At 38.8% G+C, this 72,089-nt stretch overlaps 3 protein-coding genes and 1 pseudogene across 4 annotated transcripts in view; 2 read left to right on the top strand and 2 right to left on the bottom strand.

The window, feature by feature from the left end:
* LOC122027794 (protein SOB FIVE-LIKE 5-like) overlaps positions 1–1,613 on the bottom strand; it is a 1,699-nt gene extending 86 nt beyond the window's left edge. The window contains exons 1-4 of the mRNA XM_042586802.1: positions 733–1,613; positions 556–651; positions 391–465; positions 1–274 (exon numbers count right to left, since the gene is read on the bottom strand). The exon at positions 1–274 is cut by the window's left edge and continues 86 nt beyond it. Coding sequence (XP_042442736.1) covers positions 242–274; positions 391–465; positions 556–651; positions 733–1,107 — 579 coding nt within the window. The 5' untranslated portion in view covers positions 1,108–1,613 and the 3' untranslated portion in view covers positions 1–241. The remainder of the gene's footprint in view (positions 275–390; positions 466–555; positions 652–732) is intronic.
* Positions 1,614–26,638: 25,025 nt separating this feature from the next.
* On the bottom strand, positions 26,639–28,312 carry LOC122027966 (probable glycosyltransferase 7). Its single transcript, XM_042586979.1, has 2 exons — positions 27,198–28,312; positions 26,639–27,109 (listed from the first exon to the last, which is right to left on the bottom strand). The coding sequence occupies exons 1-2, from the start codon at positions 28,008–28,010 to the stop codon at positions 26,639–26,641; spliced, it is 1,284 nt and encodes a 427-aa protein (XP_042442913.1). The 5' UTR covers positions 28,011–28,312.
* A 6,070-nt stretch (positions 28,313–34,382) lies between these two features.
* Positions 34,383–34,525, top strand: LOC122028361 (annotated as a pseudogene).
* A 3,120-nt stretch (positions 34,526–37,645) lies between these two features.
* On the top strand, positions 37,646–38,759 carry LOC122027725. Of its 2 annotated transcripts, none has more exons than XM_042586732.1 (3): positions 37,646–38,078; positions 38,151–38,296; positions 38,411–38,759. In XM_042586732.1, the coding sequence occupies exons 1-3, from the start codon at positions 37,805–37,807 to the stop codon at positions 38,585–38,587; spliced, it is 597 nt and encodes a 198-aa protein (XP_042442666.1). In that variant the 5' UTR covers positions 37,646–37,804; the 3' UTR covers positions 38,588–38,759. The 2 variants fall into 2 exon arrangements, with proteins under 2 accessions (XP_042442666.1, XP_042442665.1); XM_042586731.1 differs by having other exon boundaries at positions 37,651–38,078; positions 38,151–38,311.
* The last annotated feature ends 33,330 nt before the right edge of the window (positions 38,760–72,089 follow it).

The raw sequence follows: 72,089 nt of genomic DNA, 5'->3' as shown, positions 1-72,089 counted from the left end.
AATAAAGAAAACAGAAGACTGTTTATTTCTGTTTTTCCTCCTCTGTTGCTTAGGGTGCTTGCTTCCAACTACGTTGGCATGCCACTGTTTGCTTCCAACAACATTGACATGCCACAAGAAAAATAACAGAGAGGAGACGGAGAGTGAGACGACAAAAAAAAATTAAGCAAGATCTCTTTGAGATCTCTTAGATTCATCCTTCTGATTCTTCTACTGAGCAGGGGATATAGGATCAATCTCTTCAAATCTTCTTTCCACTTTCTTTCCTTGACATCTATAGAAGTCGAACAAACCAAAGCAAACGAGAATGAGTCAGAGAACACACCACACGCGTAACCTGATTTATTTATTATTAACACGAGACAATGCTGATCATGGAAATCTCTTAACTGGTCTTGCAGGTATTGGCTTCACTAGAGAAGTGGATTGAAGGAAGCCCATTTGCTTTTCTGTCGTATTGTTTCTCTGCTCAATATTTGACTACCAATTAAGACACAAAAAGCAACACCGGCAGATGTTGTGAAGTGAGCGCTTATGGGAGAAAGAAATATGTACCTTGAAATGGGTAGCTGAGAAGCCACCAGAGAACTCCAAATCCCCTTCCATGGGAGTCTTCATGCAGCTGCTGCTGTCCTCGCCAGCTAAGATGGCCTGCAATACGAGTGAACCCTCAGAGGTTAGTGACAAACGAGAGCAAGCGAAGTGGAACATAACCCAGATTCACATACATACCTTGGGTTGGCCGAGGAGAGGTGAACTGGCAGTGTCATCCAACAGAGAAGAGTAATGCTCCTGGCATTGCTGTTCTGGCTCAACTCGCCTCTTCTTGGCACTACCACACTTGGCCAAGCCATTTCCTTCCAAGCAAGTGCGGGAGTTGATACAGCGGAGGGAGAGCTCATCCTGTTCAAGAAAGTGAGGAGGCCCAGAGGATGCATCGGAGACCATGGACAAGTCTTCTTCCTCCACCTCCTCCAAGGAGTCATCACCTTTCTTGTACTCTAGAGACAGAGAGGAGCCACAGGAGGAGTGGTCTAAGTAAGCTGTCCAACCCGATTGGCATCCACTGCTGCACTCTGAGCTGACATCTAACTCCTCCCCCAGCATGATCGGTATTTGATCTCTACCCAGCAGTATTTGCAGTTTCTATATTATGTGTCCCTCAGTGTACGTAGGTGTGGCGGTGGGAAGCAGTGGGAAGGAGAGGGGGGAGAAGAGAAGCGGAGAGAGATGAAATGAAGAGCATGAGAACCAAACCGGAGACTAGCTTTGTCCTTATGCCCATGCCATTCTTTCTTCCCAGCACCCTGCTTTCCTCGGTGCACATGAAAAATTAAGACTGCCAGTTGGGCAACGGAGGCTTTGTTGGTGAACTTGGACTCGAAGGACAGTGAGTGAGACTACAACACTATACCACATAGATTTAGGAACAGAGAGAGAAGGGGGGGTGTCTCACTCATGAATACACTCACTCTGATCTCATCTCATGCTCTGCTTCTATCGAAATCTTTGCTTCTCTCTCATCCCGTAGAAGGAATGGAGCCAAAACGGCCTCACATGCAATACAGCGAGGCAAAATGTACCTCTCCAGCCCGGCTTAAGTTTCATTATAATTCGCCTTTAAAATCCCGTGAACGGAGGAAATATTGGCGTTGAAGAGGTGAGACGCATCCTATTACTATCTGTACGGACGTAACCCTCCATCTCACTGTTGCCCCCATTTAAATGATTCTCACTCGTTTAAATAAATATTCTTCATAAAACAAATCATTGAAGGCCCAATTAAGACCTGTGAAACTCTCTTCCATCCTAATTCCTTTTTATCACTTCCCTCGTGTGTAACCTGACACTTTTTAAGTCCGGTCAGGGTTATGGAGTAATGAAAGAGCATGTGTCATGCTGGAAGTCAATTCTCCTGTCCGAACCAGTTATTTCACTCCAAATCTAATCTCATATGAAGAGTTTTTTAAAAAAAATTATTTACAATCCAGTTAGTATAGTCTTTATTTAATATTTGTTTTAGTCGCACACACTGTTAAAACAAAATATAGAGCTCCAAAAAAACATGCATACTCGGTGCCCTGCAATCAACATTGTCAATAATGCTCCAGGCTGACATCGAACTACCAAGTGTGAGTTATTACGGAGCTTTAATTTGCACTGCAATGGATACAGCGGAGATATATTTCTTCTGCAAACTTTGATCTACACCGGCAAAACGATCAGTCACCTAAATGCTCAATCTTGACTGTCAAAATCCACTAATCAATCAAAGAAATAGACTCCTTTCCTCTGGCGTAGTAGATTTAATTTGTGAGTCATCGGACAAAGTGGGGAACATGGAATTGAAGCTGTTATAAGCTAGTTATTTTGTAGGTTGCATGACTTGCTAAGAGAAGACGGAGGACTTTTTTCCCCTTTGTTTGGGTGATTTATTCCCTCCGGGAAACAAGGAAAGCCGTCCCATCATTGAGATGACAGGAGGGAGAGCGAGTGAATTGGATCGAGACACAGCTGGTTACCAGGGATGAAATTGCATTCCAAGCAAATTTATGGTTCAGTTGCTAGCTAGCTGCAAGGTACGTCCTACATTGAATTTAGTACAATTTCTTCCGAACATAGATGTCATAATAAACATTTCAATTAGTTGTCATCATTATTTTCACGGAATCGGGGGGTGAATTAATTAGAACCACCTAATCTCTCTGGAGTCTGGATCCTTTTCAGTCTAAACATGCATGAACATGCACGGTTGGCCATGGCCCATGGCGAGCGCGCGTGCCCACCTCTTTGCTCTCGCGCGTAACGGAGCTCGGGACCATGATTCTTTACCTTGTCACATGCCCGCATGCTTGCTGTGTGTTGAGATTGGCCAGCCAGTTTTGGATCGTCAAATTTAATGCCCCATCCATTTGGAGGCCGAGGTAGCTGATGATTGATTTGATCTTCTCCTCTGCTATGCTACTTTTATCCTTCGAGCTAACAGCGAAAGGAGTTGATCCTGCATGTCTACTGTATCATATTAACCAATTCCAATAATTGACTTGTATAGTAATATATACTTATATTGATTTGAATGAAGAGATGCTTTATGTGCTTTAGAGAGTGAGCAGTTGCCCGTCTTTTAGCAAATTATGTGCCATAGCCCAAGCCATGTGCAGCAATCAGCATAGAGAATGCGTCCTTTGCTTGCATGGGTTCTATCATCGGACCAATTTGAGGACGAAGGATGATTGTGTCTCTTTCTATATATTCTTGCATGCCTATGTGAATATGTACGTATATTGATGCACCACCAATACAGTTTGGGTTGGATTTTAACGTGGTTCATATGTGATTTAAGAGTTACAGTATCAAAATTTATGATCTAACTTAAGGTTATTATTAGACTATTGGATGTGAACCTCTTATATATAGAATTTATTACCTATATTCATTATCATCTATATACTAATAATAGACGTATACTATATAATAGATTAGTCCCCATAAAATTAAGACAATTTTGATAGACTCCTTATTCCCTATTGACAAAAGAGTTTTCGATGCCCTTAACCTTAAGTCTTCTGGAAGACTAACCTTCTTATCATTCTTCTTTCGCAGGGATTCCATATTCGAAGACGACGCTTGAGACAACGGCTCTATAAATTCAATTCTTATTATTTTGATCTATGTCGTATTTAATTGATGAAACTAGATCTTTTTATTTTTTATTTCCTATATTTTCTGATTTTTTATTTTCTATATTTCCTATATGTGAGTTCTTATATTTTAGAATTTATATAGCTTAGGTTTTTCAAGAACTAACATATGGTATTAGAGTCCAGCATTATTTCATCGTTTTTATAGTAATAAAGTTGGAATTTTTTCTTCCATTTGTTGTGTTGATGCTAGATTAGGATTTTGTAGTATATATCATGTTTGATCATTGAAAACTCTTGATATCAAAATCTAGAAAAGACTTGCTTTTCTATGTTTTTAGTTCTTGAAGAACACAAAGAACAGTGTAAGAACTGTTATATTTAACCTAATTTTTTTGTCAAATCCTAATGACTCAATCGATTGGCCGACCATCGATTGGCCTGCTCAGTCAATCGATTACTAAGTCTAAAATTATAAACAAAATCGAGCTGAATCGATTACCCAATATTCAATTGATATCAATCGATTGATAAATTTTGCCAATCAATTAACAAGACTGAATGAAATATGAGATCGATTTTAATCAATCAGATCAATCAATTTAATACTACTAATCGATTGACAATTATTGTCAATTGATCAACAGTTTGAAATCATGATTGTAATGATCGATCAATTAATTAAAATAATCTTAATTGATTGAGAATTTTTTTTCTAATTAATTAACCGTCTTAAATTCACGACAGAATGATTCCATCGATTAAAAGCTTTATCAATTGATTTCATTAGTTTCTAATACATTAAAATGTTTTATTAGTCGATTGGATTTGTTCCAATCAATTAATACCTTTTCCTTGCGTGAAATAGTGCAATATATGCATGTGAATTGATTATTGTATTGCATGACTCGATTGACACATGCAAACTCAACTCTCACCCGAGTCCCAACGTCAGTAAAAATTTATTCTCACCCCTTACGTAAATTTTTCTTTACTTCAATCCCTAGTATACATCAATTTATTTAATTGCTCTCACATTTTGTTTTAGCAAAAAAATCCAAATTAAAATATAATTTTTATAGGATCAATGCGCATTAGAGGGGAGATGAATAGCGCTTGTGACTATTTCATCTTTTTTTTCAGAAAGCATAGAATGAAACGCAGCGGAAAATAAAAACACAATCACAAACATAAGTAGAATTTACTTAGTTTGGAACCTATGATGACTCATACTTCAAGACTCGCGATCGTTGATCGCTTTCGTTGGATAATCACTATAAGTTCGAGAAATCTTATAGAGATAGCAATTACAAGTATTGAAATTAACAACAAAGTTTACTGACAACAAACGATTAGCAGTTGTTCGTCAATTGTTGGAGCAGTGTTTAGACATCGTCGAATCGTCTCGAAGTAGCGCACAAGAGAGTAGAAGTTGTTCAGTTTCGGTGTCACGAAGTGCTAGGTCGAGGCCTCCTTTTATAGTCGAGTTGGACCTGATCTAGATCCACTGATCTCGGGATCATGTTTGACTCGACGTTGATCGGTCGACCGAACCTGCTCAACTCGCCTGACTTTCCGTCCAGATGTTGCCGCTTCGGATAGAATCTTCGTCCGGTCGACCAATCCCGTCGGTTGGTCGACTAGTCCCGCTTTCCTCGCTAGCTTACCTACTCCGATCAACCCCGTCTGATTGAGTCAGCGTCTATCCACCATTCGGTCGACTGAATCCGAGGTTCAGTCGACCGATCCCTTGGTTGAAACTTAGCTGGAAGCTAATATGATCTCCGGGGTTCGGTTGACCGATCTAAAAGTTCGGTCGATCGATCAAGGTTGTAAACTTCAACCTGCAAAATATTAGTTTCCTGCAAAACAAAGTTACAGAAATAGGCAAATGGTATAAAATGTAACTTTGACGGTCTTCAGACTCTCCGATTCTAACTTTTGGATTTCCCAGAAAGCCTAGGTCGAAGTGGCGTCTACTGTTCCCTCTTCGGGAAACGCGCCCTCACCTACTCCTTTTACAAGAAATTACCTTTTGCCAGATTGGTCCTCCAGACCATTTGGACTTAATTAGCATCCGAGACTTTAGGACTTTCTGCTAAACGCTCGTTTCATGACCCGTCCAGACTTCGACCTGGTGTCTGAGACCCCCAGGATTTTCACCTAGAGTCTCGACTCTAGGATTTCGCCCAAAAGCTCTCGACCTGCCAAGACTTCGCCCAGTCCCCCGAACTAGGACTTCGTTGCCTCACCGCAGTTAGAACTTTCCACAACCTAGGATTACATCCCTCCCCCTAGGATTTTCCACTTGCATATAGTCCACTAGAACTTTTGCCTAAAACACTTAGGACTTTTCTGCAAACTTAGTTTAATTTGTTAGATCACAAGACATCTTAACTTTTGATCTCTTTGCCATAATCAAACCTCAAGTTTGATCGTCTGGTGTTCCTTGCATCAACAATCTCCCCCTTTTTATTATGGAAACTGTTGGTTCAGCGGGGCCGACAAAAGGGGGGTGAATTGCCTGTAAGAAGAAAATAAAACTCCTTCCCATTCTTTTGATTTGTATTAGTAGCACAATTCTAATTAAACAACGGCAATAGAAGAAATAACAACTTAAAAGGAAAATAATGAAGAGATCGACTATGATTTTTACTTGATTACAACCTAGGTGGTTGTTAATTCAAGGCGGTTACAAAGCTCTACTAAAAATATCTCCTTTGATGAAGTCGGAGAAGCCTCTTACACTCTTTGAAAAGCTCAGAAAGTTGCTAGAAAGTTAATACAGAAGTTGTTATCTAATTCCTAGCTCCAGGGGTCTTTTTATAGCGTGGAAGGCGCCTTGGAAGACGCCTTCAATAGGGTGGAAGGCGCCTTCAGCATGGCAAATCCTATCCGTGTGAAGATAAAGTTTATCTTCGCAATGGTCATTGTTTGAAGGCGCCTTTAAGGAGTTGAAGGCACCTTCCTCCCGAAAGGCGTGAGGGTGCCTTCAATACCATTGAAGGGGGGTCTTCAGCAGCTGCTACCGAGCTCCAAACTTCTCATTTGGCTTTTCCACTGCTCTATTTGCTTAGGTGATTTTGATCATCCTGAATAGGGCTCACCCGAACCTATTTTTCAGCCTTCTCCTCGAGCAAGCTTCCTCCCAGGCTTCTCTTCCCTCGAACGTTGCACACGTCCTTCTCGTCCACTGGTGTACTTTTCCATAGCACATCGTCCCTCGAACGCACTAAGCCCGTCGATTCTCTCCCATGCCGTCCTTCTTGCTAATTGCGTCTTCCGCTTGACTTCTTGTGTTCTTAAGCTCCTACATACTTAGACACAAGGATTAAACATAACAGGACATAACCAAACTTAGTTAACCACATCAAAACTATCCCGGGGTTCTAACAACAACTTGATTCAAAAGTTAAGTAAAACATATAGCAACATATAGCAAAAATGCAACATATAGCAAAAGTTATGGGATTCATTCATAAAGAAAAGAATTAACTTGTTGGATCCCCCTTAATCCCTTAACTCTCTCCTCCTTAACTTTTGAATATTTTCTCCCCCTTTGACATATATCAAAAACAATTTAAGAAGGAACAACTCTTAATTTCAAAATCTAATATTTTAACTTTTCAAGTACTTTGAAAAATACTTTGTCTTTGTAAAATACTTTAGAACACAACTCTTCTTTTTAAGTACTTTAAATATATAGTTTTGAAACTTAGTTTTTTAAAAATTTACAGCTTTTAATTTACCAAAAAACTTAGCTTTTTTGTAAAGCCTCAAAAGAAAATTTTTAAAGGATACTTAAGAGTTTTGAGAAAAGAACTTATCTTTTTCCTTAATAAAAAACTTAGCTAAGTTCTTATATTTAAAAAATTTTGTTAAATACTTAGCCTTTTGAAAAAATTATAAAGATTTAGTTAAAAATACTTTTTCAAAAATTTATTTGTTCATATATTAAAAGTATTTAAACTTGCTTTTTAAAAATATATAAGGTTATTTTTTAAAAATCGTTAAACTTTCAAAAATAATTAAACTACAAAAAAACTTAACTTCCTTTTGAAAAATACTTTGACATTTGAAACTAACTTAACTCTCTTTTTCTTCCCATTGATTAATGTCTTAAAAAATTAGATAACTTATTTAAGTTTGGGAATCCTAGAGTCCAAACATAAAATTAAGAACATATTTAAAATAATCATTTATTTTTCTTATTTTCTATCTCACCCTTTATAAGTTGTCAAATATGTTAAGCTTATGAGTTTGTGTGAGATGGAGTTAGGTTAATTTTGAAGTTGATTTTGAATTTTAAAAATTATTTAGTCTGAATTTGAAAATTTTAAAATATTTAAGTTTGTATTTATAAATAGTTAAGATTAAACTTAAATTTTAGTCTTAAAAATAAAATTTGAAAGATATTTAAGTTTGAGTTTATTAAAATGTGAAGATTTGAACATTAATTGATATTTAAAAATAATTAAGATTTTAAATTTTAAAACTTAATTATAATTAATTAACATATAAAAAAATAATTAAGATTTTAAAAATATTTAAATTTGAAAATTAATTAATATCTGAAAGTCAATATAATTTTGAAATTAATTATTATTTCAAAGTTAATAAGATTTTGAAATTAGTTTCTGATTTGAAAATTAATTAACATCTAAAAATAATTAAGTTTGAATAATTAAATTAGAAGAATAATTAAGTTTGAAGAGTAATTAAATTTTAAAAATAATTAAAATTAATTAAAATTTTAAAATTAATTAAAGTTTTAAAATTAATTAAAATTTTAAAATTGATTAAAATTTTGAGCATAGTTTTGAATTTGATTGGTTTGAATTAAGTTAGACTAATTCTCAAATTAAACCTAAATCCATTTCACTCTTTCTAGATTTTCAATCAGGAAATCTTATTGGTTTTATGAGATGGTTATTTTAATCTTCAATCTAGATTAAATTATAAGGATTGATTTACATTTGATTTAAACTAATGTTTAATAGTTAGTTAATTAAATATTCATTTCAATAATTGACTTCCAGACTTTAACAAGACATTAGACTTTCATAGATATTAGAACAACAACTACTTCTGGACAAAATTTTTTAAAGAAATTAAATATTTAATTTTATTTTTAAAAATCCTTAGTCTAACTAAACAAATGTCAATCAAACTTAAGTCCCTTATCTATCCTAATCTAAGCATGTATAGGGAAAGCAGTAAATTAAACATCAAACAAATATACTTAATGACAAAAATAGTCTTTTTATTGGCTCCCCCTAGATCATAGTCTCGATAAGGTCTATCAAGGTTATGGATTTGATCCTTAGGGATCCAATATTGATTAAGTTCAACTTGATTACTCAGGTTAGACTTGGAGACCCATACTTGGACTAAGTTTCTATTTAATCAATTTACTAAAGATAGATATGATCTGAATCTTTGTTTGGCCTTATATTCGAGTCCGGATCGATTGTATACAACTCTTTGTTTTCCAAGAATCATATCAAGGTTCTTAGAACCCAAAGTGAACATTTCTAATGAGTCCTTGAGTTTTTTTACTTGAATTTTTAAGTTAAAATTCTCTTCCTCAAGTTGTTGGACTTAAGTTGAGATTTTATCTTGAACTTGTTCAGTCAAAGAGCTTGGGTTAGTTTCCTCCTTAAGGGATTCAATCCTTTTGGAGTGACTTGATCCGGATATTAGACCTAGTTAATTTTCATAATAAGTATTCAATTAAGTTTTGTAATTCATCTACTTGAGTACCAGCGACCAAAGAACTTACAATGTTGTTTGGCCCTTTGGAAATGGATACGAATCTGTGGCTTCTTTCATACTCAATTGTTGATTCAGCTCCAGTTTCGGACTCATACTTGATTTCAACAACGTACGCTTGTACTGGTAGAGCAACGAAGCTTGCTTGCTTGTGTTCTTTGTCAGATTCTTCCAAGGATTGGGACCATGTTGCTTTCAAAGCATTCCTTCTTCTTTGCTTTTGGTTTGGAAATTCAAGCTTGATATGTCCCTTCTCGTTGCAGCCGTAGCATATGACTTTGGACTTCGTGTTCAATTGAGTTACCTTCTTCATTTTGTACATTTTTGTACCAATTTCACGAGTTTGGCGGTAATTTCGTCGTAGTCTTCTGAGTCTGATTCGTCTTTGTTGGACCCCGTGGTGTTTTGATGTGATCAACCAAGTTGGTTAGGTCCTGCTTTGTGTTTGATCCCCGTGTCTGAGTGTGCAGGAGCTTAGGAGCACAGGAAGTCGAGCGGAAGACGCAGCTAACGAGAAGGACGGCATGGGAAGGGAGCCGACGGGCTCGGTGCATCTGAAGGACGAGAGAGCTGCGGAAGAGTACTCCGGTGGGCGTGAAGAGCGTGTGCGGCGTTCGAGGGACGTTAAGCTGGGACGGAAGGCTGCTCGAGGAGAAGGTCGGGAATTAGGTTCGGGTGAGCCCTATTCCGGTTGGCCGGAATCACCCAAAAGAACGGAGCATCAGAAGCCCACGCAAAGGAGCTGGAAAAAGGAGTTGTGCTGGAAAATCCAGCTCAAGGCGCCGTCAACAGTGAAGGCGCCTTCAAGGCTTGTTCAAGGCGCCTTCAACAGTCAAAGTTGACCGTTTGCGCAGCGGATAAAGTTTTATCCGCTGACCGAGCTGGAGGCGCCTTAAACCTAGTTGGAGGCGCCTTGGACTCTCGGGATAAGATTCCCAGGACCTATATAAAGGCCCCTGGAGCTAGGAAAGAAACAACAACTCAAGCAATCATTGTGTAGCCATTCCTAGCAATAGTTCTAAGCTTCCAAAGTGTAAAAGGCTTCTCCGCCTTCAGCAAAGGAGATTTTTCTACTGAGCTTTTTCTACTGCCCTGGATTAACAACCTCCTTGGTTGTAACCAGGTTAAATCCTGTCTACTACTTAATTTCTATTTCCTTGCTTGTTTTTAATTTATTACTATTGCTTTTCTGAGTTGAAATCTGAGGAGGGTATAGTTAATTTTTGTTTGCAGCAATTCGCCCCCCCCTCCTTCTTGCCGGCCTCCGCTGCACCAACAATTGGTATCAGAGCAAGATCGCCTCAGAAGGACTAACCGCCAACTGAAGCACTACAATCAAGACGATGGCCGGAGCGAACATTCATCCCTCGAAGTTCGACGGAGACTTCGCCACATGGAAGCGCAAAATGGAGGTATTTTTTAAAACGGATTTCGATATTCTTATTACAATGAAATATGGTTTTGCAGCGCCAAAAGATAAAGAAGAAAACACATGGAGCAAGAAGGAGCAAGCCGATTTCGTTGCCAACGGAAAGGCTGAGTTTCATCTACTCAGTGTACTGCCACCACAGGAGGTAAGTCAGATCGGAAGCTACGACTCAGCGAAAGATCTCTGGGAGAAATTCCTGGAGCTTCACGAAGGTACCTCTGAAGCGAAGCTGGCGCGACGCGACATCCTCTGGACACAACTAACAAACCTCCGGATGAACAACGGCGAGAAGGTAGCGGAACTCCAATCGAGAATCAAGGAGCTGATAACGCAACTAACAAACCTTGGAGAAGAAGTAACCAACCGGGATTCCATCCGATACGCGCTCAATGCCTTCCCGAGGACTTCAGAATGGGCGTCCTTAGTAGATGCTTACTACATTTCTAAGGACTTTGAGGTAAGTAGTTTAGAACAATTTTTTTCGACTTTTGAACTTCATGAATCTCGAGTTGCAGAGCCCACTGGAGTAGAAAAAGTCAGTCATAACATTGCCCTAAAGGCAAAAGTAAACGGTTCTGACTCTGAAGCCTCAGTTGACTAATTTGAAGCGACACTACTTGTAAGACGCTTCAATAAGTTTTCAGTACTAATAAATTTAAATCGCAGAGGCATCATCGAAAAAAGAGGACGGTTCGTTGCTACAACTGCAACGAAGAGGGGCACATCAAAGATGACTGCCCAAAGCTAAAGAGAAAGGAGAAAGAAAGGGAAAAGTCAAAATACAAGAAACTAGAACTCTCCAAGCACAAGAACCTGAAGGCTACTTGGTCAGATTCGACATCCTCTGAGTCAGACATCGAAGAATTCTTGGGGCTAGCACTAATGGTGAACCATCAGCCGGAAGAAGACTCAAGCTCAGACATGAGCATAAATGAAGTGGGAGGTTCATCAGAAGAAGAGAGCAGCGGTGAAGGGGGAGCGTCACCAGATCAGGTAAGTAAGGTACACAATCTAACCCCGACTCAATCTTTTAAATTTATTAAAGTTCTTTCTAAATAATTAGATAAATTAGAAAAATAAAATGATAATTTAAAATCAGAAAATGAAAATTTAAAATTGGAAATCGAAAAATTGAAATCTGATGCATGCTTAAAGATAAATGTTTTTCTAAAATCAAAACTTAAAATTTATGGAAAATTAAACTGGTATATAAGGAAGCATCAAGGTCAACTTAGGAAAATTCCTAAGAATTATATACCCCTTAAGTTTTTGACTAATTCTGTAGGAAGGAACCTTTATTGGGTTCCAAAATCTTTGCTAGTTTAGATTTCTCTTTTAGTTAAAAGCTTACAGTGAGAAAATTAAACATTGAAATTCTTTATTGAAGCTTTGTCTAAGGAAGTGGTTGTTGCTCCAATAACCAAGAAGGCCTAGTGCCTCGCCACGACCTGGAAGCTAAAATATTGAAAGAAAATATTTAATTAACTTTCTGAAAAAATATTAAAAACAAGAATTAAATAACGTTTTGAAAGTTTATCAAACATTTTTTTAAAAGAATCAAAAATTTCTTATACTTAGAATTTTTTTAAAAAACTCTAACTTAAAATTTTTGTTGTTAGAATTTATTTTTTTTGGAGAAATTCTAGAAACTTCATTTGACTTAGAATTCTTTTGGAACATTCAAAAATTAAGATTAACTTAGATATTTTTTTTAATTCTAAAAATTCATTTTTTCTTAGAATTTTTTTTTTATGCTTAGTATTCTCTTATTGGTACCCCATTTTTGCTGTGATCAAAGGGGGAGAGAGAGGTACAAGTTTAGGGGAGTTAAGTTTAGGGGGAGTTAGGAAAATTATAATTTTACCTATTTTTTTTTAAAAAAATGTGTTGCAATTTTATTTATTGCAAAAGTTATGCTTAACTGTTTAGTTTAGTAATTTTTCTTTAAAATTATTTTTTATGTCTATTTTTTCCCTAACTTGAACATGTGTTGATGCACATCAAAAAGGGAAAATTGTTGGACCCCGTGGTGTTTTGATGTGATCAACCAAGTTGGTTAGGTCCTGCTTTGTGTTTGATCCCTATGTCTGAGTGTGCAGAAGATTAGGAGCACAGGAAGTCGAACGAAAGACGCAGCTAGCGAGAAGGACGGCACGGAAGGGAGCCGACGGGCTCGGTGCGTCCGAAGGACGAGAGAGCTGCGGAAGAGTACTCCGGTGGCCGTGAAGAGCGTGCGCGGCGTTCGAGGGACGTTAAGCCGGGACGGAAGGCTGCTCGAGGAGAAGGTCGGGAATTGGGTTCGGGTGAGCCTTATTCCGGTCGGCCGGAATCACCCAAAAGAACGGAGCATCGGAAGCCCACGTAAAGGAGCTGGAAAAAGGAGTTGTGCTGGAAAATCCAGCTCAAGGCGTCTTCAACAGTCTTGAAGGCGCCTACAACTTGAAGGCGCCTTCAAGGCTTGTTCAAGGCGCCTTCAATAGTCAAAGTTGACGGTTTGCGCAGCGGATAAAGTTTTATCCGCTGACCGAGCTAGAGGCGCCTTGAACCCAGTTGGAGGTGCCTTGGACTCTTGGGATAAGATTTCCAGGACCTATATAAAGGCCCCTGGAGCTAGGAAAGAAACAACAACTCAAGCAATCATTGTGTAGCCATTCCTAGCAATAGTTCTAAGCTTCCAAAGTGTAAAAGGCTTCTCCGCCTTCAGCAAAGGAGATTTTTCTACTGAGCTTTTTCTACTGCCCTGGATTAACAACCTACTTGGTTGTAACCAGGTTAAATCCTGTCTACTACTTAATTTCTATTTCCTTGCTTATTTTAATTTATTACTATTGCTTTTCTGAGTTGAAATCCGAGGAGGGTATAGTTAATTTTTGTTTGCAGCAATTCACCCCCCCCCCCTCTTGCCAGCCTCCGTTGCACCAACAGTCTTTAGGCTCGGGTTCGGTTCGGCGCTTGATTTGTGGTTTCCGTGTTCTGTTTGTTCCTACAATCAAAGCAATACCTTTCTCGGCCGAGGATGTATTAGTCTATTCATGTAACTCAAAATCAGAAAATAATTCATATAATCTAATAATTGATAGATCCTTGGATACTTTTACAAGCATCTACCATTGATGCCCACAAGGTATTCCTTGAAAAAGCATTCAGTGCGTACTTGATGAAGTCGTGATTCCCCATTTTTTGTCTGATTGTGTGAAGGTCGTTCAGAAGATCTTGGATGCGAGCATATAACATGCTCCCGGACTCACATTCCTGTATTTTAATATTATATAATTTATTTAATAACAAATCTTTCTTATATACCATAGCGTCGGAGGTTCCTTCGTGAAGTTTGATCAACTTTTACCAGAGATCCTTTACGCTGCTGAAAGGTCCAACTCGATTCAGCTCGTCTTTGGTTAGTCCGCATTATAGGGCTCGAGTCGTCTTGGCATCAGTCTCGATCTTTTTCATCAAGTGTGTGGCCTAGTTTTCGCATGACACAAGTGCTCCAGTGGCGTTGACTGGTAGGGAGAGGCTCGTTTGGATGATGTCCACATTTCTACCTCGGTCTTCAGATAGTACTTCATTCGGCCCTTCCAGTAGCTGAAATCTTCTCCGGAGAATAGTGGTGGGCGAGCAGTGTTGTAGCCTTCTTGGTGGGCTGTTTAGAAAAAGACTCTTGGAAAGACAAAAACGGTGAAACTTGTTTCAAGACTTAGTCTTGGATTAGTAGTGTGGTAGGAAAATAAGGCAATAAATTGACTCAAATGGTGTTGCACCAATTTTGAGAGAAAAAAATTTGACAAATCAATAAATTTATTAGGAAAGGATATTAGACTAATCCTGATTTATAGCAAAAATTTGAAAATAGGAAAAAGACGTAAGAATTTATTTTTAAAAATGAACAAAAAAGCGATGAAAAATACTTGAATGGTAGTTGTACCGATTCAGAGCGACGCCACTCTAATACCAATTGTAGGATCAATACGCGCTAGAGGGGGGTGAATAGTATCCATGGCTATTTCGCCTTTCTTTTTGGAAAGCAGGGAATGAAACACAGCAGAAGATAAAAACACAATCGTAAACACATGTAGGATTTACTTGGTTCGGAGCCTGTGACGACTTTTACTCCAAGGCCCGCGATCATTGATCGCTTTCGTTGGGCAATCACTATAAGCTCGAGAAATCTTTATAAAGATAGCAATTACAAGTATTGAAATTAACAACAAAGTTTACCGACAATAAAGGATTAGCAGTTGTTCTTCGATTATCAGAGCAGCATTTGGGCGGCGTCGATTCATCTCGGAGCAGCGCACAAGAGAATAGAAGTTGTTCAGTTTTAGTGTTACGAAGTGTTGGGTCGAGGCCTCCTTTTATAGCCAAGCTTGACCTGATCTAGATTCATTGATCTTAGGATTAGGCTTGACTCGATGTTGATCGGTCGATTGATCCCCTTGATCAGTTGACTGAACCTGTTGAACCCGCCCGACTATCCATCCAGATGCTTCCGCTTTGGATAAAATCTTCATTCGGTCGACCGATCTCGTTGTTCGATCGACCGATCCCGCTTTCCTCGCTGGCTTATCTGGTCCGATCAACCCTGTCTGATTGAGTCAACGCCTATCCACCGTTCGGTCGACTGAACCCGAGGTTCGATCAACCGATGCCTTGGTCAAAACTTAGCCGAAAGTTGATATGATCTCTGGGGTTCGGTCGATCGATCAAGGCTAGAAACTTCAACCTGTAAAATATTAGTTTCCTACAAAATAGAGTTAGAGAAATAGGCAAATAGTATAAAATGTAACTTTGATAATCTTCAGACTGTTTGTTTCTAACTTTCAGATTTTTTTAAAACTCTAGGTCGAATCTGTTAGGATCCTTCGTACGGCTAGAGAGGGGGGGTGTGAATAGCCGACCCCAATTCGTTCGATTCTTTCTACAATGTCGAGTTAGCGCAGCGGAAATAAAACAATAGAAGCGACAAGGAAAGAAATCAAACCTCAAACTCGATGGATGTAACGAGGTTCGGAGATTAGGGCTCCTACTCCTCGGCGTGTCCGTAAGGTGGACGAGTCCGGTCAATCCGTCGGTGGATGAGTCCCCGGAGAACCGGCTAATATAAACTCCTTATGGGTGGAGAAACCTCACCACAATCTTTTGCAACAGCAAACAAAGGAGTACAACAATGGAGAAAACAAACAAGAACAATAGAAATTGTAATACACTTGCTTGCCTCTTGTTGTCGACTGGAACCTTGATGAAGCAGCAGCTTCTCGGATCCAGCAGCTAGAACACCAGCAGGAAACTCACGCAGAGCTTCGACGAGTTCAACAGAACTCAGCACAATGAGAGCTCAACCAAAGCTCAGCAGGAAGCAGAAAAGATTCAGCAGAAGAAGAGAAGAAGACTTTGGCTCGCAGCCGTAGCCCTCCTTTTATAACCTGCGAAGAAAGCGAAGAAAACACAGAAGAAATCTAGCCGTTGCGACGCAACGGCTAGTGCCTGGATCGGTCAGGAGACCGATCAGGACCTATTCTGATCGGTCCCCAGACCGATCAGCTTTCTTCACAGAAAGCTGCCCACCTTCTGTGCGGGTTCTGATCGGTCTGTGGACCGATCAGGCCATAGCTGGATCGGTCTACAGACCGATCCCAACCTCAGCGACATCGTCTCTGATCGGTCCCCAGACCGATCAGGACATGGCCTGATCGGTCTGTGGACCGATCAGCCTGCCTCTCTTTCGCCTCTGTTCGCTTGCTGATCGGTCACCAGACCGATCAGTAACCGAACAGAGAGCTTCTGTTCGGTATCTGATCGGTCACCAGACCGATCAGAGCAAACAAGTATCACTGGATCGGTCTGGTGACCGATCCAGAGCTTGGGTTTGGCCCAAACCAAGTCCCAAGACTTCCAAACCAATATCCGGTCAACCTTGACCTATTGGTACTTCATCCCTAACATCTGGTCACTCCCTTGACCTGCTAGAACTCCCTGCCAAGTGTCCGGTCAATCCCTTTGACCTACTTGGACTTTCCAACACCAGAAGTCCGATCATCCCTGATCCATCTGGATTTTCCCTTGCCTGGCTTCACTCACCAGGACTTTCACCGTCCTCACCAGGATTTCCACCGCCTAACATCCTAGTTAGGACTTTCTCACCGCCTGGCTTCACTCACCGGACTTTCCCACCGCTTCACTCACCAGGACTTTCCACACCGCCTAACATCCGTTAGGACTTTCTCATTCACCTAGCTTCACTCACTAGGATTTTCACCGCTTCACTCACGGGATTTCCAATCTGCCTGGCTTCACGGGACTTTTTCCGCCTGGCTTCACTCACGGGACTTTCCTTGCGGCTTCACTCACGGGACTTCCCAACCGCCTAACATCCCGTTAGGACTTTCCTTTGCGGCTTCACTCACGGGACTTTCCAACCGCCTAACATCCAGTTAGGACTTTCCACACTGCCCTCACCAGGACTTCTCCGTGCCAAGTCTCCATACTTGGACTTTTCCTGCCAAGTCTCCATACTTGGACTTTTCGCGAAGCTCCCTGCTTGGATTTTCCAATGCCAAGTCTCCATACTTGGACTTTTCCGAATCAAGCTTGGACTTTTCCGTGCCAAGTCTCCATACTTGGACTTTTTCCCGAATCAGGTCAACCAGGTCAACCTAGACCTACGGTTACACCAATAATCTCCCAAACATCTATTCTTGTCCCATATCAAGAATAGAACTCCCTCACGAGTGTCAAACATCAACATGCAACTCAACTAGGTCAACCTTGACCTAAAGTTGCATCAACAATCTTCCCAAGTCAAACATCAAAATACAACTCGAGTCAAGTCAACTCGAGTCGGGTCAACCAGGTCAACCTTGACCTAAGGTTGCACCAACAATCTCCCCCTTTTTGATGTTTGACAAAACCATAATCAAGTTAGGTTAATCCGATAACCTAACTTAGGTTTTCCAACCATCTTCTAATGTCCAATGTTCTTTCCTTGAACATTCTCTGGACATTCTCCCCTTAGGTTAACCCGATAACCTAACTTGGGTTCTCCAATAATTCTCCCCCTTTTTGACACACATCAAAAAGTATTCCAATGTTCTTCCTCGAACATTCCTTGACATTCTTCCCTTAGCTTAGGTTAACCCGATAACCTAACTTGGGTTTTCCAATAATTCTCCAATGAACGCTCTCCCCTTTTTGACACACATCAAAAAGAAAAAAGAGAGTATCAAGGTCAAGAGTTTCTTCCTAATGAAAGTCCCATACCTTTCATTGAAACTCTTAATTTCCCCCTTGGTACTAAACTCAACAATCAACTTAGCGATAATCCCATATCACTAATCCTCAAAAATCTTAAGGAGTAAAAACTCCCCCTAAAAGTCAACTCCCCCTTGACTAATAGGTAAAACTCCCCCTAATGATCAACTCCCCCTTGACCATTGCACCAACAATGTCTTGGAGAGTTTCAAACCTTCAGAAATTCGAAACTCAACTTCAAAAACTGAAATTTCAGACACCTGCTGAAAATCAGAACCTGGCACGCACTGATCGGTCCCCAGACCGATCAGAAACCACCTGGATCGGTCCCCAGACCGATCAGTCCTTCCCTGGATCGGTCCGGTGACCGATCCACATTCTGAAATCAGAATTTCTGATTTCTCCTTCCGGAAATTCAGAAACTCCTAATAAATTCAAGAAAATTCCAAAAATTACGAAACTTTGAGGATACATTCCTCATATCATACACTATCATGGAAAAATAGTTTTCTATGAAAGTAGTTTCCATTTTTCAATCTTGATACAAAGTTCAAAAACTTTGAAAAAGTTCAAGTTTAACTCAACTTTGTATCACAATGTTCAATGATGAATGCTATCACTAGGAAAGCTTCATCAAGGTTTTTCAAATCAATTTTAAAATGCTTTTAAAACCATTTGAATTTAGGACCATAATCTTAGGGCTAGATGTACATGACTTGTACACAAGCTTTCCCTATGATCCTCCATTTCTTGAATTAGGCTCATCTAGGTACAAGAACTATGCACCTTGATCCTAACTCATGATCCTAATATCTCACACACATCTAAAGTGTATCAAACACATCCATGTCAATTTTGATGTGAGATGTGGGTTTAGGTATCTTAGACTAAGGTCTCATGCATTCTCTAAACACCAATTTGATCTCAATATCAAATTATATGTTTGTCCTTAAGTCAATTTCATTGATTATTAATGCAAGAGATGATGACATGGCATATGGCAAACAATCATGGTAAGTTAACACAAATAAAATACCTAGATTACCTATCTAAGTATCCTTAATTACTTAGCTAACTTAAATTCTAATCCTAGATTGCCCAAAGTGCTCCAAGAAAATGTCAAAACCCAAATTGGCATTTCTTGATCTCTTGTTTGATTTATACCATTTAAGACTCTACAAGAGTAGCACTTCTAAATTAAGGCCCGGATTGCCTTGATTACCTAAGAGAGTATCAAAATCCCAATTTGATATTTCTCTAGGTTTTTCCAAATTGTGCCAATTGAGATTAAAAATGAGATTTCCAATCTTTAGGCACATTTAACTCTTCAAAGGAGTAAATGATAATTCATTTCATTTTCAAAGGTTCACACAAACCTTGAAAATGCTCCTTGAGTGTCAATTTCCTCAAAGTTGGGTTAACTACCCTTCTTATTGGAGTTGACACTCTCTAACCCATCTATGGGGTAGAGAAGATGCTCCTAGGAACCCAATACCTATTAGAGCTCATTGGGTTCACTAAATATTCACTAGGGATAACTTCCCTAGCAACCCTCCTAATGACCCTCTTAGGCTTTAAAGCCTTGGTCATTTGGGACTCATCAAGATCAACTCTAGGGGTGACTCCCCTTGTGACCTTGGTGATGGTCTTCCTAGCCCTAGGTTTTGTTCCATAATCGAATGGAACATTGTGGTAAGTGGGCTTGACCATTTGGGACTTAGATTTGTGACCCAAACCTTTCTTGTCCTTGGGCTTTGAAATTTGACCCTTAAACCCTAGAGATGACTTCTCCAAGTTCTTAAGAGCCTTTTCCAAAGTATCAAGTCTTGACCTCAAGACTTGATTCTCCTTCTCTAATACCTCAAGTGTTGATTTATCATTCTTTCTTGAGGTGTTCCTAGGCATATGTCTAGTTGTCTTGGGGTTTCTACCTAGGTTCTCCTTAGCCTTAGATGAGTTAATCCTAGAGTTGGCCTTCCTAGTATTATCCTTATCTAAGTTAACATGCTTAGCATCTAAACACATGTATTGATTCCTAAGGTTAACATGCTTATCATTATTGACTAATGCAATAAAATTACTAGCATGTATCCTACTAGAATTGCACGAATGAGCCTTAAAAGATACCTTAGGGTTTGCCTTAGCTCCCCCTATCGATGTGCTCGATCTCTTGTCCTTGCGAGGTTTCCTCCCCTTCGGACATTGGCTCCTATAGTGTCCCCGTTGCTTGCATTGAAAGCACACCACGTGCTTCTTGCCTTTGCGTGTTGGGACTCCGGCTTCCTTGACCTTTGGTGCCGGTGGAGTCTTCCTAACTCTCTTTGGACATTTGCTCTTGTAATGTCCACACTCCCTACACTCAAAGCATATTATATGTAACTTATTTGAAATTGAAATGCTTGAGTTACCTAGGTTTGGGCATGGGTGTGAGCTCTCTTCCTCATCCCTTCCGGAGGTAGATGCCTCTTCTTCTTGCTCCGAACTTGAACAAGAGGAACTCTCCTCCTCTTCTTCCTTGGATGTTGAGTAGCCCTCAACTCCCAATTCGCTCCCTCCATGATGTGAGCTACTTGGCTCACTAGGCTCCTCTTCATGACTTGAAGTGGAACTCTCCTCATGGTACTTGGCCAAGTTATCCCACAACTCCTTGGCATTGTTGTATTCACCTATCTTACGCAAAATATTAGTAGGTAATGAAAATTCAATTGTTTTAGTTACCTCATTGTTGATCGTTGATTGATGGACTTGTTCCTTTGTCCACTTGTTCTTCTCTAGAGGCTCTCCTTCTTTATCCATTGGAGGAGTAAACCCTTCTTGTACACAAAACCAATTCCACATATTAGTCCTAAGAAAATACATCATCCTTACCTTCCAATATGCGAAGTTGTCGTTGTAGAAGGGTGGAATGGTGATGTCTTCTCCGAATTGATCCATCTCTAGCGCTTGTGCTCCCACGGGTGTGAATCCGATGAAGAGCGGCCTTGCTCTGATACCACTTGTTAGGATCCTTCGTACGGCTAGAGAGGGGGGGTGTGAATAGCCGACCCCAATTCGTTCGATTCTTTCTACAATGTCGAGTTAGCGCAGCGGAAATAAAACAATAGAAGCGACAAGGAAAGAAATCAAACCTCAAACTCGATGGATGTAACGAGGTTCGGAGATTAGGGCTCCTACTCCTCGGCGTGTCCGTAAGGTGGACGAGTCCGGTCAATCCGTCGGTGGATGAGTCCCCGGAGAACCGGCTAATATAAACTCCTTATGGGTGGAGAAACCTCACCACAATCTTTTGCAACAGCAAACAAAGGAGTACAACAATGGAGAAAACAAACAAGAACAATAGAAATTGTAATACACTTGCTTGCCTCTTGTTGTCGACTGGAACCTTGATGAAGCAGCAGCTTCTCGGATCCAGCAGCTAGAACACCAGCAGGAAACTCACGCAGAGCTTCGACGAGTTCAACAGAACTCAGCACAATGAGAGCTCAACCAAAGCTCAGCAGGAAGCAGAAAAGATTCAGCAGAAGAAGAGAAGAAGACTTTGGCTCGCAGCCGTAGCCCTCCTTTTATAACCTGCGAAGAAAGCGAAGAAAACACAGAAGAAATCTAGCCGTTGCGACGCAACGGCTAGTGCCTGAATCGGTCGGAGACCGATCGGACTATTCGATCGGTCCCCGCATCGATCGCTTTCACGTAAAGCTGCCCACCTTCGCGGGTTCGATCGGCCCGGGACCGATCAAAGAGTGGATCGGTCTGCATCGATCCCAACCTCAGCGACATCGTCTCGATCGGTCCCCGCACCGATCAGATATGGCCTGATCGGCCTCAGGACCGATCACCGCCTCTTTCGCCTCTGTTGCGATCGGTCACCGTATCGATCAAGAATCGAACAGAGCTTCGAGATCCGATCGGTCACCGCACCGATCGAGCAAACAGATCATCGGATCGGTCGGTGACCGATCCGAGCTTGGGTTTGGCCCAAACCAAGTCCCAAGACTTCCAAACAATATCCGGTCAACCTTGACCTATTGGTACTTCATCCCTAACATCTGGTCACTCCCTTGACCTGCTAGAACTCCCCGCCAAGTGTCCGGTCAATCCTTTGATCTACTTGGACTTTCCAACACCGAAGTCCGATCATCGATCCATCCGGATTTTCCCTTGCGCTTCACTCACGACTTTCACCACTCACCAGGATTTCACTTCGCCTAACATCCTAGTTAGGACTTTCTCACTGCCTGGCTTCACTCACGAGGACTTTCCCGCTGGCTTCACTCACCAGACTTTCCACACCGCCTAACATCCAGTTAGGACTTTCTCATTCACCTAGCTTCACTCACTAGGATTTTCACCGCTTCACTCACCAGATTTCCAATCTGCCCGGCTTCACTCACGGGACTTTTTCTCCGCCTCGGCTTCACTCACGGGACTTTCCCTTGCCTCTTCACTCACGGGACTTCCCAACCGCCTAACATCCCGATTAGGACTTTCCACCGCTCGGCTTCACTCACGGGACTTTCCAACCGCCTAACATCCCAGTTAGGACTTTCCCACCGCCTGGCTTCACTCACCAGGACTTCTCCGTGCCAAGTCTCCATACTTGGACTTTTCCCGTGCCAAGTCTCCATACTTGGACTTTTCGCGTGCCAAGCTCCCTGCTTGGATTTTTCCAATGCCAAGTCTCCATACTTGGACTTTTCCAGTGCCAAGCTCCCTGCTTGGACTTTTCCGGTGCCAAGTCTCCATACTTGGACTTTTTCCCGAATCAGGTCAACCAGGTCAACCTAGACCTACGGTTACACCAATAATCTCCCAAACATCTATTCTTGTCCCATATCAAGAATAGAACTCCCTCACGAGTGTCAAACATCAACATGCAACTCAACTAGGTCAACCTTGACCTAAAGTTGCATCAACAATCTTCCCAAGTCAAACATCAAAATACAACTCGAGTCAAGTCAACTCGAGTCGGGTCAACCAGGTCAACCTTGACCTAAGGTTGCACCAACAGAATCGACATATATTGTTCCCTCTTCACGGAACGTGTCTTTACCTACAACTCTCAAGAGAAATTGCCTTTTGCTAGACCAGTCCTCCAGACCGTCTGGACTTTTGCTTAGCGTCCGAGATTCCAAGACTTTCTGCTGAACGTCTGCTTCATAACCTGTCCAGACTTCCACCTGGTGTTCGCGACCCCCAGGATTTTCACCTAGAGTCCTCGACTCTAGGATTTTCCTCAAAAGTCCTCAACCCGCCAATATTTTGCCCAGTCCCCTAGACCAAGAATTCTTTGCCTCACTACAACTAGAACTTTTCACAACCTAGGATTACCTCCCTTTAGGATTTTCCACCTGCCTAGACTCCACTAGGAATTTTGCCTAAGAATACTTAGGACTTTCTTGCAAACTCAGTTCAATTTGTTACATTACAAGACATCTTAACTTTTGATCCCTTTTCCATAATCAAAACTCAGGTTCGATCGTCTGGTGCTCCCTGCACCAATAATTTCTTATAATATTCAAGGCATCCAGGTCATACAACGTGTCTTCAAGCTCCAAGACATTCAAGTCATATCTCTCCAAGGCATCCGAATCAAACATCATGCCTCCAAGCTCCAAGGCATTCAGGTCATACATTGTGTCTTCACTCTCCAAGGCATTCGGGTTATACACCATGCCTCCAGACTTTCATGTCGACCGATCGAGTTATAAGCAAGACTGCTCTTGCACTTGTCCCAGACTCTGGCCTCGACCGACGGAGTTATAAACGAGCACGCCCTCGCGTTCATTCCAGACTCTCGTGTCATCTGACCAAGTTATAAGCTAATTTGCCCTTGTGCCCATCCCAGACTTTCATGCCGCTCGACCGAGTTATAAGCGAGCCTTCCCTTGCGCCCATCCCAGACTCTTGTGCACTCAATCGAGTTATAAGCAAGCATACTCTCATCCCTGTCCCAGACTCTCATGCCACTTGGTTGAGTTGTAAGCAAGTCTACCCTCTCACCCTTCCCAGATTCTCGTGTCATCCGGCCGAGATATAAGCGAGTCTGCTCTTCACTTAAGTTCTAAACTCTCGCATCATTCAGCTGAGTTATAAGCAAGTTTGCCCATGCACCTATGCCCCACACTCTTGTGTCGCTCAAACAAGTTTTAAGTGAGTCTACTCCTATGCTCGTCCCAGACTCTCCTACCATTCGGTTGAGTTATAAGCGAGTCTACTTTCACACCCAAGTCCCAAACTCTCGCACCGTTCGGCCGAGTTATAAGTGAGTCTACTCTCGCACCTATGTCTTAGACTCTCGTGTTGCTCAGCCGAGTTATAAGCGAGCCTTCTCTCGTATCCATCCCAGATTCTCGTATCACTCGACCGAGTTATAACCGAGCCTGCCCTTGCGCCTATACCCCATATTCTCATGTCATTCACCTGAGTCATAAGCGAATATGCTCTCGTGTTATGTCCCAGACTCTCACCTCATTCGACCGAATTATAACCGAGTCTACCCTCACGCCTATGTTCCAAACTCTCGCGTCGTCCGGCTAAGTTATAAGCGAGCATGCCCTTATGCCTATGTTTTAAACTCTCGTGTCGTTCGATCGAGTTATAAGAGAGCATGCCCTCGCTCCTATGTTCCAGACTCTTGTGTCACTTGGCCGAGTTATAAGAAAGTTTGCTCTCGTGTTAATCCTAGACTCTTGTGTCGTCCGACTGAGTTATAAGCAAGTCTGGTCTCGCACCCATCCCAAATTCTCATGCCGCTTGGTTGAGATATAAGCGAGTCTACCCTTGCACCTATATTCCAAACTCTCGTGTTGCTCGACCGAGTTATAAGAGGGTTTTCTCTCACGCCTGTTCTTAACTCTTACCACAATTGTGAACTATTCGAATAGGCAATGCTCCTAGAATAAAACTCAAACGGCAGAACTAGGACCGAGCGTCCAAACCAATGACACTAAAGAACACAAGTGTCTAGTCAGTCGAGCTTGCAGTCTTCTTCGACTAGACTTGAAGAGGAGGCTAGTAATACGAGTAAGATGGCACCCCCAAAGTGGGGTTCGATGTCAAGAAAGTCAGCTAATGTGGTGGTCAAAGTCAAGAAGGGGTCAACTCTTTGGTCGTATCGGTGCCATACTGAAATAAGTTCAGTGTCATTGTAGAGTAATCTGGCCGATTAAACCAAAGGGTCAATCAGGTACTCTAGGCACATCACTCGGCTGGATAAGACTCTATGTTCAAGTATAGCGGTCAAGTGCAAGATGAACCCCTGACATAAAGTCTGATGGAACATTTTATCTGGGTAGATGCCAAATCCCCAACATAAACATGGTCAGACTTAGTGTTGGTCGGACCCACAGGACTCAGCTTCCAACTTTGCAGAGGCAGGGTTTCCAGTCTATAGTCAGCCAGCCCAGCACCGATCGAACTTACAGGGCCTGCTCCCTAATTCAATGTAAGGTTCTCATCATAAACCCAAGCCGCCCCAACGCCGGTCAAACCTTAGGGGCTTAACTCTCCACTTTTCCATTTGCATGGCTCCTAATATATTCCCAGTCGTCTAAGGAGCCAGTCGGACTCCTAGAAAATAACATTGTCAGATAATCATAACAACCTATCAAGGAATATGTCATTACTTTGACATATGCATGCAATGGAGCTATCCTCCACCTACAGGAAGGTTGTCGTACATACTCCACCACTCGACATATTTTGACACCAGACATTCTTTGCCACCTCATTAATGTGGAGGTTATGAGAGATGATATAAAATGGGGTTCTCTCCATTGGCTAGGTACGTGCATGCATACATACGCATCTACACACTCGTGCATTTGAGACTATTGTTCTATTGTTCATCGTCTTCTCCATTTCGCTCGGCTACTTCGCTCGGCTACTGTTCTGACTTAAGCGTTGGAGTGTCTGCGCTAGGGACCCATTCCCGGCCAATAACTAACGCTTCTTTCTCTCAGTTCCTATCTTTGTTGCACAGGTTTACTTGGTGTCACCTTACTTCAACTCACAGTCTTTACACGGTTAACATCCAAGCCATCTTGACACTATCCCAGATCCAGCACGTCATCTCCCCCACTTTCAGATAAAATGATTAGAGATTAGAGAAAGGTAGAAGTGGAACAAATCAAGAAGTTGATTCGTTCATTCATAAAAGAAGATATTTAGTTTGTAGAAATTTGAGAAGGTTCCTCGTAATGATATTCTCTCGGCGACAACGAGCGTGTTCTTCGATTTTTTCTCAAGAGGAATGTAAGGATTTTTGTTTTGCAAGAATTTTCTTATTGCAGCACCCTCTGCTTTGGCACAAACATAACTGTCTGTCATGTAGCCGTTTCCAGAAACGGTCACACGCACGCGTAGACAGCTGAAACAACGCGAGGTAATCGAATCCCAGCAAGTTTCCATTCCACCTGTAATATTTAAAATATAAAATTGATTGGAAGTTGGAACGGTCGGGGCGTGATCAAGAATTATAAACCATAAACATTCTCGGTCAATCCGCAAAACGAAATCTGTCTCGCTTGTTCACGCCAAATTTTTTTGTTTAGTACGTGGCAGGGTAATCGAATGGCAGCGGGACGACGTCGGCGCTGAGGAGGTCGGCGTGGCGGAAGCCGTAGTCGCGGAGGACCTGGTTGTCGGCGAAGTGCAGCGCGCGCTGCATCCCTTCCAAGCAGCTCTCCGCGGTGTACATCTCGTTGTGGTCCCCGCTGCAGGGCTGGCAGCCGGTGAAGTGAGTGATCAGCGGACGTCGCGGCGTCTCCGGCCCCATGCGCTCCTCCCGCATTCGCCCGTACGCCCTGCTCGTGGCCTCCGCGTGCCTCCGCCGCAGCTCTTCCTCCCGCTGCTCCACCGCTGTGTAAGCCCGGTCGAACCCCTCCAGCCGCCCCACCGTCCCCAGCCAGTAGCTCTCGAAGTCGAACTCGCTCTCCAGGTAGATCTTGTCGCCCCACCTCTCCTTCTGCTTCAGAAGGATGTACACGAGCACCGATTGGTCATCCGCCTCGCTGTACAGCTGATTGATCCGGCCAAATTTATTTTTACAACTTTTTTTCCTTTTTAATTTCTAGTAATCCGTAAATTTAGTTTGGAAATTATAATACCTTGTCCTTCAACTCGTCCTTGAGGATCTTGCCCCAGCGAGAGTGGTCAGGGGAGGTGGGGCCCATGGAGGCCCACTCTGCCATGAAGTCGAGCGACCACTGGCAGTTGCGGATGAGGAAGACGCCGGCGTTGAGGCTGACCCAGCTCCGCTCCTCGTAGATCAGGTGGGACCAGCCGTGGACGACCATGTTATGGGACCTATAGCGACTCATGGGCAGCTCAAAGTCCATGTCCGTGAAGGCGGCGTCGGAGTCAACCCACCACACCCACTCCGCCTCAGGGTGGGCCAGCATGGCCGCCCGGATCACCGGTATCTTGGCCCAGTAGGAGTTCATTTTGGGGTGGAGCAGCGCCGTGTTGTAAAGCAGTTCGATGCCGTGGCGGCGGCAGTAATCGGCCTTGTTCTTGAACAGGCGCAGCAAGAGGTGGTCCCCCACCGGGTTGCGGCACGGGCCCGCCTGGGACCCGCTCACCATAAAGATCCGCTCGCGGCCGGCGGCGACGTGGGGGTTGAGGCGGCGCCACTCCCGCCTCTTCGCGTCCCAGTCGTCGACCGGGCGGCCGATCAGGTAGGAGAGAGACGGGTCGTCGTAGAAGGTAGCGTTCGGAAGGCGACGGCGGCGGCCCAAGGAGACTCGAGAACGTTGTTCATAGATGGAGGAGAAGTTGGCTGAGAAAGAGGAGCAGATGCCGTAGAAAACAACGAGGAGGACGGCGGCAGCGGCGAAGACGATGAGGCCGCGAGAGATGCAGGAGGAGGACTTGGAGGGGCGGCGAGCCATAGGAAGGGAAGCGGTAGCAGAACCACCCATGGCGGATCGAGCATTATACTGAAAAGGCTTTATGGCATTCGTGGTGGCATGCACACCAGTGAAGGCACGATTAAGGAAGGTGTTTTCTAGTTGCTCATCGACGCTTGCCTAAATTCCATTACTTACTATGTTTTGATAATTAAATTGATCACAATTTCCCCCAGTCGAGGATAAGGATGATGCTCTCATCGCTTCCTATGTGTCAGTACTGCTCGTCCAAACTGGGAATGCATTTCCTGAATTGGGCGAATTGCCGTCGAGATGACGATTTTGGCGCTAGAGACGACGAAGGCAGCCGAGAGTTCTGCAGGGAGCGCACAGCGACGTGGGCGAGTAGTATAACGTTCAATTAAACATGAAAAACAGTACTGATTGAGAAGTTGAATTCGAGGAATGGTTTGTATTACAGTTGGACTTTTTTATGAATTCATATATGTAAACATGAATTTATGATTATTTTACCATTTTTATGAGTAGAAATGTTTAGCAATATGAAATGAATTTATTACTTGCTGATTGTTGGACATGGCAGTAATTTGATAATATGGAAAGGACTAAGAATGAGTTAATGATTTTTTTTTGTTTGTTTAAATATCCGTATGGATACTATCATGCCCTAAAAGAATACTTACTCGACACAGCAGAAGATAATAATTTCTGCTAATAAAACAAAGTCCACACGGCTGGTAAAAGGAAAACAACCACACAAGCATAAATTGAATAGAGTATGAGCAGGCCCGACTTAACCCAACAAATCATGTAACCCTAAACAAATATCTAAGAAATAAAATTTAGATACAAGTGAATTACACTAAAACAAATGCAATTTAGGGAAGAATATTTGGGACGAATAATATTCGTTGCAAATTTGCAACAGATTTTGCAACGAAAATCAAATTCGTCGCTAATTAGCAACGAAAATAACAACGAAATAAATTTATCAGATATTAGCAATAAATATATTTTCATCACAGAATTCGTTGTCAATCAGCGTTTAAGTATAAATTTCATTGAAAAATTTATGCAATTTTGTGGCAAATCCCTAGACTTGTTGCTAATTGTCAACGAATATATATTCGTCGCCAATTTTGTCACAAATTTGAGACGAAATTTCAAATTTGTTCCAAAATCTTTTTTTTTTAGGTTAGACTTTTAAAAATTGAAAAATGACCCTAGAGAGCTCGAAATGACACGAAATAAGTTTCTATAGGTTCGTATCAATTTCCTGATCTTACTAATGGGCTCAAACATAATTTTTAACCAATACACTGATGTTTATAAACTTTTGGAACAAGAATCAAATATTTATTACTCGTTTGGGGTAAAAAATTTATAATCATCAGTATATTTGTTAAAAATTATGTTTGGCCCTATTAATAAGATTAGAAGAATGATACGAACTCATAGAAACTTGTTTCGTGTCATTCCGAACTCTCTAGGGTCATCTTCCAATTTTTAAAGGTATAACTTAAAAAAAAAATTTGGGATGAACTTGGAAATTCGTCCCAAATTAGGGACGAACTTCGACGTTCGTCCCTAATTTGGGATGAATTTCTAAGTTCGCCGCAAAAATTATTGTTTTCAAAAATAAAAAAAAAATACGTTTAAAATATGGAAGATGGATCTAGAGAGCTCCGAATCATATGAAACAGGTTCCTATAGGTTCGTATCGATCTCCTGATCACAATGATGACCTCAAATAACTAATAAATTTTTTTAATAGTAATAATAATTAGATGGAGTCTATAAACCTTAAGACTTGATAAAAAAGAGTTAGATTTTGGAAATGGTTAGGTGATTTTGATATCCAAAAATCACTCACCTAAATATATTGTGTGAAAAAAAATATTTGAGGTTATCATTGTGATCAGGAGATCGATACGAACCCATAAGAACTTGTTTCATGTGATTCAGAGTTCTCTAGGTCCATCTTCCGCATTTTATACGCAATTATTTTTATTTTTGAAAAACAATTACGACGAATTTAGAAATTCATCCCAAATCTAGGACGAACTCAGAAGTTCGTGGCAAATTTGGGATGAAATTTCAAATTTGTCCCATATATTTTTTTTAGGTTAGACTTTTAAAAACTGGAAAATGACCCTAGAGAGCTCAAAATGACACAAAACAAGTTTCTATGTGTTCATATCGATCTCCTGATCTTACTAATGAGCTTAAACATAATTTTTAACCAATACACTGACGTTTATAAATTTTTAGAACAAGAATCAAATATTGATTACTCATTTGGCATAAAAAATTTATAATTATCAGTATATTTGTTAAAAATTATGTTTGACCATATTAATAAGATCAGGAGAATGATACAAACACATAGAAACTTATTTCGTGACATGCCGACCTCTCTAGGGTCATCTTCCAATTTTTAAAAGTATAACTTAAAAAAAAATTAGGACGAACTTGGAAATTTGTCCCAAATTAGGGATGAACTTCAAAGTTCGTCCCTAATTTGGGATGAATTTCCAAGTTCGTTGCAAAAATTATTTTTTTTCAAAAAAAAAAAATTGTGTTTAAAATACGGAAGATGGACCTAGAGAGCTCAAAATCATATGAAACAATTTCCTATGAGTTCGTATCGATCTCCTGATCACAATGATGACCTCAAATAACTAATAAAATTTTTTAATCATAATAATAATTAGATAGAGTCTATAAATCTTAAGATTTGGTGAAAAAGAGTTTGGGTTTGAAAATGGTTAGGTGATTTTGATATCCAAAAATCACTCACCTAAATATATTGTGTGAAAAAATGTTTGAGGCCATTATTGTATTTAGGAGATCGATACAATCCCGCAGGAACTTGTTTCATGTGATTCCGAGCTCTCTAGGTCCATCTTCTGTATTTTATACACATTTATTTTGATTTTTGAAAAATTAAATTTTGCGACGAACTTAGAAATTCATCCCATATCTGGGACAAACTTAGAAGTTCGTCGCAAATTTGGGACAAAATTTCAAATTCGTCCCAAATATGGTTTTTTTAGATTAGACTTTTAAAAATTAGAAAATGACCCTAGAGAGCTCGGAATGACACAAAACAAGCTTCTATGAGTTTATATCGATCTCCTGATCTTACTAATGGGCTCAAACATAATTTTTAACCATCACACTGATGTTTATAAATTTTTAGAACAAGAATCAAATATTTATTACTTGTTCAGGGTAAAAAATTTATAATCATCAGTATATTTGTTAAAAATTATGTTTGACCCCATTAATAAGATCATTAGAATGATACGAACCAATAGAAACTTGTTTTGTGACATTACGAGCTCTCTAGAGTCATCTTCCAATTTTTAAAAGTATAACTTAAAAAAAAATATTGGGACGAACTTGGAAATTCGTCCCAAATTAGGGACGAAATTTGAATTTCGTCCCTAATTTGGGGCGAATTTCCAAGTTCGTCGCAAAAATTATTTTTAAAAAAAAAAAAAAAAAAAAAACGTTTAAAATGCGAAAGATGGACCTAGAGAGTTCCGAATCATATGAAACAAGTTCCTATGGGTTTGTATCGATCTCTTGATCACAATGATGACTTCAAATAACTAATAAAATTTTTTAATCATAATAATAATTAGATGGAGTCTATAAACCTTAAGACTTGGTGAAAAAGAGTTAGAGTTTGAAAATGGTAAGGTAATTTTGATATCCAAAAATCACTTACCTAATATATATTCTACGAAAAAAATATTTGAGACCATCATTGTGATCAGGAGATCGATACGAACTCATAGAAACTTATTTCATGTGATTCCTAACTCTTAGGTCCTTCTTCCGCATTTTATACGCATTTATTTTAATTTTTGAAAAAAAAAAAAATTTACGACGAACTTAGAAATTCGTCCCAAATCTGGGACAAAATCAGAAGTTCACCGCAAATTTGGGACAAAATTTCAAAATCGTCCCAAATATTTTTTTTAGGTTAGACTTTTAAAAATTGGAAGATGACCCTAGAGAGCTCGGAATGATACGAAACAAGTATCTATGGGTTCATATCGATCTCATGATCTTAATAATGGGCTCAAACATAATTTTTAACCAATACACTAACGTTTATAAATTTTTGGAACAAGAATCAAATATTTATTACTCGTTCGGGGGCATTCTAAGCTCTCTAGGGTCATCTTCCAATTTTTAAACGTATAACTTAAATTTTGGGACGAAATTAGAAATTCGTCTCAAATTTGGGACGAATTTCGCAATGAATTTAAATTTGTCGCTAAAATCCCTAATATTCCCGATCCCTAACCTGACCTAATTCTTTATCTCCTCTTCTATTCTCAGCTCGTTGGCGGCGGTGACTTGCAGGCTTCTCCATCCCTTCCGGGCGCACGGTCTCTAGAAGGTAAGGTTCGTTTTCTCTCCCTCTCTTCTCCAGCATATCGGGCACACCACGCTAGCCGCTGCCTGGTCCCGGCGGTTGTTCTTTCACGGCAGGCTTCTCCATCCCTTCCGAACACGATCTCGCAAGTAAAGTTCATTCCTCTCCCTCTCTTCTCCGGCATACCGGGCGCACCGCACCGGCCGCTGCCTGGTCGTGGCGGCTATTCTTTCATGGTAGGCACCTCGGTAGGCGTGGGGCACCAGATCCAGCCTTGGCTGGCCCCCTGCTGACCACGGTGGGCGTTTGCCGGCCACTGTATGTCGATGGCAGCCATCGGTGGCCGTTGGTAGACTAGACGATAGCTGGCGGCCCCTTGGCGACGCTGGCGGCCGGTCGCCGCCCCCCCCCATTACGCCTAGGGGGGCTGCTGCCAGTCTCTTGCTGCTGTCAACAAACGATGCTGGTCGCGACGTCTGTTCTTGCACGGAGGGCGCGGGGTGCCCGATCCAGCTCTGGCTGGCCCCCTGCCAATCAAGGTGGGTGTCTCCCGACCCCCTATATGCCGCTGGCGGCCATTGGCGACCGTCAGTGGCCTAGGCGACCAATGCCAGTCCGGGGGTTGCTGTCAGCCCCCATCGGCTGCTGCCGGGCACCCACGCTTGGTCGTGTCTCTGTCGGTGTTAGAGGATTTATATTTTTTAGAATCATATATATAATTGTAAACATTGTATTGTTGTTTGTGTAGGTTTGTATTAGACGTGGCTTGGAGAGACGCTCGTTGTTGTTCTCCTTTGTCAAGTATATGTATCTAAACTTGTTTATTAATAATGATACTATGTTTGTCTATTGTACTATCTCTTATTTTTTTATTTTGGTTGTTATATTGTATTTTCATATGTATGTGCACTTGGTACACATTTATCATTAGTTTGTTGTCTATAAGTTTTTATTAATGTAATTTATTGTAAACAGACAAAATGCAGAATAAATGGTGACAACTTGGTACTTTATTATGCAACATCTTCCTCCCGATGACGGTGATGATGGTGATGACAGTGACGATGATAATGGTGGTGGCGGTGATTCTTCGTAAATTTATGGTAAATTTTATGTTTGGATTTTTTTCATGTGATGTTATAGTTGATTCTATATTTTTATTTTACCTAAATACTTTGCATGTTATATCATGTTTGGTATATTTTTGCATGTTATATCATGTTATTTTTACATGTTTGGATGGCTTGTTACATTTGTTATTTAGATTATGATAGAATTTTCATGTTTAGATATTATGATTTGTTGAACTTGTTGTTGTTTGGATTTTGGTTATTTGTATATATGAATATGATGTGTTTAGTTTGAGGATAATTTGTTTGGATGTTGGATATGGTTGTGTTTAGTTTTGGGATGATTTGTTCGGATGTTGGATATGGATGTGTTGGATATTATTTTGTTGAAGATGTTGTATGTGTTATTGTAAATAAGATAAAAGAAAAAAAATAAAATATATTCTAGAATTTTTTTTTTGTTTTTGGGAAAAAATTTGCGATAATTTTTTTTTGTTGCAAAATTATCTTAATTTTGCAACAAACCAGGATTTGTTGCAAATTTGCGACAAATATTATTTCGTCCCAAATAAGCGACGAATCATGATTCGCCCCAAAATTTATCACAGATTTGAGACAAAAATTAGTTTTCCGTCGTAAATCTAGCCAAGATTCATGTGGAAAAGGATTGAATCTCCCCCCTTACTAATAAATTTCGATGAAATCCAAAATAAAATTACATTAATGTTCTTTTTTCTATTCACTCTGAAAATAAATTTAAGGTTTATTAGTAATTTTCATAAATGCATCAATTAATGATCTAGAGTTTGAGATTCAGCTGTAGCGTATTATTAGGAATTTTTTCATTAATCAATCAGGGATCTAGAGTTTAAGACTTAGCTGCGCTTTATTATTGGAAAATTTTCTCATTAATCAATCAGGAATCTAAAGTTCGAGACTTAGTTGCGCCGTATTAATGAGAATTTTTCTCAGCTTTTTGGCTAAGATCAAGTATGATATTAAATTAATTTTTTATAAGGGTGAGTCCGTTATAGTAGTTTACTATTGGGATTTTCGAGCTTCACCCTAGCATTGCACTATTACATGGATCTAGTGCACCCCTTACTTAGTTTATGAGCGGTGCGTTCATGTATTATATTACACACGCAACCAAGGGCGAAACCATGTATCACTTTGGCGGGGCAATTGCCCCAATTCCTAGAGGTGTATGAAATTATAAAAATATTAGAGTTTTGGCCTACTAAAAAAATATATAAGTAGAGGCAATACTCAAAAATTAAAACTATTTTCTATAGGTCAATTCTTCTTCCCTTAGATCTCTCCCTACGTTACCTCACCTGGTCTCTCTCTCTCTCTCTCTCTCTCTCTCTCTCTCTCTCTCACTCTCTCTCTATATATATATATATATATGTGTGTGTGTGTATATGACTATATACGTATCAAGTTGATCATCTTAAAGATCAAACAAAAAAAGTATTAAACTCAAGAAGTAATGTGAATAGAGTCTAAATAAATACGGTTGACTATCTAATCATAGCTCATTCATTAAGGACAAAACACTAAAGAAACAAAGCAAGAGGTATCTGACTTGAATGTAGATTGAGCTAAACAATTCTTATATCGAAGTGCTCGTCTCGAATCAGAGTTCTGTAACAAATTGTACCGTTTAACTAATTCCATCATGCATCAATAACCTAAATCCCAAATCCAATTAGGAAAATCCTAGTTGGATCAATCTATAAAATAAATCAGATATTAGATTTATCCTTAACCTAATTCTCCTTGTATCCTCAACTGTATCATGTACAACCATACATAGAAGAACCGTGGAGAGAACTATTCTTACAATTACCATTGTTCATCTTTTAATAAATTTGTATTCAATTTCATTTCATCAACCCAAAACTCATATACATATCACATTTATTCACCTATGCATTGCAAAAAAAAAAAAAATTCCAAATTCCAGTAACCCAAGATGTTTAGACGTCGTTACCCTCAAACTTCACCTCTGTTTCCGATGGTGGGCTCTCGGCGGCGACAGCGGTGGTTGGATTCGACTAGTCACACAGACAGCGGCGGTTGGCTCTTGGCCAGCGTTGAAGACAGCTGCGACGGTGATGCGCGAATGCGCCGATAGCCACAGAAAGGCTGTTTCGTCGCGGAAAACAGAGTAGGCGACAGCCTAGGGCCGCTAGGAAAGGCGCACAATTGTCACAACGACGATGTGCATGCAACGGCGTTGCAGCGAAACGCGGCGACGCGACAGTGGCTGCTGGGGAGGCCTCGCGGCGGCTGCTGTGGTGGCGAGCCGGGGCAAAGGAGAGACAGCGACGACTGGCTGACTTGGCACCGACGAAGGGCGACGGTGTCGGTGCTCGCGGCGATCCGAGGATGGGGCGGCGGCGATGGCGCGATGGAGAAATCGCGAGAGGGAGAGAAGTAGCCTTCGTCCCCTTGCGTTGACTCCTCCCTTCCGGCAATCGGCGACGGCGACTCCGGCCGAGGATGATGCGATGGCGCTTGGGGCGATCGGGCGATGGGCGGCGGCAGTGGAGATGCAAGGGAGAAGGTCAAAATTGGGTAATTATTCCTATACATTTTTCTTATATTCTTAGGTTTATTTAATTAATGATTAATTAATTTAATCTTTAATTGATTGTATTCTTCGCCTTAAAATTGATCATATGAAGAGGTTGGCTATATATTTAATTGATACAAATTGTAATCAATTAATAACGACGTTGATGAAGTAGATTTAATCTTAGATTACACTCGTGTAAGATACTAACAAAATCTTTAGGCTTCATTGACACAATATCTGGTAGGTGACTCAAAGAGAACGACAAGAGGAAGAACAAAGTTATTGCATCAAAAAATGTTGGGAAAGTCAAGTAAATTGCATTTCAAAAATCATTCCCATGAGTAAGAGTTCGTGGTAGCGTGGTAGTCTCTTTCTATATTTGAAATAGAGGAGAAATTAAGGAAGACTGCGAATTTAAGTTAATGCATACTCTACTGTGTCTGATGTCTCCTATGTACTGAAGTGTGAAATGGCAGCAAGCAGAAACATCTAGCAATCTCAAAATAATCGTTTGGTGAAACTAAATGAATATATATATAATTATCACACTGGCGTTTTGTTAGCTAATTGCGTCTGCATCCTTCCTGGACACTTCTGGTGATTTAACATTTCCAGTATAACTTGATCAACCTGCAAGTTTCACTCTTGCTTTTCTCATGGTTAGTAACATATATAAAACGAGGTGTAGGAGTAGGAAAGATCGCCTAAACCAACAACTTATTGTCTGATACGGTCAGGAATTAATTAATCAGGGGTCTAATTAATACGTATATGACAAATACAATTATTATTTGTTTAATTGCCCTGCAGAGACAGCGTGAAAATATTTACAAATTGCTAGTTTAGTAGCCGTACATTAATGCCTTTACTTGGAGCGGGGAAAAAGACGGAAAGAATGAAAAGCTGTCTATTTTTTCGAACTTGCAAGTCCAATTGACTTAACTCGTTGGATCAATAGCAGTACTAATCAGTTGAATCACATCAATGAGGTGGCTATAATCAGTTGTGTCAAGTTAACTTGATCTACTTGTGGCTTTATATATATATATATAGAGGAGTGATCTCCTGCGCGCTCGTACAGTGCGCGACTGTGCGCGCGCGCAGGAGATCGCTCGGTTTTTTTTTTTTTTTTTTCGTTTTTTTTAATATTTTAAATTTAAAAAATCAATTAAAAAATTAAATATTTCCTAATTTTTAATACCTTAATATATCCCCTTAACATATTACAATACTCAATAAATACTTAAATTAATTTTATTTTAATATTTTTTTTAAATCAAATACTATAATCTAATTGGAAAGCCTAAACCCCATAGGTAAAATCTAAAAAAAAAAATAGCTTTAACATTACAACCAAAACCTGAACCCTAAAAATAAAATCGTAAAGAAATTTTTTAATTATTTTTTAATTTAAAAACTAATAAAAAAAATAAAAAATACCGATTGATATGCTGCGCGCACAATCGCGCACTGTGCAGGCGCGCAGCATATCAATCTCGTATATATATATATATATATATATATATATATATATATATATATATATATTATTCAATTTTAAAAATTATTTCATATTTTTTATGTACATATTGGTATATGATGGCTTGACTCCTGGAGGGCATATTCAGTTGCGGGCTGAAGCACGTTAACTTGCAATTGAATCAAAATATATATGTGGATTGTAAGTTGCACTGTGAAGCATATCCCCTCACGAATAAATGCTTCCTCGTCCTTGCAGACTTTAAATGTCACCTGGTCGTAGATTCACAAAGACTGAAATTCCTTCTTTCCTCCGGCCATGGGGAATTGCCAAGCGGCGGACGTCGCAGCCACGGTGGTGATCCAACACCGCGATGGGAGACTGGAAAAGTCCTACTGGTCCCTCCCCGCCACCCAAGTCATGGCCGCCAACCCCGGTCACTACGTCGCAGCTATGATCACCTCCAACGTCTGCCGTCCGTCTCCCTCCACCTCCCATCACCAGCGAAGGAAGCCAGTGACGTACCTTAAACTGCTTCCCCCCGACGACACCCTCCTCATCGGCCACGTCTACCGCCTCGTCAGCTTCGAAGGTCTGACGATGCGTTCTGCCGACTACTCCTGATCGATCTTCCTTTCTAATTTGTTTAGAAATTTTCTGGCAGAGGTGCTGAGGGAGTTCGCGTCGAAGAGACACGTCAGGCTGAGCCGGCTGCTCGCTAAACAGGAGGAGAAAGCTGGCTCCAGCACTGTGAAAGGCGAAGACGGATACAGAGCCTGCACGACCGACCCCGACAGTACTGTCAGTGCGGTGCGTCATGCGTGGGTAATTATCAGATCCCAAAATTAAATACCATTTCAATACAGAGATTCAACAATGCGTGATGTTCTTAAATGATCTTTGCTAATGAATTGAATTTGGCAGATGCATTCTCAGCAACCGGAAGAGCATCAAGTGGAGGCAGAAGTGGACAAGGAGCTGGAGGAATTGGTTCGAGACATGATGACGAGAAGCAACATGTCAAGTAGTGGAGCCGCACGCCATGGCCAGTGGAAGCCAGCTCTCGAGAGCATCGCGGAGGTCGGAGAACTAACAAGTTAACGCCAGTGCGCGAAACTGATCAGCCACAGTACTAAAGATAGTACCCATTAGATTTAATTTCTCCTTATTTCATTTCATGTACGTAAATCTTATGGTGGTGAGAAATAAGTGTGACCGCGAGTAGGAAGGCGACTGTTCAGGGCTGCAGCTTAATTATCTGCCGTTTGCTTAAGTTTGTTGGGGCCGTGGTCCTTTGGTTTGGAGTAAAAGGTAGCAAGCTTTAATTAATTTGCTGCACATGGTTGGTGGAACCCGATCGATTATGCACACCTGATCAACTCCTTTCCAAGTGTAGGATCAGGGTCCTGGTTATAGTTGCCTACTAGGTATGCAAATTATGTTTGGGATTATCATTTATTATTGAGGACTACTCTAGCTAGCTAGCTAGCTGCAAGATATTAATGTATACAGTACTTGTAAAAAAATATGTTCTAAATGTATTATAGACAAATTAATTAAATGCGATAAAAATTTACAGCGATCTCCCGCAGATCCACAATCGGCAATGGCGAAACTCGCTATCGGAAGAGCGATCACAAGATCGGAAAGCCCTCTGCAATTCCACAAACCAAATCCCGCCGCCTTGGATGTTCTCCTCTTACTCTCGTCTCCAACGCCTAATTTCACACCCCCTGAGCCTTGGACGGACCCCCTTTATATAGGGAAATACACTAGGGGCATAATGGACTTTTCCATTATGTGTAGTGGGGAACATGGGCCACGTTCCCCACTATCCCCATTTCCAACATCTCCCACTCGTCCAAGGTAAGTCACTAAGACTAGTTCATTCAGGTAAGTCACAAAGACTTAATAAGTCACATAGACTATTAGAGAGTTTGGTCACATAGACCATATGAGAACATCCAATTCATACTTAGAGAAAATGGTTCGTGCGACAGCAAGCACACTGAGCGATAGTTGCTAAGAAGATTGTTACACCTTGACTTAGTCGCTCTTTGAGCAATCAATGCTAATAAAGTTGTTACACTTTACTTAGCCACTCAAATAAATTAGAGACACACTCTTTATGGCACTTAGCCACTTTCCTGGTGGCACATAGCCTTTATCCAGGATCCATCCAATCTTCAAATGACACACAGCCATTATCTTGAAGATATCCATGTCTTGCTATTTACCCAGATTAAATAATTTTCATTTACATCGATATGAACATCTCTAATCCCTTATAATGACCATTATATCATGAGCATGTTCCATATCCAATATTCACATTCATTTCCGTACATAACAGAAATGGGTCGACCAGTGAATAACAACAAAAGATGTAAATATATTTAATCTTTCTTTTTAGCTAGAATCAATTCATTTTAATCAGTCGCTTTCTTAGTTATGCTCCATAGACCGAATCATCCATAGGCATAGGATACACGCTAAAGTAGCAGACACTGATTAAAACTTCAAGTAGACAGCTAAATAGTCACTAAGGCAAAAAATTGAGATTAACATATAATCTCAAAGGTCTCACATAGTAGAGAAACGGGGATTCATTCTCCTACTATCTTTATTGTCGCAATAGCACATGTGGTATGAATCACATGCTACGATGTTATTCTCTTTACTAAAAAGAGTGCATGTTGTCTTCAAATTTAACATCGTACAGATTTTGATCTAGACATACCTAACGTCTAATCCTGAATTCAACATATGAATTCTAATCTGGCTTTCAACAGGTTCAGTAAATGGTGGGTTCATTTACTTCGATCATTATTTACACATAAATGATCTCATCTTGACACAATTATCAAGGCGACCTCAACTTATGAATCTGTCTCTAATTTCATAATTTCAGCTACGTAAGCTGTTTTATAAGTAACGGTCTTACTCCTATTTATACTTAACAAACAGAGATGATTGTCCATGTGAGTGGACCAATCTCCACCTGCCAACATGCTCACCGAGATCTTACATGAATGTAACAATACAACATATACACTGAATAAATTATGGCAAATTACACAATCATAACACAAAGTTTGATTGTTATTTCAATATTGTTACATTCTACGAAATCCCAAAGACTTTACATGTTCTTTAAATGACTCTTTAGTCATTGGCTTAGTAAAAGGATCTGCAAGCATAACACGTGTAGGGACATACTCAAGGATGATTTTTCTTTTAGCCACAATATCCCTTACATAATTATATTTAATTTCTATATGCTTGCCTTTGCTATGATATTTGGGATCCTTGGAAAAAGCTATTGCAGCTTGATTGTCACAGTAGACAGTTACTGGACTCCCACTATCCTCAGCAATTTTCAGATGCTTCAGAAACCTTCTCAACCAGACTGCTTCTTGCACAGCTGCTGAACATGCCACATATTCAGCTTCCATAGTCGACAAAGCTACACAAGCTTGTTTCTTGCTGTTCCAGGAGATGGCGCCACCATTCAGCAAGAATGCATAGCCTGATGTGGATTTTCTATCATCCAGGTCTCCAGCCCAATCTGCATCTGAATAACCTTTCAGACTCATATCTGATCCTTGAAAACATAGACAATAATCTGTTGTCGCCTTCAGATATCTGAATATCCTTTTTACTGCCTTCCAGTGTCTCGGTCCTGGGTTTGACTGGAAGCGACTGACCAAGCCCACAACATAGCTGATATCGGGACGTGTACACAACATAGTGTACATCAAACTACCAATAGCACTGGCATATGATTTTTTATTCATCTCAGCTATTTCCTCTGGAGTTTTAGGACACATACTCTTGCTCAACACAGTACCTTTCACAATAGGTGTATGTTCTATGTTGCAATTAGACATGCTGAAATGATGTAACATCTTATTTATATAAGACTCTTGTGACAGACCCAAAAGTCTTTTAGAACGATCTCTTATGATCTTCACCCCTAAGATGTATTCAGCTTCTCCCATATCTGTTGTATCAAATTGTGATGACAGCCACTTCTTGACTTCATTCACATATCCTATGTCATTTCCAGCTATCAGCATATCATCAACATATAATGACAAAATGACATACTTTCCTTTTTCCTGTTTCAGGAAAACACAATGATCCTCATTGATCATTTCAAAACCATAAGATAAAATGACTTCGTTAAATCTTATGTTCCATTGTCTTGACGCTTGCTTTAGCCCATATATAGACTTTCTAAGTCTACATACCTTTTGCTCTTGGCCTTCAACAATGAAACCTTCTGGTTGAACCATATAGATTTCTTCATCAAGATCACCGTTAAGGAAAGCGGTTTTTACATCCATTTGATGTAATTCTAAGTCATAATGTGCCACAAAGGCCAAAATAACTCTTATTGATACAAATTTCACTACGGGAGAAAATGTCTCTTCAAAATCAATACCCTCCATTTGGGTATATCTTTTTGCAACTAAACGAGTTTTGTATCTGTTAATCGATCCATCTGCTTTCCTCTTTATTTTGAGAATCCATTTATTCCCAATAGCCCTTCGGCCCGGAGGAAGATCGACTAAGTCCCAAACATGATTTTGAATCATGGACTCCATCTCTTCAACCATTGCAGCTTTCCATTTTTCTCTAACTCTACATCCCAATGCTTCCTCAATGGATTGAGGCTCGTCGTCGTCAATTGGAAGTGTAACCAATATCTCATTCTCAATATCAAACCTCTTCTTAGGTTTGATCTTACGAACACTTCTCCGTAAGTTGGGCTGTTGAGAAGTCAACTCATGACTCGGCATATCACTCCCACTCGGTTGACTAGACTCAGGTATCCCTTTTGACACCTCTCTTGTTGATAATATCTCATCCTCCTCAAATAGAGGAATATTTTTATCAACATTACCTCTGATTGGGAACTCTGTTTCGAGAAAAGTCGCATCTCTCGAGTCTATTTAGAGATGGTTCCATCTAGTTGCTCACCTATGAAAACATAACTTTTGGAGGTCGCATGATATCTTATAAAGATACATTTCTTACCTCTAGGCCCTAGTTTTCCATACTTGTGAGAACTATCATGAACATAAGCAGCTGACCCCCAAGGTCTCAGATTACTTAAATCTGATTTTCTGTCTGTCCAACGTTCATATGGGGTAGATAGAACTGACTTTGAAGGCACTTTGTTAAGTATATAGGCTGTAATGCATCTCCCCAATAGGAGATTGGCAAATTAGCTTGCGCCATCATAGACCTAACCATTTCAAGAAGAGTCCTATTTCTTCTTTCAGCTACCCCATTTTGCTGTGGAGTTCCAGGGATTGTTAACTGTCTAATAATCCCTCTATCATTACATATTGTCTTGAACATATCAGACAAATACTCCCCTCCACGGTCAGTGCGTAAAGTCTTAACTTTACGTTCCGTTTGATTCTCAACTTCGTTCATATAACGAATGAAGCAATCTAATGCTTCGGATTTGTGAGAAATCAAATACACATGACCGAACCTAGAGAAATCATCAATAAATGTAATGAAATAGGAAGCTCCATGTCTAGCCTTCACATTCATTGGACCACAAATATCCGAATGAATTAACTGCAATGTTGATTCAGATCTAATAACCTTACCAAATGGTTTCCTAGTTGCTTTTCCAGCAAGACAATGCTCACATATAGACAATTAAATTTTAGCTCGAGTGCCCAATAGATCCTCTCTAGCTAACCGATTCATTCGTTCTTGTCCTATGTGTCCTAATCTAGCATGCCAAACCTCATCAGTTATATCTGCATCACTAGTTAAAGCAATGTTTGAAAAACAACCATCAATAGCATAATTGACATCTGGTTCTACATCAAGAACCATAAAACCATTTGTTAAAAAATCATATCCGATTGACACTGAGTCAATCTTAAGTTCAACAGACCGATTGTAAAAATTAATACAATACCCTAAATCAAGAAGACACGTAACGAAAATAAGATTCCGTCAAATTTCAAGAGCATACAGGACATCATGTAGAAATAAAACTCTACCACCACGTAGGTTGAGTTTGCAAGTGCCGACTCCTTTGACTTCAACTCTTGCATTATTTCCCACATAGATCCACTTGTTGCCAGCTGGTACCCGACGGTACTCAACAAATGTAACTCGTTCCCAAGCTACATGGTTGGTTGCTCCCGAATCTATAATCCACAAAGGATAAGAATCAGCTAACAACACTGAACTAGCAACAAAATGCTCTTGAAAAGAAGACACACTTGGATTTACCTTTTTCTGCTCAGTGCACTCCTGAGCAAAGTGGCCCTTTTTGCCACAGTTAAAACAAGTCAACTTGTTTTTAGGTTTCTTTTCAGTCTTCTTGACTATCTTCTTGATTGGGCCTTGTCCCACAACAGCAGCTTCCCTCTTCTTTCCCTTCCCTTTCTTGAACCATGTCTTCTTGGATCCATATGATCCTGCAGAACCCACAGCCACATAGGCTTGTCCAGAAATCCTTGCGGATTCAACTCTCTCCGCCTCCAATTCTACATGGCGTGAGACGTCAGTGAAAGTCTTGATACTCTCACTGTGAGTTAAGGTCTGCTTCATGGTTTCCCAAGAATCTGGAAGTGAACGTATAACTGCTTGAACCTGTTGTTCATCAGTCAACTCATGACCAGCAGTTTTAAGCTCCCGAATCATGTTCGACATCTCCCTGAGGTGTTGAACCATTGATACGTTCAGACACTTTTTGTAGCTGTCAAATTTAATTGTCAGTTGTCGAAGCTTGCTCAGACTTACTCCACTGTATTTTTCTTTAAGGGCAACCCAGACTTCATGAGCCGTAAGATATGACTCATATTCAAAAGCTAGGTCGTCTACCATTGAACTAATCAATATACCCTTTGCAGTGGAGTCCTTTTTCTTCCATGCCTTATAGGCATCAAGATCTCGTCTGTGTTGTGCAGTGGGACCATCTACAGGTACTTCCATAACCTGATTTACAGCTTCTAGAACTTCTTGTTCCTCAAGTACATATTGTATCTTGAGGTGCCAGATCTTGTAGTTATCCCCATTAAGTTTCTCACCTTTGTTGAGTTCAGCTATTATGTTTTTGGTTGCCATAATCTATTATAAATAAACACATTATTTAGTATTCAGTGTAAATCATATGTATGCAATTTATGATTGACTTAATATTACTTTGAATTGGTTTACAAAATCAAGTGACAACTATGTTTTCACTCATCATCCGTATGACCAATCAAATTAATATTAATCAATTCTATTACATACATCCCAACAAATGAACTAATCATTTATAATATCATGAATTCATTAATTAAATGAACTAATCATTTAATATATCATATTTTTTTTAATTAAATGAACTAATCATTTTAATTCATCATGAACTAATCATGCATCACGTCAAGCAAACAACATAAATAAATGAACATATCATTAATATAAAATTATGCTACAAATTGTTAACATATAACCAACTGACATGAATGAAATAGACTAACTATTGTTCATACAAAATGACAATAAAAATAACAGAACTCTAATAAACTAGATAGGCAACTACCACTCCCACTAGGACAGACACTAGTGCAGTGGCTAATATAATCCCTCTCAGCCTGGACTCATTTGGGGTAATCCCAGGCAAGATAGCTTCAAGATTTTCAATTGGATCCCACACACACTCTCCCAGATCCTCTTCAGATTCATCTGGATCTTCAGGCTCTTCTGAATGCTCTTCAGATTCTTCTGGATCCTCCTCTGGAGGATCTTCAGGATTTTCTGAATCCTCTTCAGATTCATCTGGATCCTCCTCTGGGTCTTCAGGACCCCAATAGAGATGAAGCAACTGTCTGCACATCTCTGAGTACGAGATGTGTCCATCATAATCATCCCAAAGTTGGAATGCTATCTGCCTAAGGTTTTCTGGCAGTGAATAGACTAGAGCGAATTTTCTGTGTGTGTCTTCGACTGGAAATTCTTCTCGCTCGAGTTTCCAGAACAACCGATCGAGCCGACCAATAAGCCATCCGAGTCCTTGAACAGGTTCGAAATCAAGCTCCTTAATCTCCTCCCAAAGCTCATGTAAATCACGACTAGCCATCTGAAAAATTGAAAATAAAATAAGTCAATACAAAACCGACTAACTAGTACAAAACCGGCTTATTTCAATTTATACAGGCATAGTACCAACATAATAAATCAAGAAAAACAAATCTTCTCGATTTTAGGAGTTAAGTCGACAATTAGAACTAATCTAATTGGTCAGATCCATCGGATCGGTTGATTAGGGATCCAGATCCTAAGCTCAATCCATTGTCCTTAATTAGAACTAATCTAATTGGATAGAGATTTTTGTACCTATGTTCTGTTACTTTTCTCTAAGTCCATTTCAACTAATTTCAGACTTATTGATCAAACCAATGTCCATTGGTTTAAGTCCGACCAATTAGAACAAATCTAATTATTTTAATCAAATCTGACCCGTTAGAACAAATCTGGTCATTTGATCATATTTGATCCAAGTCCAATTAATCAAACCAAATTGATTCGAGTTTAGATCAAATTTATTTGATTAAACCAACTAATGATTCAATCTAAATTTGTCTAATTGAACTAAAATTATTCTACACCATTTATCATAAATGATGAATTAAGTTCAATTAATTACCCCATGCAAATATAATTAATGTTACCGAAAAACAACTGTACATGACATTTTTTTATTATAAACATTAATTCCTCTAAAAGGGAAAACTTCTCCATGCAAGCAAAAAAAAAACGTTATTTTGTTTTTTTAATTTTATATATACACCTATTGTTTTGCATTATATTTGCATGTGGAACGTGAGTTAACCAACTGTTCACGTTTTTTTTTTATATTTGACTTTTTCTCGCACGCACTACCGATTTCTCCGCCACTGCCCACGTCACACACCGCTCAAGCCGCACACGCCACTCACACAGCGACGAACGCTGGTCACGGCAGATCGCCTCCCCTCTGCAGCCAACCTCACAGCGACGAACATTGTGCAGAAATTGCAAGAGGCCTCCTCAAGCATGCCGCCGGCCAACATAAATGTTGTCGCCGGTCATAGATCGTTGTCACCAGTGTCCACTAAAGACGCAAACCTTCTGCAGGAGGCTGCCATGAACACGGTTACCGACCAATATCGGAGACAATTTCTTTGGGTGCTCTTTGAGGCCTATCGTGTCAGCAATTTCAAGCAAATCGCGACATGGACGTGATCTTACTTGACTACGACAAAACTAGACGGAGACGAACTCCGTTCACGGCAGCAATTTTAAATAGAAGATCGTACATGCATTTAAAACTAACTTGGCTCTGATACCAATGTAGAAAATATGTTCTAAATGCATGATAGACTAATTAATTAAATGCGATAAAAACTTACAGCGATCTCCCGCAGATCCGCAATCGGCAATGGCGAAATTTGCTATCGGAAGAGCGATCACAAGATCGGAAAGCCCTCCGCAATTCCACAAACCAAATCCCGCTGCCTTGGATATTCTCCTCTTACTCTCGTCTCCAACGCCTAATTTCACACCCCCTGAGCCTTGGACGGATCCCCTTTATATAGGGAAATACACTAGGAGTATAATGGACTTTTCCATTATGTGTAGTGGGGAACATGGGCCACGTTCCCCACTATCTCCATTTCCAACAGTACTGATTCTCTCCACCAAGTCTTGCACAAGTAATCTAAGTAAACACTGTTCAAGAATCGTTTGGTACTTCCTTTTGGTTCCCGACTTCTGTTAACAGTTCCTCATGTGTTATAATTTTCTTATCTGCAAATTAAATGTTGGAAGTACACAATAAATATGTCAAAGGAAGTACACAGAAAAATCGTGATGATGATGCTAATACCAAAGAAGTACGCAGTATAATTATGTCAATCAATTGGGGAAAAAAATGTGCCAATGAATTTAAGTGACTAGGAACATATAAGGATGCACATTAATAAAACATAAGTGAACTAAAAATCTGCACTTCCTTGTACCGCTGACAGTGCAGTTCCATAGTCTAGCAAACATTAGCATGTGCAAGCCTGCTGTTCAACATACTGACAATCAATCCCATTTCACCTCCCAGTTCAGTCACAACTTATAATCGAGTGTCAGCTGGTACTTATAGGGCAACGAAAATAAATCGATTGAAAGTGCTAAAATTCACCATTAAGACCTTCCTAAGAAATACAAGCAAACACCTGCAGGGAGAAAACAATTCGATAAAGTAATTTTATGTTTTTTTAAAAAAAAAATTATTAAGGTATTTATAATAATATTTTTGATAATTTTTATATTTTATACTTTTAGATTTTGATTTCATATATGATTGACACGGGATGTTACACGCAGACCTTGAGGTGAAATAGCAGTCAAGGTCAAGGTGAGATGTGCCAATAAAGTTATGGAGAAGTGGCAGTTAGCGTGTAACGATCCAGAATTTTTTTTATTAAACTGCGGGCTGTTAAAAATATAAACTAGATTAATTAAGTATTTAATATTGTGTGCATGAATATTGGAGGTCTTTTGGAGAATTCATGAATGATTCTTTGGATGATGCATGTATGTCATTTAATATTGGTTCATGTATGTATGTAGATACATCTTGGGTATACCCTATAAATACCCTATAGATTTTGTTGGTTGCTACTCGGAAAACCTAGAGGTTTCACTGTACAAAAATTTTATACAAAGTTCTGAACCTTTTCCTAGCTACCATGTGTTCTTTTTAAATTAAATTTTGGATCGCCTGCGGAACTTAACACGTTTGATCCAAAACTTAATCTATTTGTTCTTTTAGGTTTTGACTTGGATCTCCTGCGGAACTTAACACGTTCGACCCAAGTCACCTTAAGTTATTAATTCCTTTAAATATTAATTTCCATAATTGGTTCCCAGTACTGACGTGGCGAGGCACATGACCTTCTTGGATATGAGAGCAACCACCACCGACTAGACAAAACCTTTTATAGAAAGCTAATATTTAATTTCCTAAAATAACTTTAGGTTAACCGAAAAGAACAATCAAATCACAAGGGAAAGAAAAACAAAAGAACACTATATCGAAAACAAATTCGAAACTCTAGAATCGTATGCCTCTTGTATTTAGTATTATTTTCAAAAATAACTAGTATGATGCGGAAACAAAAATTACTAGTTATACCTTTTAGAAAGACCTCTTGATCTTCTACCGTATTCCTCTTCTAACCTCGGACGTTGTGTGGGCAACGATCTTCCGAGATGAGAACCACCAAGCACCTTCTTCTTCCTTACAAGTTTCGGCCATCAAAACTTCTCCTAGGATGAAGAGGTTCGGCCACCACCACCATGCTCCAAGGGATGCTAGAAAAGAGGCTTCTTTTCTCTCCTTCTTCTCCTTCTTAGATCCGGCCACCAAAGATATCTCCACCATGAGAAGGTTTCGGCCACACAAAGGAGAGGAGAGGAAAGAAAGGGTCGGCCACACCCAAGGAGAAAAGAGAGGAAAAATAGAATAGAGTCGTTCACCTTGAAGCCTCCTCTACCCCCTCTTTTATAATCCTTGGTCTTGGCAAATAAGGAAAATTTAATAAAAACTTCCTTAATTCTTTTGCCATTGAAAAGGAAAATTTATTTAATTAAAATAATTTTCTCTTTTCAAATTATAATGGCCGACCACTCTTCTCCCCAAAACAAGGAGAGTTTTAATTAAAACAAAAATTAAAACTTCCTAATTTGTTTCTAGAAATTTATAAAAATTTCTCCAATAATTTTAATCCCTTCATGATTGGTTAATAAAAAGAAATTTTATAAATTAAAATCTTTCTTTAAAACATGTGGATAATTTCCAAAAAGGAAAGTTATCTCTAAAAATTAAAATCTCCTTTCAATCTACAAATAAGGAAAGATATTAAATCTTTTCTTAATCTTTTGTAGAAACTAATAAAAGAGAATTTTTAATTTTCAAACTTTCTTTTAAATCATGAATATAATTAAAAGGAAAGTTTTTACCAAAATTAAAATCAACCTTTTAATCTACAAATAAGGAAAGAGATTTTAACTCTTCTCTTAATCTTTTGTAGAATCTTATAAAAGGAAGGATTTAAATTTTTAAACTCTCTTTTAAATTATATTATCCACATAAGAAAATTTTTAAAATTAAAATTTCTTTTTATTTTAATAGGGACGGCCACATGAATTCACCCATGAACATACCCATGGCCGGCCCTAGCTTGGTCTCCAAGCTAGCTTGGCCGGCCCCTATAGGATGGGTAAGAAGGTGGGTATAAGTGGGTATAGTACTCTATAATTAAGAGGCTACGATAGGGACCGAGAGGAGGAATTGGTTTTGGTCTCCCGATAAAATTAAGCATCCCGTGCTCGCCCCGAACACACAACTTAATTTTATCAATAATAATTCATTCCACTAGAGAACTATTATTGAACTACCGCACCAATCCCAAATTACATTTTGGGCTCCTTCTTATCATGAGTGTGTTAGTCTCCCTGTGTTTAAGATAACAAATGTCCACTAATTAAGTAAGTTACTGACAACTCACTTAATTAATATCTAGCTCCAAGAGTAGTACCACTCAACTTCATCGTCATGTCGGACTAAGTCCACCTGCAGGGTTTAACATGACAATCCTTATGAGCTCCTCTTGGGGACATTCTCAACCTAGATCACTAGGACACAGTTTCCTTCTATAATCAACAACACACACTATAAGTGATATCATTTCCCAACTTATCGGGCTTATTGATTTATCGAACTAAATCTCACCCATTGATAAATTAAAGAAATAAATATCAAATATATGTGCTTGTTATTATATTAGGATTAAGAGCACACACTTCCATAATAACTGAGGTCTTTGTTTCTTTATAAAGTCAATATAAAAGAAACGACCTCTAATGGTCCTACTCAATACACTCTAAGTGTACTAGTGTAATTATATAGTTAAGATAAACTAATACCTAATTACACTACGACCTTCCAATGGTTTGTTCCTTTCCATTATGGTCGTGAGCTACTGTTTATAATTTATAAGTGATAACATGATCCTCTGTGTGACACCACACACCATGTTATCTACAATATAAATTAATTGAACAACTACATTTATCATAAATGTAAACATTTGACCAATGTGATTCTTATTTCTAGATAAATGTTTATACCAAAAGCTAGGCTTTTAGTATACACTCTAACAATCTCCCACTTATACTAAAAGACTAAGTTGCCATACATCTGATTCCCATGCCTTTCAAAAAGCTCTTGCCTTAAGGACCTTAGGTTATCATCTGATGTAATCTAGGCGGCAACAACTTCTCCTCGTTTATACGATTTCTCGTATTGGGTGGTACTTGCGCTCTATTGTGTTTTCTTACTCTATAGACTTATGGTTTCTTCAAGTTTGGTACTGCACCAATGTTATTACAATAAATTGTAATAATCTTTGGACAAACCAGAAATCATATCTAAGTCTATCTTGAGGTTATTGAGTCATTCAGCTTTTATGGCTATCTCAGAGGCTTGTCATATACTCAGCTTCTATGGTGGAGTCCAGAAAAACACCTATGTTTATCACTCTTCCATAGTTATGACTTTACCTCCTAAAGTAAACACAAAACCCCGAGGTTGACTTATTATTGTCCCTATCCGATTGGAAGTCAAAATCCATGCAACCCACAGAGACTAAATTAACTGCCTTGTAAGCTAGCATATAATCTCTAGTTCCTCTAAGGTACTTTAATATATGCTTTACTGCAGTCCAATGTCCTTGTCTAGGGTTACTTTGATATCTGCTAACTATGCCCTTGACAAAACAGATTTCTGATCTCGTGCATAGCATACATTAGGTTGTCTAACTGCCGAAGCATAAAGAACTGCCTACATGTCCTCAATCTCCTTTGATGTCATCGGAGACATCTCTTTAGATAAAGACACTCCATGCTTAAAAGGTAAGAAATCTTTCTAGGAGTTTTGCATGCTTAAAACGAGCAAGAATTTTTCTGATGTATCAAGCTTAGGATAAGTATATTTTTCTTGCGATCCTTTGATCTCAAAAATATATACATTCTCCCAAGTCCTTTATATCGAATTATTTGGACTACCATACCCTTACTTCTGACAACATTTTGATATTGTTTCCAACTACCAAAAATGTTATCTACGTATAGTACAAGAAATACCACCACGTTTCCATCACACCTTTTGTATACACAAGACTTATCCGTTTACTCAATAAATCCATAGGTCTGGATTACTTTGATAAACTGGATGTTCCAAGACCTTGAAGCTTTGCATCAGTCCATAGACTGATTGAGCTTGCACACAAGATACTCTTAGCCCTTTGCAATGAACCCCTCTGGTTGCTTTATATGGATGCTTTCTTCAAGACTTCCATTAAGGAATGTTGTCTTGGCATCCACTTACCAAATAGATAAAAGTATCCGGATAGACTTAAGCATCGCTACCAGTGAAAAAGTTTCCTTTTTCATCTAGCCTTGCTTTGAAAGTTTCTACCTTCCTGTCTATCCCTCTTTTCCTATTATAGACCTTTTTATACCCAAAGGCTTTTACACCATTTGGTGGTTCTACAAGCTTCCAGATTTTATTAGAATACATATATTCTAATTCTGTTATTCATTACTTTTTGCCAAGATATTGCATCTTTATCTTGGAGTGCTTCGTCATATGTCCGGAGATCAGGTTCATGTCCTCCAGGGATCGAGTCCAAAAACTCTCCAAAAACATGAATCTTTTTAAGTTGCCTAACAACCCTCCCACTATGACAAGGCACTATCTGCAATTGTGTATCATTTGTGATACGTGTTGCAGTTTCCTTGTGGTATCTCATCTTGTACAATTGGTACTAGATTAGACATGTCTTTTATTATTTTCTTAAGAACAAATTTTCTTATGGGCACGTGGTTTATTACATAGTCCTTTTCTAAAATCGGTCATTGATGCTAACAATGTCCTTCTGATTTTTAAGACTATAAACCTACTTTCATTTCTCTAGGATAACCCACAAACAAGTGAATTCCTGTCCAACTTATCATTGTCTCTCTTCAGCATATGTGCTAGACTACCCAATCCGAATATGCTTCGAAATAGGCTTACGCCTATTCAGCAATTCTATATGAGTAGAGAGTTCTGACTTTGGAAGGTACTATATTCACTTCCGTTTCCAGAGTATATCCTAAAAATGATTTTGGTAATATTCTAAATAACTCATCAATCTACTTATTTCCATAAGAGTCCTATACCTTCCTTTTTCTACACCATTCTGTTGAGGTGTACCAGGTGCAGTTAGTTGGAATTGAATCCCTACTTCTGATAAGTGACTCCTAAATTCTCCCAAGAGGTACTTGCCACTATGTTCTAACCATAGTGACTTTTACTTTAACATTTCTCTGCATCAGCCTTGTACTATTTGAACTAATCAAAGTACTTAGTCTTGCGGTACATTAAGTAAATTTATTTGTATCTTGAATAGTTGTCTATAAAATAGACGAAATATTCAATACTACCTCTTGTCTGGATAGTCATAGGATCACACAAATCAGAATGAACCAATTTCAATATATCTTTGACTCCATACCCCTTAAACTTAAAAGCTTCTTGGTTATTTTTTCTTCCAAGTAAGACTCACAGGTTGGAAAGATTTCCACTACCAATGAACCCAAAAGTTCATCAGCTACCAATGAATCCTACTCAAGTTAATATAACCTAGCCTTAGATGCCAAAGATATTAATGGTTCATTTCCGAAGGTTGCTTTCTCTTAAAATTAGAAGATGTGTTACTAATTTCCATTTGTTGCATCGTGGGAGTTATTGGATTTATAAATTGCCAACCAACGTACCAGAACAGATAACTTCCCTCTTTTTCTTAATAACAACTTTGTTATTAAAAGAGGCAGAATATCAAGTTCTTTGAATAGTTTAGAAACTGAAAACTAGTTCTTTCTAAACTTGGTGCGTAAAGACAATTACTCAAAAATTCATGTTTTATTCTTATCAAAAGATAAACATCTCCCACTGCAACAGCTACCATTTTTACAGTAGTGCCCATGTGGACGGTGTTTTAATTTTCATTTAGTTGCCGGATTTCCTGGAACCCTGCAATGAATTGCGGACATGATTGATGGCATCTGTATCTACACTCCAGGTTCTGGTAGATAACACCACTAAACATGTTTCAACTAATGAATTAAATACACCTATATTGTTCTTAGTTCTAAGAAGACAGTCTACCTTAATGTCCAAGTCCTATTTCCAATCATTACAATTGGGACTACTAAGTCTTTTCTATAGTATAACAACTAGGGGATTGACAAACATTTTAAATCCTAAGAATCACAAAAATATTTGGTCAAGATCAATTCTTTAAAATCCCCATGAATTTTGTATGCCACGATAGTGTGGACGTATACAAAATCAAAGAGGAGATTTTATCCATTAATTTTATTATCTCGTCAACTTTACTTTATGACGAATAAAATTAATAGTTGATCTGTCTTTGATCAAATATTTGGTCAAAACTTTTTGAATTTTAAAAAAAAATATTGATTCCTCAAACAATATTATTTAAATTCACCAACACCTCAAACACCATGAATTTTGCATGCCACGTTAGTGTGGACGTATACAAATTCAACATTTGTAAAAGGAGGATTTTACCCATTAACTATCTTATCAACGTATCTTTATGACAAATAAAATTATCTCAAACACCGTTAATTTTGTATGCCACGTTAGTGTGGACGTATACAAAATCAATCATTTGTAAGAGGGGTTTTAACCCTTTAATTTTATTATCTTGTCAACCTAGTTTTATGACAAATTAATAGTTGGTTTCATTTGGTCACACAAATAATAGCAGTGACTCCGATGGGGAGGATACTATTAGATGTGTCTAAGTGTATACCATTACTTGACACTAAGTCCATTAATAAGATTATGCCCCTTCCGTTGGGGAAGATCACACGCCTTTAACATTCCGTCATCCAAAATGGAAGTCTGTTCTAGTGATCCACAAACAAGCTCATCCGTTATGGAGGAAGGCACTCAGAGCCAACGCGCAAGCTTGTTTGCATCACTTACAAACCAGTAATGGAGACCATGAGATTTATTTAAAAACCCCTCTCCCACTTAGTTATTTATAAACGAGGAATTTTAACTATGCTAGCCTACTAGTCATGTATACTAACATGCACACACAGCACAATATAAAAGCAATAAAAATTTAATTTTCAACTATTATGGCTTTTATCTCTAGTTGTCCTCCGTGTGTTGTCATCCCAAGCTGCTGCCATATTTGGCCACCGCCACCGGGTCTAGCTGTCGCATCCATCTTGCTCCTAGTTCCGCTGCGCATCTGGTCCTTAGAAGGTTCCATGCTTTACAAGATTCGATCCGCGACATAAATAGAATTTTACATTTTGATCCTATATTCCATAAAAGGAATGTACATGTATCTAGATCAAAAATAAAATCCTAATAAAACTAAATACAGTTCCTGCTGTATTTTAATACAATCATGCACACACAGATAAATGCCCTTGACATGTCCAAGGGTCCAATCACACACATAATAACTAAAAGCCATAATAGTTGGATCCTGCATCCACAAAGTTAGCACATCCTACTATTAACCTGCCTAAATTATGTATGACATGTGCATAATTAAACTAATACCAAATACACAGAGGCAAAACCCTAGCTCTGATACCAATTGTTGGTTGCTACTCGGAAAACCTAGAGGTTCCACTGTACAAAAAATTTTGTACAAAGGTCTGAACCTTTTCCTAGCTACCATGTGTTCTTTTAAATTAAATTTTGGATCGCTTGCGGAACTTAACACGTTTGATCCAAAACTTAATCTATTTGTTCTTTTAGGTTTTGACTTGGATCTCCTGCGGAACTTAACACGTTCGACCCAAGTCACCTTAAGTTATTAATTCCATTAAATATTAATTTCCATAATTGGTTCCCAGTACTGACGTGGCGAGGCACATGACCTTCTTGGATATGGGAGCAACCACCACCGACTAGACAAAACCTTTTATAGAAAGCTAATATTTAATTTCCTAAAATAACTTTAGGTTAACCGAAAAGAACAATCAAATCACAAGGAAAAAAAAACAAAGAACACTATATCGAAAACAAATTGAAACTCTAGAATCGTATGCCTCTTGTATTTAGTATTATTTCCAAAAATAACTAGTATGATGCGAAACAAAAATTACTAGTTATACCTTTTAGAAAGACCTCTTGATCTTCTACCGTATTCCTCTTCTAACCTCGGACGTTGTGTGGGCAACGATCTTCCGAGATGAGAACCACCAAGCACCTTCTTCTTCCTTACAAGTTTCGGCCATCAAAACTTCTCCTAGGATGAAGAGGTTCGGCCACCACCACCATGCTCCAAGGGATGCTAGAAAAGAGGCTTCTTTTCTCTCCTTCTTCTCCTTCTTAGATCCGGCCACCAAAGATATCTCCACCATGAGAAGGTTTCGGCCACACAAAGGAGAGGAGAGGAAAGAAAGGGCCGGCCACACCCAAGGAGAAAAGAGAGGAAAAATAGAATAGAGTCGTTCACCTTGAAGCCTCCTCTACCCCCTCTTTTATAATCCTTGGTCTTGGCAAATAAGGAAAATTTAATAAAACTTCCTTAATTCTTTTGCCATTGAAAAGGAAAATTTATTTAATTAAAATAATTTTCTCTTTTCAAATTATAATGGTCGGCCACTCTTCTCCCCAAAACAAGGAGAGTTTTAATTAAAACAAAAATTAAAACTTCCTAATTTGTTTCTAGAAATTTATAAAAATTTCTCCAATAATTTTAATCCCTTCATGATTGGTTAATAAAAAGAAATTTTATAAATTAAAATCTTTCTTTTAAACATGTGGATAATTTCCAAAAAGGAAAGTTATCTCTAAAAATTAAAATCTCCTTTCAATCTACAAATAAGGAAAGATATTAAATCTTTTCTTAATCTTTTGTAGAAACTAATAAAAGAGAATTTTTAATTTTCAAACTTTCTTTTAAATCATGAATATAATTAAAAGGAAAGTTTTTACCAAAATTAAAATCAACCTTTTAATCTACAAATAAGGAAAGAGATTTTAACTCTTCTCTTAATCTTTTGTAGAATCTTATAAAAGGAAGGATTTAAATTTTTAAACTCTCTTTTAAATTATATTATCCACATAAGAAAAATTTTAAAATTAAAATTCCTTTTTATTTTAATAGGGACGGCCACATGAATTCACCCATGAACATACCCATGGCCGGCCCTAGCTTGGTCTCCAAGCTAGCTTGGCCGGCCCCTATAGGATGGGTAAGAAGGTGGGTATAGTACTCTATAATTAAGAGGCTACGATAGGGACCGAGAGGAGGAATTGGTTTTGGTCTCCCGATAAAATTAAGCATCCCGTGCTCGTCCCGAACACACAACTTAATTTTATTTCATTCCACAAGAGAACTATTATTGAACTACCGCACCAATCCCAAATTACATTTTGGGCTCCTTCTTATCATGAGTGTGTTAGTCTCCCTGTGTTTAAGATAACAAATGTCCACTAATTAAGTAAGTTACTGACAACTCACTTAATTAATATCTAGCTCCAAGAGTAGTACCACTCAACTTCATCGTCATGTCGGACTAAGTTCACCTGCAGGGTTTAACATGACAATCCTTATGAGCTCCTCTTGGGGACATTCTTAACCTAGATCACTAGGACATAGTTTCCTTCTATAATCAACAACACACACTATAAGTGATATCATTTCCCAACTTATCGGGCTTATTGATTCATCGAACTAAATCTCACCCATTGATAAATTAAAGAAATAAATATCAAATATATGTGCTTGTTATTATATTAGGATTAAGAGCACACACTTCCATAATAACTGAGGTCTTTGTTTCTTTATAAAGTCAGTATAAAAGAAACGACCTCTAATGGTCCTACTCAATACACTCTAAGTGTACTAGTGTAATTATATAGTTAAGATAAACTAATACCTAATTACACTACGACCTTCCAATGGTTTGTTCCTTTCCATTATGGTCGTGAGCTACTGTTTATAATTTATAAGGTACTGATAACATGATCCTCTGTGTGTGACACCACACACCATGTTATCTACAATATAAATTAATTGAACAACTACATTTATCATAAATGTAAATATTTGACCAATGTGATTCTTATTTCTAGATAAATGTTTATACCAAAAGCTAGGCTTTTAGTATACACTCTAATAGATTTAACAATTTAGATATGAAATGAAGAAGTAATTTCCTCCCATTTTGAGTGTTATAGTTTTTTGCTCTTCATCTTCTAACAAAGTGGTATCAGAGCCACCATTTGTATTTGGAGACAAAGCTTGAAGGAAAATGTCGAATGCAACCTCATTTGTTGTTCCATCTCTCGCCAAGGAAAATTATGATAATTGGTGCATAAGAATGAAGGCTTTACTTGGATCATATGAAGCATGAGATCTTGTGGAGAATTGTTAGGATGTATACTAAAAGCCTAGCTTTTGGTATAAACATTTATCTAGAAATAATAATCACATTGGTCAAATGTCTACATTTATGATAAATGTAGTTGTTCAATTAATTTATATTGTAGATAACATGGTGTGTGGTGTCACACACAGAGGATCATGTTATCAGTACCTTATAAATTATAAACAGTAGCTCACGACCATAATGGAAAGGAACAAATCATTGGAAGGTCGTAGTATAATTAGGTATTAGTTTATCTTAACTATATAATTACACTAGTACACTTAGAGTGTATTGAGTAGGACCATTAGAGGTCGTTTCTTTTATACTGACTTTATAAAGGAACAAAGACCTCAGTTATTATGGAAGTGTGTGCTCTTAATCCTAATATATTAACAAGCACATATATTTGTTATTTATTTCTTTAATTTATCAATGGGTGAGATTTAGTTCGATAAATCAATAAGCTCGATAAGTTGGGAAATGATATCACTTGTAGTGTGTGTTGTTGATTATAGAAGGAAACTGTGTCCTAGTGATCTAGGTTGATAATGTCCCCAAGAGAAGCTCATAAGGATTGTCATGTTAAACCCTGCAGGTGGACTTAGTCTGACATGACGATAAGGTTGAGTGGTACTACTCTTGGAACTAGATATTAATTAAGTGAGTTGTCAGTAACTCATTTAATTAATGGACATCTGATATCTTAAACACAGGGAGACTAACACACTCATAATAAGAAGGAGCTCAAAAATGTAATTTGGGATTGGTGCGGTAGTTCAATAATAATTCTTTAGTGGTATGAATTATTATTGATGAAGTTAAGTTGTGTGTTCGGGGCGAACACGGGAAGCTTAATTTCATCGGGAGACCAAAACCAATTCCTCCTCTCGGTCCCTATCGTAGCCTCTTGTATATAGAGATTTATACTCACCATATACCCACCTTCTTACCCACTTTTGGTGGCCGGCCAAGCTAGCTGGGAACCCAAGCTAGGGTCAGCCAAGGCCCAAAGGTTGAGCCAAGTTAATTGGCCGGCCATAGCTTGGAGCCCAAGCTTGATTGGCCGGCCATATTAAAAGGGAATTTATTTTTAATTAAAATTATTTCTTATGTGGATATCATGGTTTTAAAAGAGAGCTTAAAATTTAAATCTTTCCTTTTATAACTTTCTACAAAATATTAAGAAAAGATTTGAAATCTTTCCTTATTTGTAGATTGAAGGGAAATTTTAATTTTAAGAAAATTTTTCTTTTTAACCATGTTCATGAATTAAAAGAAAGTTTAAAAATTAAATATTCTCTTTTATTAATTTCTACAAAAGATTAAGAAAAGATTTGATAAGGAGATTTTAATTTTTAGAGATAACTTTCCTTTTTGAAAATTATCCACATGTTTAAAAGAAAGATTTTAATTTATAAAATTTCCTTTTACTAACCAATCATGAAGGGATACAATTATTGGAGAAATTTTATAAATTTATGAAAATAAATTAGGAAGTTTTAATTCTTGTTTAACTAAAACTCTCCTTGTTTTGGGGAAATAAGTGGCCGACCAATATTATTGAAATAAGGAAATTGATTTTTAATAAATTAATTTTTATTTTTCATGGCAAAAGAATTAAGGAAGTTTTTAATTAAATTTCCTTATTTGTCAAGACCAAGGAATATAAAAGATGAGGTAGAGGTGCCTTCAAAAGGGACGACTCTATTATTCTTTTCCTTCCTCTCTTCCTTGGTGTGGTGGCCGGCCTCTTCCTCTTCTCTCCTCTCCTTCTTGTGGCCGAACTATCTTGCTCTCTTGGAGTCCTTGTGGTGGCCGGATCTAGCTTGGAGAAAAGGAGAGAAAGGAGTCTTCGTTCTTGCATCCCTTGAAGCTTGGTGGTGGTGGCCGAACCTCATCCTAGCTCTCTTGGAGTCTAGTGGTGGCCGAACCTTGCAAAGAAGAAGAAGGTGCTTGGTGGTTCTCATCTCGGAAGATCATTGCCCACAATACGGTAGAAGATCAAGCGGTCGTTAAAGTTTACAAAGAAAGTGTAGGATCGAAAAGAATTTAGATATCTCCACAATTGCATGATATTGTCCACTTTGGGCTTAAGCCCTCATGGTTTTGCTCTTGAGCTCTCCCCAAAAGGCCTCATGCCAATGGAGATATCTTTTCTCTTATAAACCCATGATCTTTCCCATGTGTTTTTAATATGGGACTATGTTTGCAACCTTGCAGCCCCAACAATCCCCCCCTCAAACAAAGGACCATAGACTTCCCACGTTCGATCCTCGACCCACCAGGTCTTCCTGCCCCTCGGTCCACCCGACCTACTAGGACTTCCTTGCCTAACCGCAACTAGGACTTTCTGCCTGGTGTCTGGTCCTCTTGATCCGAACATAGGAGCCCACACTTTCTTTGTTCGAGGTCAATATTGTACCCACATGGTTCAATCAGACCATAGCTCTTGTGCACAGTCGGCGGTTAAACCTTCTGGCAGTCCGGGCTCTGATACCAATTGTAGGATCGAAAAGAATTTAGATATTTCCACAATTGCATGATATTGTCCACTTTGGGCTTAAACCCTCATGGTTTTGCTCTTGAGCTCTCCCCAAAAGGCCTCATGCCAATGGAGATATCTTTTCTCTTATAAACCCATGATCTTTCCCATGTGTTTTTAATATGGGACTATGTTTGCAATCTTGCAACCCCAACAGAAAGGTATTACTAGTATTTATTTTCCGCATCATACTAGTTTATTTCTTTGTAAGCATTCCAAACACAAGAGGCTAGATATTCTAGGTTTCGAATTTATGTTTCGAATCGTGTTCTTTTGTTTTATTTTTCGAACTTGTGCTTCGATTGTTCCTTTTGGTTAACCTAGAGTTATTTAAGGAAATTAAATATTAGCTTTCCTTAAAAGGCTTTGTCTAGGCGGTGGTGGTTGCTCCCATATTCAAGAAGGTCATGTGCCTCGCCATGCAGTCCTGAAAGCCAATTTTGGAAATTAATATTTAATAGAATTAATAACATGGGTGGATTTGGATCGATTGTGTTAAGTTTCGCAGGAGATCCAAATCTAAACCTAAAGGAACATATAAGTTAAACTTAGTATCAAACGTGTTAAGTTCCACAGGCGATACAAGTTTAATTTAAAAGAACACATGGTAGCTAGGAAAGGTTCAGACCTTGTACAAAATTTTTGTACAAAGGAACCGGTACAGTCTTCCTAGGACTAACCAACAGAATGACGTTGATGAAAATGTGGCATCCGCCAAGAAGAAGGACCAAAAGGCGCTTACCCTCATCCATCAAAGTTTGGATGAAAAGATGTTCAAGAAAGTTGCTGCGGCAACTACTTCCAAGCAAGCATGGGAAACTCTTCAAGCTTCATTTAAAGGTGTTGATAAAGTGAAGAAGGTACGTCTCCAAACATTGAGAGGAGAGTTTGAATCTCTACGCATGAAGGATTCCGAATCCATTTCAGATTATTTCTCAAGAGTATTGGCTGCCACAAATCAATTAAAAAGATATGGAGATGATATGAAAGATGATCGAATTGTTGGGAAAATTTTGAGATCTTTGGATCCAAAATTTAAATATATCATGGTTGCCATCGAAGAGTCTAAAGATCTAGACACCATGATCGTTGATGAACTTGCTGGATCTTTACAAGCACACGAAGAAAGATTGATAAAATCGGTTCAAGAATCGATTGAACAAGCTTTGAAAGCAAAGCTATCGTTGAAGGACACAAACCAAGGCACATCCCAAAGAGGTCGCGGACGTGGAGGATCTCGAGGGCAGGGCCAAGGTTGAGGTCATGGTCATGGAAGAGGTGGACGAGGTGACAAAAACACCTCATATAATAATAAGAGGAGTCAAAACTTCAATCAAAGAAGAAGTCGTGGAAGAGGTAGAAGTCGTAGAGGCCATCAAATGAGGTATGGCAAATCTGAAGTTGAGTGTTTTACTTGTCATCGTCTTGGCCACTATTCTTGGGAATGTAGAAATAATATGGAGGAGACAAATAATTTTGCGGAGAGCAATGATGCAAAAGAAGATTTGGGCCCTACTTTGCTTCTAGCTTGCAAAAATGATCAAGATGAGAATGAGAGTACATGGTATCTTGATTCCGGCGCAAGTAGCCACATTTGTGGAAGGAGAAATTTGTTCGTGGAACTTGATGAATCAACCGATGGAGATATAACTTTTAGCGACTCTTCGAAAGTTCAAGTGAAAGGAAAAGGTACGATTTTGATTCGTTCAAAAGATGGGAGCCATCAATTAATTTCCAATGTGTTTTATGTGCCGGCCATGAAAAGTAACATTTTGAGTTTGGGCCAATTATTGGAAAAGAATTATGATATTCACCTAAAAGATAAATACTTGACGTTGAAAGATGAAAGTGGAAGATTGCTTGCTAAGGTGCCCATGACAAAGAACCGAATGTTTTTGCTAAATATTCAAAGTGATGCTCCTATGTGTTTGAAATCTTGTTTCAAAGATTCATCTTGGCTATGACACATGAGATTTGAGCATTTGAACTTCGATGGGCTGACAATGATGAGCAGACGAAGAACGGTGAAAGGATTGCCTTCCATAAACCATCCTAATCAACTTTGTGAAGGATGTCTTTTTGGCAAGCAAACAAGGAAAAGTTTTCCTAAGGAGTCTTTAACAAGGGCTCAACATCCATTGGAGTTGATACACTCGGATGTGTTTAGACCAATCAAGCCATCATCACTTGGTGAGAATAATTACTTTGTGCTTTTCATACATGACTATTCTCGGAAAACTTGGGTGTATTTTTTGAAGGCAAAATCGGAGGTGTTTGGAACCTTCAAAAGGTTCAAATTAATGGTGGAGAAACATAGTGGCTATCAAATCAAAGCTCTTCGGTCCGATAGAGGTGGAGAATTTACATCTAATGAATTCAAGGTTTTCTGTGAAGAAAATGGCATTCATCATCCCATGACAACTCCATACTCACCACAACAAAATGGAGTAGCAGAGAGGAAGAACCGAACTATTCTCAACAGGGTGAGGAGTATGTTAAAGAGCAAGAATATGCCGAATAAATATTGGGCCGAAGCTGTCTCTTGTGCAGTATACTTGATAAATCAGTGTCACACCAAAAGTGTTCATGGTATGACGCCTCAAGAAGCTTGGAGTGGATACAAGCCAAGTGTTTCACACTTAAGGGTTTTTAGAAGCATTGCCTATACGCATATTCATGATGAGAAAAGAACAAAGCTTGATGATAAAAGTGCAAAATATCTCTTCATCGGCTATGATCAAAGCTCTAAAGGGTACAAGTTGTATAATCCAGGCAATGGGAAGATTGTCATAAGCAGAGATGTTGAGTTCGATGAAGCAGGTGTTTGGGAGTGGAGTACTACAAAGAAAGAGAGGGGATATAGTTCTTTCCTTGATGATGATGAGGGAGAAGAAGGCATGGCAACACCTAATACTCCACCACCAACACCACCACCACAAGATTCACAAACAAATGAAGCAAGCTCGAGTGAAGGGACTCGAAGATTCAGAAGCTTGAGTGACATTTATGATGCCACTGAAGAGGTAAATTTTAGTGATTTTACTCAATTTTGCTTACTAGCAGAAACTGAGCCTATAAGTTATGACGATGTCGCTCATGATAACAAATGGAGAAATGTCATGAATGAAGAAATCAAGGCAATCACAAAGAATGATACATGGGAGCTAGTATCATTACCGAATGACAAGAACACAATTGGCGTGAAGTGGGTGTACAAAATAAAGAGAAATGCACAAGGCGAGGTTGAAAAATACAAAGCAAGATTGGTTGCCAAGGGGTACAAGCAAAAGGTCGGAATTGACTATGATGAGGTTTTGCACCTGTTGCTCGTCTTGAAATAATTCGGTTGATCATTTCTATTACAGCTCAAAACTGTTGGAGAATCCATCAAATGGATATAAAATCCATATTTTTAAATGGAGACTTGGAGAAAGAAGACTATATTGATCAACCTTTGGGTTATATTGTGCCTAATGAAGAAAATAAAGTGCTAAAATTGAAGAAGACTCTCTATGGCTTGAAGCAAGCCCCTCATGCTTGGAATAGCAGAATTGATAAATATTTTCAAGCAAATGGTTTTATCAAATGTCCACATGAACATGCTCTCTATGCAAGGAATGATAAAAATGGTGACATGTTATTTGTTTTCTTATATGTGGATGACTTAATTTTTATAGGGAATAATCCAAAGATGTTTGAAGATTTTAAGAGAGCTATGACAAAGGAGTTTGAGATGACGGATATTGGCATAATGTCCTACTATCTTGGGATTGAAGTGAAGCAATGAAATGATGGCATATTTATTTCTCAAGAAGGATATGCTAAAGAAATTCTCAAGAAGTTTGATATGAAAAATTGCAAGCCGGTCGGGACACTTGTGGAGTGTGGAATCAAGCCACACATGAATCAAGATGGTGAAAAAGTTGATCCAACTTTATTCAAGAGTCTTGTTGGAAGCTTGAGGTATCTAACCTGTACTAGACCAGATATTCTTTTTGGCGTTGGACTTGTGAGTCGTTACATGAAAGCTTCTACTACTTCACATTTGAAAATTGCCAAAAGAATTCTTCGCTACATTAAAGGTACAATTAATTATGGTATCTTGTATGCTTTCTCGGACGACTTTATGCTTGTTGGCTATTGTGATAGTGATTGGGCCGGTGATATTGATAGTCGAAAAAGTACTACTGGATTTGTTTTCTTTATGGGAAATTCAGCTTTTACTTGGAATTCTAAGAAGCAACGTATTGTGACTCTTTCTACTTGTGAGGCGGAGTATGTAGCTGCTACTTCTTGTGTTTGTCATGCTATTTGGCTAAGGAGTTTGTTGAAAGATTTGAATCTGTCACAAGAAGATCCGACGAAGATTTATGTTGATAATAAATCTGCAATTGCATTGGCCAAGAATCCGGTGCTTCATGAAAGAAGCAAGCATATTGATACAAGGTATCATTTTATTTGAGATTGTATATCGAAGGAAGAAGTGAAGCTTGAATACGTGAAGTCACAATATCAAGTTGCCGATATCTTCACGAAACCGTTGAAATTTGATGTTTTCAAGAAGCTACGCTTTTTATTTGGAGTAATAAATCTAGTTTAAGAGGGGATGTTGAAAATATAAACTAGATTAATTAAGTATTTAATATTATGTGCATGAATATTGGAGGTCTTTTGGAGAATTCATGAATGATTCTTTGGATGATGCATGTATGTCATTTAATATTGGTTCATGTATTTATGTAGATACATCTTGGGTATACCCTATAAATACCCTATAGATTTAACAATTTAGATATGAAATGAAGAAGTAATTTCCTCCCATTTTGAGTGTTATAGTTTTTTGCTCTTCATCTTCTAACACGGGGCGTCACTCGCCTATACTTCCATAGTGGTTTCTCAGTTCAATGAAGTTTCATGGATGGTTCAGGAAAACATAGCTAAATGCATAAATTAAACTGGAAAGTCTTCGGGTTGTATTGTCGGTGTTCTAAGCTGGCTCACTAGTCAACGCCTCCTGTCCCATTTGACCCATTGTCTGAAAAGGAAAAGTTAAAATTTATGAGTCAAGTGGCTCAACATATTAAAAATTATGTTATGCACTAGTTAGCGTCTATATCCTAAATTATGTTATGCACTAGTTAACGTCTATATCCTAGTGTACTAAGAGAAACATAGGCTAGGTAACTTAGAACTTGATCACTGGCATATCCTAGATATGAACACAAGCATTGGGGTTGACATAAGCATAAGAACATATAACAAACGTAGATATGAGTAGGTACATAAGCATAGCATACCTGTATGGTATAAACATACACATAAGAATAGACTCAATTATGAGCATATAACATAGCATAGCATACTTGCATGACATAACATATTATTGGATGGCTTAATCATAAGCATCATCGTGTACATAAGTTGTTGAAATAAACATAATCGCTAGGTTGGTAGAGGTCCGAACTTTGGACCAGAGCCCCTACCTGTAGGGATCCGAACTTTGGACTAGAGTCCCCATTATTCTGGCTCGCTCACCGGGCGTAAGTCTCCGGATTATACCACCATTCCAGAATATAACTTGATTGATTCTGGCGTGCTCACCGGGCTTAAGTCCTCGGATCATACTACCATCCTAGAATATAATTTGGTAAACTCTCCAGGATTAGGTCTCCTATTCATAACTTAACTCATATAACATAAACTTGCAACCAACATCCACTTGCATTAAATTTTTTATTTAATTCTTGTACATACACATATGCTAAAATATCCTAAAACATTACTTACATAATAATAAATTCTAAATTTATCAGTGAGAGTTCTTGAGCTCCTAGCACACATGGCATATGTTCTAAACAGTAAATAGCATGCACATAACTTTTATAAAAACCCTCTTCAACACCATGAGGTCGAACCTATACATGCATATATTTTTAAAGAGCACTATTAACACATTTAAGCATGAAACACATATATGCATATATTTCCATAAAACATTATAAACAAAATAGAGCCTAGAAGCAGAAACCACACATGCACTTACTTACCCTTAACATATTATAACATAAAAACACACATGCGTATTATCATTAATTTCATAACATACATGTCCCTAAATAACGAACTAATCTAACATAGTAAGTTGTCAAAACATGATTGAGTACATGATATATTAAACCCCAAAACTCTGAAACTAACCTATACTACGTGTTATCAACGTAAACACTTTCTTAACATGTTAACCCTAAACGAAATTTAACTTCTAACATACAACGTCATCATGATACAGAGCATGAAGGAACATAAGCAATAATCCAAACCCGTGCCAAAATTACACCTATGTCTTATAATGATACCATGATACAAAATAAGAAGATACATATACATAAACCTAACTTAATTCAAAAATCACACGTATTTCTTGTAATGTTATCACATTCAGAAATAAGGTGAAACATAGGCATAACTAGAACAAATCCAAATCACATAAAGATTAACATGCAACTCATTATGTTATCGTGATAAAAAAAAACTAGAAGAAACATAGGCATAAAAATTAACATGTGATTCACTAAGTTTTCTTGATAGATAGCAAGAAGAAACATAGACATAACTAGAATAAAAATACAAAACACATAAAATTGACATGTGACTTATTAAGTTAGCAAGATGAGGAGTAAGAAACAACATGAACTTACCTACTCTAGGGGTCTGAAACCTAGATGTGTGTGTGTGTGTGTGTATATATATATATATATATATATATATATATATATATATTCATCATGATACGTAGAACATAATTCACAACCGAAAACTCATTTAAAGTTCCTAAACATACATAAACTTGAGAAACTAAAATAAAACATAATATGAGATAAACATGAAGAAAACGTAGAGCAACATCGTGATGAATATGCCCCCCTAAAACATATTTTTTTTAAAATAAAAACTACTCTTATCAGGTCCAAAACTTGTGAGGTCTATAATATTGAGATATAGCTGCACTGCTATAAGGGTAAACAATAAACCACATTAGTACAACATCATGATAATTAATCATTAAACAGAATTTAAATAAAATCTTAAAGAATCTGAAACTTGAAAGTTCTATTTTATAAATTGAACATGCAAAGTTATCTAACTTTTAAGGGTAAACAAATAGTAAAACATGAAGCAACTTGTAGTGTAACATCATGATAATTGAACCTCTAAAACAGAATTTAAAACTACTCTTATGGATATGAAATTTACTAGTTTTATAAGTTGAGTTGAGCATAGAAGCATTTCCTATATCCTAATGGAAAATAATTAGGAGCATGGCCCAAATTGTAGTGCAACATACAAATACATAACTCTTAGAAACAGAATTCAAAACTACTCTTATGGGTCTAAAATTTACTAGTTTAAAAATCAATGGGAACATAAATAATTCTCTAGCTTCCATGTAGAGATGAGAAAGGAACCTAAGCCATGATATCATCTTCTTAAAAATACAAGAGAACATAAAGATCCATAAAATAAATTCGAAGCTTACAAGCCCTAAAATCAATAGGAGCATGAACAATTTTCTGACTTCCAAGTAGAGATGAGGAAGGAACCTAAAGCATGGTAGCAACTTCTTAGAACCAAAAAGAACATAAGAATCTATAGAATCCGAATTCCACAAGACATAGAAACTAATTAAAGCTTTAACAAAGTTGCGAACATGCCTTAAGTACTTAGCTACTAAACTCCTTGTCTTCCCTTGAAGCTCTAGCACCGGTGGAGAAACAAAGGGGGGAGGGGAAACCTTATTAGGGCCAGCGATAATATCGAAGGGGAGGCTTTTGAAGGTAAGGTTAAATAGAAGAGGGAGCTTAGGACTTGGTCTATATATATATATATATATACTAACTCATTAATTGCATTAATTTCATACACATTTATATCTATATACTAATTTCATATTTATATATATCCATGTATATATCACATATACATGGCAATATAGAATTTAAATCATAGTTTCTTAATACTAAGTCATTGTATTAAATTTTGTTCATTAATTGCATTAATTTCATACCCATTTATATCCATATACTAATTTCATATTTATATATCCATGTATATATCACATATACATGGTAATATAGAATTCATATTATTATTTCTTATACTTAAATCTGTAGACCCTCTTAATTGAACAATTGAGGTTTTGGACACTATATAGTATGTCACTCAATGGGATCTTTGCTCCTCACCCATCACTAAGACCCTCAATCTAAGGACGGTCGATCCTCTAGCCAGCCAAACCCAAGGGATCTAGTGTTTCACTCTTATGCCAAGACACTTAGGGAATATCCGATCATTTCTCAACCGCTCGAGTTTAATAAAGGATCAACCCACCACAAGGCCGACAGAGAATATACTCAACCAGGTCCTGGGGACCCAGCCTTCCACTCTCAGGGTACAACTTAGTATATAGCAGACAAGTTGGTTTAACATATGGGCCCTCGTTGTTCACCCACCCATCCTCCTTCATATAGACGGTCGGTTATAATGCCGATCAGATTTATAAGGCTCAGTATACTTATCTCAGCAAAATAAATATACTAGACAGCTCTCAATATGAGCTTGACTAGATTTCCAGAGCTCAAGCTATCATCTCATAGGCGAGTATCCCATTATATGGCGAGTCAGTCATATAACCGACCGGACCTAGAGGACTTAGCTTTTATATTGCTTCACTATCAGAAAGCCGATGTGACACAATACATAGTCATTTGGCTTATAGACCGGACAACCTTATTATACTAGGTACTCTGCTCATGCATTACTCTATCGATACATACTAGGCTAGCTAAACGTTCGACCTAGATATATTGAGGGGACAACCTGGTTAGAGAATCACAACTGTCTATTAGAGAATCACAATCGTCTGTCAGAGAATATTCGTTTATAATAGATGCATTTAACGAAACCTTCTTCGAATTCGACTATGCAAAATACAAAACCATTTATGTTGAACCCATGATAACTAAATGCTACTGAACTTGGACTATGCAAAAGCGCCCTAATATCTAAGTCATCGATTCGTTCATTTACTCGATCAATCTGTAAGGTACACATATAATTTTTAAAGTAAAAAAGTAACAAATCTATTTATTATAAATTTGTAAAATAAAATAAATCACATATATTCATTACTCCTCTTGCAAATCATTCTGGAATTTTTAGTTCATTTTTTATTTCACTGTTCAATGTCAACACTACTATATAATTAGAAAAAAATATTGTTCATAAAACAGTCAAACTTTATGCAAAAAATTTAAAGAATAGTATTACTTACTCATGATATGGTTGCAACACTGTACAATTAGAGAGAATACATCTATGAGCTTGAGTTAGAGTTTTGTCATCCAATGTAACTACTTGAAGCCTTTTTGTTGGTCACCCTACTTGTGGAAACATCGGGAGTGTGGGAAACTCAACATTTGGTGTCTCTTTATGTCATGTTCCGTGATTGTTTAATGAGTTATTACCATCTACATAACAAGAACAAAATACAACACATTCATCTACTAAATATACCTCCACAATATTATCCTCCGATCGTGCTTATTTCTAACAAATTTTTTAAGTTTTTCCAGATATCTTTCTATTAGGTATATCCACCAATAATTCTTCTTCTTGTGTAGGTTTAGGTTCTTCTCCTAGAACCTTCTTCACTTTTCTCCACAATTCATGAGTGTTCTCATACTCACCCATGCAACTCACAACATCATTAGGCAAAATATCAATTAAAATATATATTACCTTTGAATTTGCCTTTGATCGTGATTGTTGATCCTTCTCCTCCTCGGATGTTGAACGTTGCTCAACTTCCAATTGCTCCTCCTCAACTTGATCTCATCTCCTTGGTTTCTTCTTCTTCTTGTGTAGGTTTAGGTTCTTCTCCTAAAACCTTTTTCACTTTGCTCCACAATTCGTGAGCGTTCTCATCCTCACCCACGCAACTCACAACATCATTAGGCAAACTATCAATTAAAATAGATATTACCTTTGAATTTGCCTTTGATCGTGATTGTTGCTCTTCCGTCCAATATCATGATCGGTGCTTCTTCCCTTTCTTGTCCTTCGGGACTTCAAACATCTCCTTAACCACTATCATGGTGTCCCAATCCATGTCGAAGAAGACCTCCATCTTCATCATCCAATAGGTGATGTCCCATAAGCCTCCGGCTTCAAACTTCGACAATTCAATCAAGTCGGTCATCCCTGCTTCCTTGGCGGTTAGTCCAATGGAGAGCGACCTCGCTCTGATACAACTTGTTGGAGGATCTTGCGGTTGGCTAGAAGGGGGGGTTGAATGGACGGCACCCCCAAATTGATAGCTCTTCCTACACTTGTTAGCTTGCGCAATGGAATACAAGCAAATACAAAGTAAAGACAATATAGAAAAGCAAAAACCGCTAACAAGCTCGTTTACGTGGTTCGGAGATAACTTGCTCCTACTCCACGGTTGTCCGTAAGGTGGACGATCCCTCAATCCGTCGGTGGATTAGTCCCCAGAAACTCCGGCTAGCTCAAACCTCCTTATGGGTGGAGAAACCTCACCACAACACTCACCAAGGATCACTTGGACACAAGGGAAACCTTGAGCACTAGTAAACTACTAATTAATTAAACTTTAACCAAGTCCAATTTCGTCAGTCCTAAACAAGCTTCCAAGCCTTGGTTATATAAGCCACGGGTTGGAAACCCCCGCCTACCAGTCGACTATCAAAACCATCAATTGACTGTCCTCTGTGGAGATTCGACCGTTACATCTCAATGGCTCGATACCAATCGATTGGTTAAAGTACCAATCGACTGCTCCACACTGGTCGAGCGAACAGAAGCATTCTGTTTGCTCTCAGTCGACTGCCGACCAGTCTACTGGTACCCGAGTACAATGTCTCATCACTCGGACTCTCACCCTTATGACTCACTTAACTCTTCATTGTAGCTTTGACCTCTTGCCTTCAAACCTACTTCTTTTGGCTCTCGTCCCTCGGATGCACCCAAGCCCGCGACTAGTACCAATGCCATCCTTCACATATGCCTCGAAGTCGCTTTCATCGGCCCTTGTCCTTTCTGCCTTGTCCACGGTCCCTCAGATGCTCTATCCTTCACTGGATCCAAAGCCATCAACCTGAGTCATATGTGTATCCTGCAAACTTGCACACTCATATACATATATCAAATACAAGGGTGAACCTAACTTAAACTCTTTACTCAAACACCAAAATACATAGTTGCACAGACCATTGGGATTGCTTCAACACATTGTACTCTCTGATCGTTAGTGGGGTATAATGTTTTGGCAGAGGGTCATTTAGAATCCCCTCCGAAAATTGTTGATTGACCCGTTCGGACAAGCCATCTTCCCTCGACACTTTTTCCTTTTGTGCTTCCCGTACGGGCGCCTCATCCAAGGAAGATCCTCGATCTCTATCTGCTCGGTCCCTCTCTTCTGGGGGATCCCACAAT

This window comes from Zingiber officinale, chromosome 10A (genome assembly GCF_018446385.1).
Source record: "Zingiber officinale cultivar Zhangliang chromosome 10A, Zo_v1.1, whole genome shotgun sequence".
Lineage (NCBI taxonomy): Eukaryota > Viridiplantae > Streptophyta > Magnoliopsida > Zingiberales > Zingiberaceae > Zingiber > Zingiber officinale.
This window is presented reverse-complemented; position numbering and strand designations above follow the sequence as displayed.

Coding starts and splice junctions, on each gene's coding strand:
- LOC122027725 (XM_042586731.1), top strand. CDS start 37,805: ATGGGGAATTGCCAAGCGGCGGACGTCGCAGCCACGGTGGTGATCCAA. Junction 38,079..38,150: donor CCGCCTCGTCAGCTTCGAAG/GTCTGACGATGC, acceptor ATTTTCTGGCAG/AGGTGCTGAGGGAGTTCGCG. Junction 38,312..38,410: donor GTGCGGTGCGTCATGCGTGG/GTAATTATCAGA, acceptor TGAATTTGGCAG/ATGCATTCTCAGCAACCGGA.
- LOC122027966 (XM_042586979.1), bottom strand. CDS start 28,010: ATGGGTGGTTCTGCTACCGCTTCCCTTCCTATGGCTCGCCGCCCCTCC. Junction 27,110..27,197: donor AGGACGAGTTGAAGGACAAG/GTATTATAATTT, acceptor CGGATCAATCAG/CTGTACAGCGAGGCGGATGA.